We start from the raw sequence: 67,140 nt of genomic DNA, 5'->3' as shown, positions 1-67,140 counted from the left end.
GAACGATAGAGAGTTTGGTCAACCGATTTACCTCCCTCATCCAATTCAAGATGTCCATTAGTTGGCATTGGAGTCTTGATCGGCTTGCAATCATCCATCTTGAATTTCTTGAGAATATCCTTTGTATACTTTTCTTGATGAATGAAAGTCCCTTCCTTCAATTGCTTGATTTGAAATCCAAGGAAGAAATTGAGCTCACCGATCATGGACATCTCGAATTCCCTAGCCATCATTTCTCCAAATTCTTTGCAAAGAGTGGGGTTAGTTGAACCAAAAATGATATCATCAACATAGATTTTACATACAAATAGCTCTTCATTGATGATTCTTGTGAATAGAGTTGTATCCACTCTCCCGATTTTGAAGCCCTTGTTGAGAAGGAAGTCACGAAGGCATTCATACCAAGCCCTTGGCGCTTGCTTGAGCCCTTAGAGCACCTTGTGCAACCTATAAATATGATTAGGATATCTAGGGTCCTCAAACCCGGGAGGTTGTTCAACAAACACCAACTCATTAATAAAGCCATTTAAGAAAGCACTCTTCACATCCATTTGAAAGAGTTTCATGTTGTGATGTGAAGCGTACGCTAAAAGGATACGGATGGCTTCAAGTCTTGCAACGGGCGCAAATATTTCACCAAAATCCAACCCTTCAACTTATGCAAAGCCCTTTGCCACAAGTCATACCTTGTTGCGAATCACTACACCATGCTCATCTTGTTTGTTGCGGAAGACCCACTTAGTACCAATGATATTCTTGTCTTGAGGACGTTCTTCAAGTACCCAAACTTCATTGCGGGTGAAGTTGTTGAGCTCTTCTTGCATGGCCATCACCCAATCCGGGTCCTCTAGAGCTTCATCTATATTTGTGGGTTCCAAACAAGAAACAAACGAGTAATGTTCACAAAAAGTGGCATATTGACGTCTACGAGTTTTTACTCCACCGGAGGGGTTACCCATGACCAAGTCAATGGGATGATTTCTTGAAGTTCTTGTAAGCCTCTCTTGTGCTTGAGACGTTGATTCTTCTAGTGGTTCGCCATCTTGATCTTGAGCTTGGGCTTGTTCACTTGTGATGTGCGTGTCATCAAATGGGAATTGTTCTTCAACCACTCGTTCATCTTGGGCATCATGCAGAGGAGGTGAGGCATCATCTTCTTCATCGGATGACTCATCATGGTGATGTGGTGGTGTAGACTTGTCTTCATCCTTTGAGTCATCCTTGGAAGTGACTTCAACTTGAGTGGATGAGACTTGTAGCTCTTCTACCTCCTCATTTGGCTTGACTTGCCCAATAGTAATGTTCTTCATGACTTCTCGAAGTGGTTCATCACCTACATCATCACAAGAGAAAACTTCCCCTTGGGAGCCATTAGTCTCATCAAACTCTACATCACAAGTTTCTTCAATCTTGCTAGTAGCACTATTGAATACTCGATATGCTTTAGAGTTTGATGAATAACCAACAAGAAAACCAACATCACATCTACTTTCAAACTTGCCTAGGTGCTTCCTTTTCTTGAATATGTAGCATTTGCAACCAAACACCCGGAAGTAGGAGATGTTGGGCTTCCTCCCAATGAGAAGCTCATAGGGTGTCTCTCCCAAGAAACGGTGGAGATAAACTCGGTTGGATGCATGACATGCGGTGTTGATGGCTTCCGCTCAAAATCTTTATGAGATGCCAAAGTCATCCAACATTGCTCTTGCAAGAGTGATTAAAGTCTTGTTCTTTCTTTCCACCACTCCATTTTGTTGGGGTGTGTATGTTGATGAAAACTCATGCTTGATCCACATGTCGTTGCAAAGCTCTTCTACTTGAGTATTTCTTAAACTCCGTGCCATTGTCACTCCGGACCTTCACAACACTTGACTCAAATTCATTTTAAGCTTGCTTGACAAAAATCTTGAAGATCCCCATAGTCTTGCTCTTGTCCTCTAAAAAGAAAGTCCAAGTATATCTAGAGTAATCATCAACAATTACAAGACAATAGAGATTACCGCCAAGACTTTTATAGGTGGTTGGCCCAAAGAGATCCATGTATAGTGGCTCCAAGCTTCTTGATGTTGACAAATAAGCCTTTATGGGATGTGATGATGCAAATTGCTTCCCGGCTCGAGAATCACTACACAATTTGTTTTTGTTAAAAGTAACATCTTTGACACCAACCACCATACCTCGTTTGAAGGCCTTCTTGAGTTGGCTCATGCCAATCTGAGCAATGCGGCGATGCCAAAGCCAACCCATGGAGTTCTTGGATGCGGCGATGCCAAAACCAACCCATGGAGTTCTTGGAGAAGAGACATGTCGCCAAGCTTGCATCATTAGATGAGAAATCGACAAGGTAAATGTTACTATGTCGAAATCCTTTGAATATTAAGCTCTTGTCCTCCTTGCTTGTCACTACAACCTCACTATCACTAAAGGTGCATATTAGTTTTAAATCACAAAGTTGAGCAATAGATAACAAATTGAAACTAACCGACTCAACAAGCAACACATTAGAGATAGAAAGATCATTTGTAATGGCTACCTTACCCAAACCTACCACTTTTCCTTTTGAGTTATCACCAAAGGTGACATGTTCATAACCGCCCACATCTTCATCTAGTGAGGTGAACATCTTTACATAGCCTGTCATGTGTTGTGTACATCCGTTATCAAGCACCCAATGCTTGCCACCGGCTTTGTAGTTCACCTACACACAAATGAATCACTTTTGAGGTTTGGGAACCCAAGCAAGTTTGTGTCCTTTGACATGAGTTACTAAAGCTTTAGGAACCCATAGTTGGCGTGGTAGCTTTCCCTTCATGTGAGTGCCAATAAACTTTGCATTAACCTTGCCACTTTTAAGCTTGCTTAATAAGAAATGATGTTCATTGAATTGAGACTTGTAATTAGGAGGCAAGGTAGGAGGTGGACGAGTAGGAATTGGACACTCCCTTGTGTGATGCCCGGTGATTTGACAATATTGACAATATGAGCCAACTTCCTTGTTGAAGCATGCCTTGAGCTCCGGCGACTTAGGACAATTTTCCGGAGGCTTGGGAAATGATCCAAGTCCATTTGTCCCAAAATGCCTTGCATTGTGCAAGAGAATCTCCTTATGCAAGTATTCTTCCCTTGTCACATTGAACATGTATTTGGTCATGCTTTCAAGTTCCTCCTCAAGTTGTTTCTCCCTATCATGGTTAGTCTTTGAACAAGAAGGAGAAGTATGATGACAAGTAGTAGGGTGAGGCAACTCCACAAGATCATCACAAGAATTAGCTATATTGACTTTGATGACTTTCTTTTGAGTTTCTTCTAGTTCTTCATCCAAAGCATCAAAGGCAAGGTAAAGTTCTTGATACATCATACTTAAGTTAGTATAATCAAGCTTAAGCTTCTTGTTGCATGAAGTAAGTGACTTGTTAAGCACAACTACTTCCTCATATTTAACATTCAATTCATCATGCTTAACAAGTAGCTTGTCATGCTCCTCTCTAAGTTGCTTGCTAGGAACAATGCTTGTATCATGAGTTTCTACTACCTCATTGTGCCTAACAATCAACTCATCATTTGAGGCCATAAGCTTGGCATATTCAATTTCAAGAACTTTATATTTTGATTTGTACTTTTTGATCACTTGTTGGTACTCATCTAGGATGTTTTGCACTTTATTAGGAGATAAGCAATGTTCACTTTCATCACTAGAGGAGTCGTCATCATCACTCACCTTGGAATTACCTCTTGCCATGAAGCACATGAGTGGTGGAGGTAGAGTGCCTCATCACCATCATCTTCATCATCATGCATGGCAATCCCCACAATCTTTTTCTTGGATTCTTCATCACTTGAGTCATCATTTGAGGATTCACCATCCGTGATCCATTCTCCAAGGAAAGCCTTGACCTTCTCTTTTCTTGTGAAAGACCCTTTCTTCTTGTGGTTCTTCTTCTCATGGCTTTTCTTTGATGTCTTGTGTTGATTGTCATCATCTTCTTGTTTCTTGTTGAGCTTTGAAGGCTCCGGACAATCATATGAGAGGTGGCCATATTTGCCGCAATTGTAACAAATTTTCTTGACATTGTCCTTGATTTTCTGGGTACGAAACTTGTTTTTCTTGGGGTCATAGTTGTACCCTCTCTTGTTCAACCTTGACATCATCTTGGAGGTCTTCCTCATGAGAAGTGCTAGCTCAACATCACCATCTTCATCACTCGAATCTTCATTAGCTTCATCTTCACTTGAGCTTGGTGATGGAACTTTGCACTTGTTCTTTTTCTTGGACTTATGATCACTCTTAGCTTTGAGTGCAAGATCTCTCTTGTCTTGCGGTGGATCAACTTCTCCCAAGAGGAATATCTCATGAGACCGAATCTTCCCAACAACATCACTCACTTCAAGTGTTTCAAGATCCTTCTCATAGAGCAATGAGGTGACGATGTTGTACTTGGGCTAGTGTAGACAATGAAGGATCTTCCAGATGATGTCACTAGTAGACAAAGGAGAAATTTCAAGAGCATTAATGTCTTCAATAAGCACATTCAATCGAGCATACATTTGTTCAACCAACTCATTTGGAAGCATTTTGAATTCATTAAGTTTTTCCTTAAGCACTTGATATTTTTCTTCACGAAGCTTTTTAGAACCAATATAGATAGTTTCAAGTGCTTCCCAAATTTCATGAGAGGTCTTTTTGCTGTGAACACGAGCAAAGATCTCCTCACTAAGAGCATCAAACAAAGCATTCTTCGCTCTAGCACCATATTTGACTTGATCTTCATTCCAAGGACCAACAATAGGTTTTTCTGTGACCGCCCAAGCGATGGGATTAATAGCCTCAAGGTAACCCGCCATGCGAGCTTTCCAATAAGCATAGTTTCTCCCATCGAGCCTGGGTGGACCACCACTCCCCCCGGCCATTCTCTAGGATTTTAAGCCTAAAAAGAGAGCCCTTGCTCTGATACCAATTGAAAGGATCGTGGCCCAAGAAGGGGGTTGAATTGGGACTTTTTCAAATTCTACCTAGTCCTTAACCTAGACTAGTATTGCTCAATCTACAAATTTGAAACCTAGTCAATAGAGCATGCTAGCAAAAGGTCTTTAGGTAGGTAAACACACTATCATGATCATTTTATCTAGATGGTTGCCACTAACAAAAGTTAGCACCTACCACTAAAGAGCGGGTCTTCACGTAGCCATCAACTTGCTTGAGTGAGATTGGACTTGTCAAAGTATAGATGTTGAGAACTTCTCAATCACTTTGTGTCTAGGGTTTTACCTGCATTCATGGACACAAACAAGAAACACAGGATATATGCAATAATAAAATTGGGGTTAGTCCAAAAACTAGATAGATCGCCCTAGGGTTCGAGTTGCCGATCCCCGGCAACGGCGCCAGAAAAGCTTGTTGACGTTCACTAAAGCCCCCGATTTGTATACCGCAAGCGCACGGTTCGTGGTAGTTTTTCCCTTAGAGTATTCCCCCAAGGTTTATCAATCCGTGGATCGACAATGAACTTACTAGGGTTTTCCATCTAATCTAACGGATCTATCCTAACATGAAGCATTAATTGCATATAAAAGGTGAACCTTTGATAGATATGAGTGATGTACGAAGGTTGATCTCATCCATGAACATCGGTAAGGATAAAGCATGACCGAAGGCATGATTAAACCTATCACACGCATTCTAGTTGTAGTTCTAGCTAAACGAGTAAGCTCAACATGCATCTCATCCAAAGCCTCTTTAAATCAAAACCTCCAATCCGATCCCTCGATACCCAACCTACTAAGTGGCAACGGCCTGTTACGACGCCACCCCTTTCAACGGGATACCCTGAAGCAAGTCGAACCCCCTTTGGGTAGATCCGGTATGAACTCCTAGCCACCATAGCTACAAGAACACCCCATGCAATCTATCTCGAGAATAGATCTAGGAATAAGCGCACCCAAAGCAAGAATGAAATCGAAAGAGGAGAGACATGATCGCTAAATAGATCGGATGACATGAAGACATTACTCACATAATAGATTCGTTTAGATCGCCACCACCGCGTATACACCATTGACGACTCCAACTAGCTTATGAACTCCACCATGACACAACCACGCAGGGAGGCCATGGCGGCTAGGGATGGCCTAAGCCATCTCCTAAACAACTTCGAAGACTTGCGGCGGCTGTCGTCTCCCTCCGGTTTTGGCCCTAGGTTTTCGTCGAGTTCTGATTGGATGGATACTTCGAGTTGAATAAGGTGCGAGCTATTTATAAGCCGAGGAAGCCACCGGTCGAAGGGGAAGGCAAACCGCCTCAGAAAAGGGCTGGGCCGGCCGGCCCCATGGGCCTAGGCCGGCCGGCCTACCCCTTTTCGGGCTCGCCTCGGTCTCATCTTTGGCGTGTAGACTCCTCGCATCTTCTAGAGTTTCTGTCCTTCACGATTGCACCGCTTTGGACGTTGTTATCTTGGAGATATCTTCGAGGAAAGGATAGGATAGGGAATCCTTCCTTAAATCTTCATTTGCTTTGCTTAATCCCGAAGTATCTTGATCTCATCTTCGTGGGCTCGGTCCTTTGGGCTCTCTTGGAGGATGGATGTGCATGAATGGGCTTCGAATCAACATGGGCTTTGGTCCTCCCTTTTGGGCTTTGGCCCTCGCCTTTCTCCGTGCTAGCACTCGATCACGGTCCTCGTCATTTCATGCTCTAAAATAGGCCAAAAACCTACAAAAACGAAGTTCCTCCAAAATATATGTGCATATGTGAAAATGACCAATAATTAGGCCGGGGTTAGGACAGTTAGTGATTTTGATATTGAATTCATGCCATTATTAAGGATAAACAAGGGATAAAATGTGTACTTAAGGAGCGCCAACATTCCCCCCATGCTTAAACCTTGCTCGTCCTCGAGTAAGTCCAGGAGCTTTGCTTATAAAGAAATCAGCGTTGCCCCTCAATGTCCTCTCTGCACTTAGTCATTCATAACAAGACATATTGCTCTCTCAAGTATTTAGCATTTAAGTTCATGTTGTGACCGGCTACTTTTTCATTATGGAAGATAGACTAGCAATTAAAGAACAAGCCACAATAATAAATAAATGCAATGCTCTCAAACTTAAGCGAACTTCAAACCTTTTCCTTGTTTCATCGTGAAGAGTTTTCAAAAGAATGCATATCAAACATAAGTGAGGTTCTCTTGCAAAAGATCATGGAAATACTCATCTCATCAAGTCGCTCAAGCCTACATTAGATTGTTTTCAACATATTCTACTCATATATAAAAGTTGAAGGCTTATGTGGAGCTTGGTAGGTAAAAACAATCCTAGTCAAATATTATATCTAAAATATTGTCAAACTAAGAGAGAGATCTATTGGATTTACTGAGACTAGTCAAAAAGGCCATTGGAAAATAATGTTGGAGAGGGAGAAAGATAAAACACAGACATTTAGATAGGTGGACATGTGCAAGTGGCAAATGGATGATCCCGAGACACAAATGAAGTTCTCGTTATCGGATTGCACATGGTTGGAAGATTTGAGTATGGAATAGTTCTTCAAAGTAACTTGGAAAATTAATGAAGCCAAAAAGTAACTAGTGAGTGTACGTGTGTGCTAGTGTAAATGCAAATGAGAGGAAGGTATATAAACAAAGACAATGTTTACACCTAGTTCTAAACACCATGTTTACAACTAGGTTGCCGAACTTCTCCATAGCCACAAAGACTTATTTAACAAAGGTCAAAACACCATGTCTATCCCAAGATCAATAGGCCTTCATAGCACAACAAAAAAATAAAGTGCATTGCAAAGCTTATAAACCAACCAAATGCAACCTCATAGCTTGGTAACTAAATGATGATGGTCTTCAATCATGTCTAAACACCATGTTTACACAAGATTGCAAAAAGGAAAATGCTCACGTGAAGCATTAACATGGATATGAAAGCTTTCATCAATAAAGTTGAGACCAAGCTAGCAAAATGAGTGCATGAACAATGGAATGGACGCAAAGTGCAAATGCAAAGTTAGCAAAAACAAGTGTTAGCAAGGTTGAAAGGACTTTTCGATGTTGTTCCGCAACTAGCTTATTCAAAAACATTTGCTAAGAGTGACAAAAAGCCTTCGCGGCACTTCATAAGAAGTGAGCCTTTTGTCAATGAAAAGGTTATTTATCGAAAAAGGATCAAGCAACTGAGCTAACAAGGTTTTAGAAGTAGGTTTATGGGTTTCCTATATTTTTGGCTTAAAACAAAAATTTTGAAGAGAGAGAGTGTTGGGTATAGAAATTCTATCTAAGGTGGTTTCAAAAAAAAACTAGAGAGAAGCAAAAGTTAGATTTTTTTTGAATGAAAAACATACCCTATGGTTTTAGGATTGCTCTATGAGTGGTTTTCCTAAAGGTTTTAGGATCTCAAAAGCGAGGCTAGTCAATGTTTTTAGAAAAGTTTTTTTTAAATGCAACATGCAATGCAATGCAAGGGTGAGACGAACAACATGGTATGCAATGCAACACGGGGTGGGTGAATAAAATGATATGACATGATGAGGTGGTCTAAAACAAAATAAAAAGTTAGCCTAAGTTAACTAGCCATAAGTTTAGAATCAAAGGGTGGTGCAATGCTTCATAAATCTCTCTAAAAAGACACAAAGAAAAAGACTCAAGACACTAATAGGCACACAAAAAGATCTACAAGTTTCCCAAGATCAAATAACAAAGTGCTCCCTTAATAACATTTAGAATAAACAACATGAAGTTGTGGTTTTTATTAGAGCAATGGTACAATGTTACTTGATATTTCAATTAAAGAGTGCAATGTAGACGGTCATATTAATATATATAAAATAAAAGATCGGGTTGCCTCCCGCAAAGCGCTTCATTTAAAGTCATAGAGCTCGACTTTCTCACATACCTTCTCATTGATGCGAAGCCATGGTCCTTCATGCAAGAGGTAAAGGTGTTCCATGCAGCTCTTATTCCACTTCCCATGTTGGACATGATAAATCACGCTTAATGGAAAACTTGTCCAATCGTCTCTCACATCATGGTCACCTCCTTCTTTGTTGTCCTTCGTCGCTACCTTTCTTTTCACGGATTTTCTTCTCTGTCCAGATTGGGAATTGCACCAAACTTCTCCTCCAATGCAAGGTGCACAAAATCTTCTTTCCAACAAGTCTTCATTTGCCCAAAATGCATTCCAATTGAGGGAGTTATGCCCCTTTTTCCCCGTCACTGCAATCTGCCCCGTGCTGATTTCAGCACGTGCATCTCCGATGTTTGAGACATAGCTCCTCCCGTGGGTCTTCAATTGTATCGATCATGGATGCGTTGAACCGAGGACTTGATGGAGATCCTAAATATTCAACTTTCTTGCATTGTAAATCTCTGGACTTGTGCACAAAATTGATGAGGCTTAGCGACGTCCGTTCTTGAAACTTGAAGATGTTGATGATGGTGTTCAAAATTTTGGGCACAGTTTCCCTCCTCATCATTTGAGTTTCATGTCCTGCATGGTTAGTGAAATTTGGGGCTTCTCCCGACATGTGCTCTTTTAGGGTCATGAGCTTGACCAAGCGCAAAGCAAGATCGAGATTTGCAATTATTTGTAAACATATGCAACATAATCACATCCTCAATTAAATTTCATCAACAAGGCATGGTGTAATTAAATGCAGCATGTGTTTCTTGCATAGCGCGGAGCTCATTATTAGGCAGAGGTTCTTTAAGCATGAAATCAACCTTCTCAAGAAACTCTAGCCTATCATCATGAAAAGAACAAGGCATAGAATTTAAACTTTCATTCCGACTATTGGTTCGAGCATGAGATTTTTAACGATTATCAACAAAACCAATAGAAGCTTGAGAATTCACTGTATACCTTAGCCTCGGAGCTTTTTCATACTCATCGGAGTCGTGGTGCTTTGTGAGAGATGTCATCTTGATGCACTCCTCGTGGTCCGTCGTGATTTGCTTCTCACGTCTCCATGTGTTGAATGTTGCGCTCTTGTAATCTGTCGTGGTTTGTTTGCAACATCCTTGTTTGTCGAAGGTCGACCGCTTGTGCCTTCATTTGCCAATGTCATTGGGGTTCTTCCTCTGCTCCAAGCTTCTGAATTTTATCATGTACGCTTGATGAAAACATCGCCCAAGCTCCTCATCATTGTTGTCATCGTCATCTTTTCTATCTTGTTCTCATCGCGTTGCTCCTGCCTCTTCTTCATGGAATCTCTCCTGTATACTCAACAGAACATATACCAAAATATAGATCTATTGAAAATTTTATGAAATTACCTTTCCAACGAGTAGTCATTCGCTTTAAACGGAGTCCAAACGAAGGAGTTATACCCGTTTCACTTTTGGCGCTGCGTGCTGTCCAGAAATTTTCAGAGTGCACAACCTTCAATTTTTTGGCCATACCTGCTTGTAGGAATCTCCGATTGACTTGGTTCTAGTTCGTTGGGACGGAAACTTCGTGGAGCTTTTGAATATCCAAAAATATGCTGATATTTGCTTCTGAGGTTGAGTAGAATATTGATGATAACAATGACTTCTTACGAATCGATCCGAAGATGTCGATGATCTTGATCTTGTGGTCCTCGGAGCATCTTGTTGTGCATCCTTGGCTTAAAGGTCATCACCATTGATTCACCAGCAAGTAGCATGGATCCAATGGTCTGTCTCCATGGTTCTTGTTTTGCCTAAGGTGTCGGGATCGAAGGAGGCTCCCGTGCTTCGTGTCGATGATCAGAGGGGTCTCTTTCTTTGATTGCACTCGACTAGAAGCTTCTTGAGCATCCCATGGAGAAGATGGGTGGTATCTTGGTTCCTCTAATCTTGTTTCCTCTGGTGTTGGTCAACTTCAAATCATCAACTTTTGTGCACAAGGTTCTCCAAACATCTTGCGACATCGTCATACTTTCTCCATTGTTTGTTGCTGCCTCTTCTTCGTTGAATCCTTGATCATCCTGCACAGAACATGTACCAAAATTCTACTCCATGGAAAGCCTTATGAAATTACCTTTTCAACGAGTGGTCATTGATCCCAAACGGACTCCGGATGAAGAAGTTATGGTCGTTTTACTCCGGCACTACGCTCTGTCCCGAGACATTTCAGAACGCGCAGCGTTGAAAGATTTTACCATAACTCTTCACACCGATCTCCAAAATTCATGATCCTTGATGCGTTGGAAAGTAGACTTGATGGAGCTTCAAAATAATCAATTATTTGCTCATGGTACTTCTCTGATTTTGGACGAAAAACTCATTACAACAGTAACACTTTGGAGATGATGATGATCCGATCGCACGATTTTCTTCACGGGCATGCTTCATATCTATTGCTTGAACAAATAATTTTTTTTCCAAAAACATTAGTCTTTAAAATCAATTTACACGGCGGTGTACCTTATTTATCATCTTTTGCTTTTGGAGTGGGGACTCGATAGCGGATGCTGGGCCACTAACAAAAGTTAGCACCTACCACTAAAGAGCGGGTCTTCACGTAGCCATCAACTTGCTTTAGTGAGATTGGACTTGTCAAAGTACAGACGTTGAGAACTTCTCAATCACTTTGTGTCTAGGGTTTTACCTGCATTCATGGACACAAACAAGAAACACAGGATATATGCAATAATAAAATTGGGGTTAGTCCAAAAACTAGATAGATCGCCCTAGGGTTCGTGTTGCCGATCCCTGGCAACGGCGCCAGAAAAGCTTGTTGACGTTCACTAAAGCCCCCGATTTGTATACCACAAGCGCATGGTTCGTGGTAGCTTTTCCCTTAGAGTATTCCCCCAAGGTTTATCAATCCGTGGATCGACAATGAACTTACTAGGGTTTTCCATCTAATCTAACGGATCTATCCTAACATGAAGCATTAATTGCATATAAAAGGTGAACCTTTGATAGATATGAGTGATGTACGAAGGTTGATCTCATCCATGAACATCGGTAAGGATAAAGCATGACCAAAGGCATGATTAAACCTATCACACGCATTCTAGTTGTAGTTCTAGCTAAACGAGTAAGCTCAACATGCATCTCATCCAAAGCCTCTTTAAATCAAAACCTCCAATCCGATCCCTCGATACCCAACCTACTAAGTGGCAACAGCCTGTCACGACGCCACCCCTTTCAACGGGATACCCTGAAGCAAGTCGAACCCCCTTTGGGTAGATCCGGTATGAACTCCTAGCCACCATAGCTACAAGAACACCCCATGCAATCTATCTCGAGAATAGATCTAGGAATAAGCGCACCCAAAGCAAGAACGAAATCGAAAGAGGAGAGACATGATCGCTAAATAGATCGGATGACATGAAGACATTACTCACATAATAGATTCGTTTGGATCGCCACCACCGCGTATACACCATTGACGACTCCAACTAGCTTATGAACTCCACCATGACACAACCACGCAGGGAGGCCATGGCGGCTAGGGATGGCCTAAGCCATCTCCTAAACAACTTCGAAGACTTGCGGCGGCTGTCGTCTCCCTCCAGTCTTGGCCCTAGGTTTTCGTCGAGTTCTGATTGGATGGATACTTCGAGTTGAATAAGGTGCGAGCTATTTATAAGCCGAGGAAGCCACCGGTCGAAGGGGAAGGCAAACCGCCTCAGAAAAGGGCTGGGCCGGCCAGCCCCATGGGCCTAGGCCGGCCGGCCTACCCCTTTTCGGGCTCGCCTCGGTCTCATCTTTGGCGTGTAGACTCCTCGCATCTTCTAGAGTTTTTGTCCTTCACGATTGCACCCCTTTGGACGTTGTTATCTTGGAGATATCTTCGAGGAAAGGATAGGATAGGGAATCCTTCCTTAAATCTTCATTTGCTTTGCTTAATCCCGAAGTATCTTGATCTCATCTTCGTGGGCTCGGTCCTTTGGGCTCTCTTGGAGGATGGATGTCCATGAATGGGCTTCGAATCAACACGGGCTTTGGTCCTCCCTTTTGGGCTTTGGCCCTCGCCTTTCTCCGTGCTAGCGCTCGATCACGGGCCTCGTCAGTTCATGCTCTAAAATAGGCCAAAAACCTGAAAAAACGAAGTTCCTCCAAAATATATGTGCATATGTGAAAATGATCAATAATTAGGTCGGGGTTAGGACGGTTAGTGATTTTGATATTGAATTCATGCCATTATCAAGGATAAACAAGGGATAAAATGGGTACTTAAGGAGCGGCAACATACATCTAATGCACCGGTGCTTTGCTTGGGACCATCGGTTCAACCGGTGCTATAGAGATTGTTGATTTCATTTCAGCTTGCATCCAGAGAGATAGACCGACAGGGGCGTCGGAACTTCCGCCATGCGTCGGATGCTCCGATGCTTAGGCATCGGTTAAACCGGTGCTGCTATTTTTCTTCGTTTTCAGCTGAATTGACTTAGATTTGAATGTAACTTCGATTGTTTCTTCTTCCAAGCGTTGTGTTAACTTCTATTGACCATCTTGGGCTGTTTTTGAGCGAGTGTGCAAGATTTCTAAGGCCAACTCAATTTTGGTCAAGCTACTTACTCACGAACCCCTCTTAATAGTACGGTCAAGAACTAAAACTATAAACCCTAGCTAAATCAAGTGTCCTTCATCTCCTTGTGACACTTGAGACTAGAAAGGTCCTTAATCTTTAACATTGAGTCCTTGGCACGCATGGTTATTCCGAATTGAGGGGTCTCTTTTCACATTTCATATGAGACTAGACTAATCATTAATTTTTCCTTCAAAACACGCGTTAGTCGCATACGGTTGTCATTAATCACTGAAACTTACCATTAGCATCTATCGGTCTAGATGCACTTCACCTTGAAGAATGAGGAGTTGCAGCAGCAGCAAAAAGGTATTTTGCTCTCCCTTCACCTTGTTGGGTTTAGGGAATTGTTGCTGAGCATGTGTACTTATTTGCTCCAACTTATAGTGTTGTGTAAGGATATTTCTCTGGCTGACTGGAAAAATGGTGTGTTCCGTCTGGCGAAGGATAGGGAGCGGCTCACCATGGCACTGGAAGACGCGACAGTTTAATTGAAGGAGCTCGAAGATTTAACTGATGTTGCCCGAGTAGTCGTGGATATGGTGGATCCTCCAGAAGATGGAGTGCCCGATGCCAGGAGCCTGTTAGAATGGCTTCGTGAAGCTCCAACACGGATATCAAACTTCGTCTCGGAGAACACCAGGGTGTTTGTATCCCATGTACTCGGTTGGTGAAGTCATATTGGCCTCGAGCCGATGTGAGTCCACTGGCTGAAGGTATGGCTGATGACTGCTCGAGGGAGAAGTTTGCTGTAACACCCTAATTTAATTTTCAGTTTTTATAATAATTTAATTGGGCTTTATTTAAATTTCTAAGGTTTATTGTGTTTAGAATGGCATTTAATCTAATTTTTGTTCCTCAAGTATTTAAAATTCTATCATAGGTTTAAATTTTGGTGTTGCATTCATGCTGGTGCATAGTTTTAATTATTTGAGTGTGGTTTGAATTCAAATTTGTATTTGAATTCAAACTTTGTTTGTTTGTTTTAGAAATAGAAGTAGTAAAAGAAAAGGGAACCCAAACCCAGTGACTAGCCCAAACAAACCCCTGCGCGGCCCAACCATTTTCTCTTCTCCTCGCTGCGGCCCAACAGCACGCGGCCCAGCCTTCCCCCTCACCCTTTCCCCTCACCTCAGCCCGCTTCCTCGGCCCAACCATTCTCCCACCGGCCCTTTTTCCCCAGCAAACTGGCCTGCTCCGCTTCAGCCTTTCCCCGCGCGTGGCCCAGCACGCACGGCCCGCTAACACCCGCATCCACACCCCAGCTCAGCGCTCAAGCACGCCCCGCTGCTTCCCCTCGCTGGCACTGACGGACCGACCCCACCAAGCTGTTTCTTCTCCCCCGCAGAGCAACCACCGCGCCCGTCAAGCCGAGATTCCCGGCGGGCCTTCCATCCGGGGCACGCCTCCCCAGGATCACCTGAGTTGCTCTATAAATGGCGCCCCGCACCCTGTAACCCTAGCCTCCAACCGCAGCCATCCCCAAACCCCAGAATCACCGCCCCGTTCCCAGAGCCGGAATCGGCGCACGGCGCTCGCATGGTCCGGCCTCTCCACCGCGCTCCCATCGCCGCAAATCGCTGCGGTTGCTCGCCACGGATCCAGGAGCCACGCCGGCCACCTCCTCAGCCCTTGCACTGTGCCATCTTCCTGAATTTCGCCTGAGACCCATCGCCGGTGAGTGAGGTTCTTGCCGCAATTCAGCACCGCCGTTGGCTTCTTGACCTCCCTGATAGCCTCTCTGGGACCACAGACGACCAGCGCACTCGCTCGAGGGAATTGGAGGCCTGGAGCTGCGTCCCATCGACCCCTCCCCGAGCTCCGCGCCGACCCGCCGCCCGGACCTCGCCTCCGGCCACCCTGCGCTGCAACTCTGGCCACCACAGGCCCCCGGTGAGATTCAGCGCCCCCTCCTACTCCTTTTTCGCTAGATCCCGTAGGCCGTAGACCCTGGCGCACTCTAGGTGCCCAGGCACCGTGCTCCGGCGAGCTTTGTTGCCGCCGAGCCGCCTCCACCGTCGCGGTGTGTCCCCAGCCCTCCCCGAACCCGGCTTAACCCCCCAGTGGGTTACGCACACCGCCCTTGTTCCTTTGCAGTAGCCCGCAGCCCAAAACGAGCCCAGGAACGCCGGGAAAGCCAACCCCGGCGACGCACCGCCGCGGAGCAGAGCTCCGGCGACCCAGCGCCGCCGCCCGCGCCCCCATCACTGCTGAGTCGCCCGATCAGAAGGCGACGGCTACGATTAGATCCCGAGGCCATTAAATCTGAGCCTCTTGATCAAGATCCGACGGCCCCTGAGCGAAGATAACGGTTCAGCCTGTACTTCTTGCAAAAGAACCCCTGCGTTTTCCTAGAATAAACCCGCGGTCCTACTCAGTGTTAAAATATTCCGAAACAGGCCCAGAATTTTACACGAAGCCCCCTGAGCTCTATAGAAATAGAACCCGCAGTCCTGAGCCATCAGTTTTGCTTGTTAGCCCTTAGATTTAATGGTTAATTACGTTTTAGTCCTCGGTTTTGCCCAGAAACCCCCTAGAACTCCAGTTTTCTTACAAATAGGTCCCTGGATCTTGTTTTTAGCCTAGATTTTGCGTTTTAGCTCCGTTTTAGGCGTTCTTTATGTCCACGCGATCGTTGTAACCCGTAGATTAGTTCTAGCCTAGTTTTGTTTGCTGTTTTTATGTATTGTTGTACTGTTTCTTAGTTTTTTCTATTGTTTGCATGTATGTTTACTGTTGTGCCTTATTTTTGGCCATGTGCTCGTGAGTAGACGTTGATCCATCTGAGGAGCCCCAGTACCAGTACCCGAAACAGCCGTATTCCGACCAGTTTGAGTAGCAGCCGGAGCAGTTTGAGGAAGGCAAGTATAACATGAACAACCTATCACTTTAAATTCATTTTCATACTGCATTTTAATACTGTATGCCTATAAGGACTTTCCTAGCCACTTTATATCCTTTATATATATCCTTTGGGTTGCATTTTGGTTAGTTGTGCTAGGTGCCGCTATAACACACTTGGTCCTTTTTAATTAATTTGATTAAAGGTATATGCAACTTAATTCTGAGAGTGGCCCTCTGTGTGGCTTGAGTGGCTCACGTCTCGTTAAAATTGGTTTTGTTAGAAACATGGTTTTGGGGGCCAGCACGGTGCTTACTGCCTGGTTGGCGACTTTCCATAAGGACCGGTTCATAGAGCGACAACCTGGGACAACAGCGCTACCACAAGACTGGAATGGGACGGTCTTGGCTTACTAATTAGGTCATTTTGGTTCGGGAGTAACTTACCGACGGGGCATGGGGGGTGGTGAGCTTCAATGGTGGCCAGGCTACGAGGCTTGGTCTGCGTACCCCTCGAGGTGGTTACCATCGTTGCGGAGCCTGATTCCTTAGCGGTTACACCTTACCAACGTGTCCTTTGTAACGGCCTCGTAGTGAGTTTGCTAGTCATCTCACCTAAGAAAGTGTGATGAACAACTAGCGTAGCCCACGACTTGTTGGTAAAGATGTGCAACCTCTGCAGAGTGTAAAACTGGTATACTAGCCGTGCTCACGGTCATGAGCGGCCCAGATCCTCCTTTTGATTAGTGGGGTTATCTCCTTCCGACGAGGGGGGTGCCTCTTGGGGTTACCTTGGTGGTTTCGGTTTGGTTCTCAGTAGTAACATGATTAATTTTGATTAATTACTATGTAACTAAGTTTATGGTAATTCATCCACTTGTAGTAAATAGCTTTACTAAATTTTTGCCAAGACTTAAAAGCTAATGCAGTTGAGTCAGCCAACCTTAGAGCCTCATAGTTTGTGTTATACTTGTTGAGTACAAGTTGTGTACTCACTCTTGCCTCTTCTCTACTTTTTCCTCTTGGATACGCTACTGCTGCTCAGTTCCTGCCGACGCGAAGGAGTTCGCTCAGCGCTACCAGGACTATGAGGACTTCTAGGCGTTCGTCTCCCAGTCGACATCCCTGTGGCGCCCTGCTCAGCTTTGGAGAGTTTTATCGTTTATGTATTACGCTTCCGCATACTCTGTATCAGACATTTTGTCATTAATGTAATAAATAACTTTCGTACTCGCTTTATTATATCTTTTTACGTGATATGTGCTGTGATATATTGTTCATTCTGTTGTATATACGTGTGACTTGATCCTGGCACGTATATGATTGCTCGGTTTATGTCCTTTTATAAACCGGGTGTTACATTTGCGGAGTACCTGGAGGAAGTCAAGCCAGTAGTCATGTCGTATGTGTTCTGTTTGGTCACTCGATCGGTCTGTATATGAGTTTGATTCCTATCGATTTGTGTGACATGCTCAAAGTATCATCGATCGGAGAATTTGGAGTCATGAATACACATAAGTTAAGCTGTTCTGGGTGCAGAGACCCACAATGCAGTCAGTATCTTAGCGTGCCGTGGTGTTAGGTTCCTTGAAAGGATCCTTTGGTGCATATCAGGAATTACCCGCGCAAGGTGGCACTCTAGATAGCTTGGTGGGTTTAGGGACCCTGCCGACTTTTCCATAGTTATGGCGTAATATGGTTGTGGTAAACCAACTATGCGAGTTACTAGAGGCAGTCAGGATTTTAGGCGTGGTAGCCCTAAAAGCGAATCAGGATTTACCCGCTTTGGGCGGTACTCATGAGTCGTTTAGTAGGTTTAGAATCCTCATCGACCTTTCTGTCGTTACTGCGTGTTGTGGTTGCGGAAAACCAACTACGCTAGGACTTGGAGTAGTCAGAACTTCGGGCGTGGGAGCCGTAAAAGAATATCAGGATTTACCCGCTCTGGGTGGTACTCTAGATCGCATGGTAGGCTTGGTGACCTCATCAACTGTTCCGTGATTACTGCGTGTTGTGGTCGTGGAAAACCAACTATGCTAGTACTCAGAGTAGTCTGTTTTTTTGAGCGTGGGAGCCCTAAAAGCGTATCAGGATTTACTCGCTCTAGGCAGTACTCTAGATCGCATGGTAGGCTTGGTGGCCTCATCGACTGTTCCGTGATTATTGCATGTTGTGGTTGTGGAAAACCAACTATGCTAGTACTCAGAGTTACTAACAATGACAAGTACTTGATGCTATTACCACAGTTTGAGCTGCACAAGTAAGTATGGGACTTGATCTTGCAGACAATGTTAGTCGTGCAGGTAGATCTCGGGAGTGCCGTCTTCGGGTAATCCTGTTGACTTAGCATATTGTTAGTAACCATGGCTTATAGCCCCCGAGTTCAACAAACTAGCTATAAGAAGTAGTCGACAAGGGATCAAAATAACTCTTTATTGATATGTATTAGCCGGTACTGCAGCTAACAGCATTCTGTGAGTTACCTAAGGGTAGAACCGTCGTAGAAGCTCGATGTTCCAAGAGTTCGGGACTTCCTGGCCATCGGGGTACTGTAAATGCTAAGACCCTGGTCTTGTCACTCTGGTCACAATAAAAGGTCCCTCCCATCGTGAGTTGAGCTTGTGTAGTCCGGTTTCATCCTGGATGCGTCGAAGGACTAGATCACCAATGTTGAAGGACCTCTACAGAATGTTGCGGTCATGATATCGATGAACGCCTTGGAGGTAGCAAGCTGATTGGATCAGGGCATTGCATCTGGCTTCTTCGACGGAGTCTAGCTCGAGCTATCTTGCTATTTCGGCTTAGCCTTGCTCGTACATCTCTAGTCGGGGAGATTGCCACATGATGTCAGCAGGAAGAATAGCTTCTGATCCCTAGATGAGGAAGAATGGAGTTTATCCTGTTTCCTTGCTTGGCTGAGTATGGAGCCCCATAACTAGAGGTAGCTCATGAATCCATTTACCACCTTTTTTGTTGTTGGCGTCATAGAGTCTTTTCTTCAAGCCATCCAGGATTGGGCCGTTAGCTCGTTCAACCTGGCCATTCGCCCAAGGGTGAGCTACCGAGACATACCTGACTTCAATGGCGCTCCTTTCGCCGAACTCCAAGAATTCTTGAGATGTGAAATTTGAGCCCAAATCTGTAATGATGGTGTTGGGGAAGCCGAACCAATGCAACATGTCGCTGATGAAGTCGACTACTTGGTCTGTCGTCAGCTTTGTAATCGGCTTGGACTCAATCCACTTTGTAAACTTGTCGATGGCCACCAACACGTGAGTGAAACCTAATGGCACAGTAGTCAAAGGGCCTATCATGTCCAGGCCCCAGCATGCAAACGGCCATGAATGTGGTATAGTGATGAGCTGATGTGCAGGTACGTGGATCTACGTGCCGAAGAATTGGCAGTTGGGGCACCGACGGACGAGTTCTTCGGCGTCCGCCAAAGTCATTGGCCAGTAAAACCCTGATTGGAAAGCCATTTCGACTAGTGTTCTTGATGCCGCATGATTGCCGCATGTTCCCTCATGGATTTCCCAGAGTATCTCCTTGCCATGCTCATAGGGGATGCATTTCAAGAGTACTCCAAATGTTGATCCACGCTTGTATAAATTATCTCTATTCAGAACGTACCCCTTGGATCTTCGAATGACGCGCATTGCTTCAGCACTTTTTGGGTTGACATTGGGGGGGTAGTTTCTAGTCTATGATGAAGTTGATGAAGGTTGTCCGCCAGTCAGCCTCGATCACCATGACCTCTCATTCAGGTTCCGTGGGAGCCTGATCGATGACCATTGGATCTGACGTCTTGATGGACGGGTGGTGGAGTTCGTGAACAAACATGCCCGCAGGGACATCTGCACAATCGGAGCCCAATTTAGAAAGTACGTCAGCTCCGACGTTGTTGTCTCAGACTACGTGATGGATTTCCAGGCCTGAGAAATTATTCTCCAGCTTTTGTATTTCCATGACATGTGCATCCATGGCATCCTTGTTGATGTCCCACTCCTTGTTGACTTGTTGAACTACCAACATGGAGTCGCCATATACGAGTAGTTGCTTGATGCCCAAGGAGATTGCCAGACATAGCCCGTGTAATAATGCTTCGTACTCAGCTTCATTGTTTGACACCTTGAAGAGGATCTGGAACATGTACTTGAGTTGTTCCCCTTTAGGTGATATCAAGAGAACTCCAGCACCGCCGCCTCCAAACTTGAGCGATCCATCAAAGTACATGGCCCAAAGTTCAGGCTGGTCAGCTAGGGCAGTGACTTGGTTTTCTCGCCATTCAGACATGAAGTCGACTAGAGCTTGCGACTTGATCGCGGTGCGTGGCTTGAAGTCGAGCGAGAGAGCCCCCAATTGCACTGCCCACTTGGATATGCGTCCGGTAGCATCCCCGTTATGGAGTATGTCCGCCAATGGGAATTCTGTGACGGAGATCTGGTACTCATCGAAGTAGTGGTGGAGCTTCCTAGATGTTATGAGTATTGCATAGAGAAGTTTCTGAATTGAGGGGTAACGGACCTTTGACTCAGAAAGGACTTCGCTGACGAAGTACACCGGCCTCTGGATGCCAAACACATGGCCCTCCTCGGAATGTTCCACCACGATAGCCGTGCTGATGACGTGAGTAGTCGCGATGATGTAAAGTAGCAGGTTCTCGCCAGGTAGTGGGGCTGTGAGGATGGGGCGTGACTGCAGATGACTCTTGAGGTCTTGCAGCGCTAGCTCCTCTTCCTCGGTCCACTTGAACTTATCCTGCCGTTTGAGGAGCTTGAAGAAGGGAAGTCCTCATGCTCCAAGTCTTGAGATGAATTTGTTCAAGGCCGCCATACACCCTGTAAGCTTTTGGATAGCTCGCTGGTATGTGGCTCCTGCATTCTTTAACTTGAAGGACATAGTCTTGTAGGCGTATGCTCCGTCCGGGGTGATGAACACGGTCTTGATCTGGTCTTCTTCTTTGAGGGCAATTTGGTGATAACCCAAGTAGCAGTCGAGGAAGGAGAGCAGAATGCAACCAGCCATGGAGTCGATGACTTGATCTATGCATGGGTGCCCGAAGGGATCCTTCGAACAATGCTTGTTGAGATCAGTATAATCGACACACATCCTCCACTCATTGTTATTCTTTTTCAGAACGAGTACAGGGTTGGCTAGCCACTCTGGATGGTACACCTCTTTAATAAAACCAGCCGCGAGTAGTTTTGCTATTTCTTTCTTGATTGCCTCCCTCTTGTCCTGCGAGAATCATCATAGTCGCTGCTTCTTCGGGTAGCTTTTGGGTCAACGTTTAGGGAGTGCTCAATCAACTCCTTGGGCACCCCTGGCAGGTCCACTGGTTTCCAAACAAAAATATCTCGGTTAGCCCTAAGAAAGTCGACGAGCGTGCTTTCCTATTTGTCACCCAGGCCGGCGCCTATCAGAGCAGTCTTGGACGTGTCGCCTTCTGCCAGCTGGATGGTCTTCACGTCAATGTCTTTGGGAGGTTTTGGCAAAGATTGGTTTGACTTCTTAGTTGGGATCGTCATCTTCAACTGAGAGAGTTGTTGGGCAGCCACGAATACTTCTGCTGAAATAACTGGCATGTGAGATGTTGATGTGTACTCGATCGCCTCCTAGTCATAGTCGTATGACTTCTTTAGGTCACCGCGGAGGGTGAGCACCCCTGTCTTGCCTAGCATCTTGAGGAGCGGGTAGACGTAGTGGGGTACGACCATGAACTTGGCTAGGGCCGACCTGCCTATGATGGCATGGTATGATGAGTCAAAGTTTGCCACCTCGAACTTGATGTACTCCGTACGGTAGTTGTCCGGAGTCCCTAAAGTGACTGGCAGAATCATCGAGCCAATTGGTGTAGATGAGTTGCCGGGAATGTTTCCATAGAAGGGAAATTTGCTTGGGGTTAGCATGTTGGTGACGTCCAATCCCATCCTTTTGAGAGTATTTGCAAAGAGGAGGTTGAGGCCGCTGCCTCCATCGATGAGTACTTGGGTGAGCTGTGAGCTAGCTACCATGGGATCCAAGACCAACGGAAATTTTCCAGGCTCGGAGAAGCTGGTCCACTAATCTTCTCATGAGAAGGATATCGGGACCTCGCTATGTTTAAGGGGTTGTGGTGTAGCTGACTCGACAGCCAAGATCTCGCAGAGTGTCAGATTGTTTCCTCGCTTGGTGGAGTTGCCGCCGAAGATGACGTTAACTACATTAGTCGCGTACTGAAAGCCCCGGCTGTCCGACTTGTCATCATCCTCGTTCTCCTTGTCCTTCTCCTTCTCTAGGTAAGGAGCGTTGAGGGACTTCCAGAGGTTGATGCACTCCCACGCTAAGTGCTTGGAATTCGGATGCCATGGGCATTGCATGTGCACACTACTGGAAAAAGGCCCAAAGGCACCGGTTAGGAAGGGGCTTAGGTACCGGTTTTTGAACCGGTACCCAGAAACTGAGACCAAAAGTCACGGCTATTAGTACCGGGTAAAATAACCGGTGTCTTAGGCTAGTATTTTTTGGCAAAAATGGTTGGCCAGGATTCGAACTCAGGATCTGTTGGCTCGCGTGTACTTTTCTTAACATCTCACCTACACATCACTTCTGAGGAGAAGATAGATATTTTTCTTTTGAAGTAACACATGAATGAGCCTAAGGTACCGGTTGGTAACACCAACCGGTACCTTAAGAGCCTTAGGTACCGGTTGGTGTTACCAACCGGTACCTAAGGCTCATCCATAGACACCGGTTGGTAGTACCACCCGGTACCAATGTAAAAATTACCACCCGGTACCTATGGAGAGCCTTAGGTACCGGTTGGTGTTACCAACTGGTACCTAAGGCTCATCCATAGGTTCCATCCACCCCAAAAGTACCTGTACGAAGATGAACCGGTACCTATGCTAACATAGGTACGGTTCATTTTCATAGTGGTTCTTTTGGGGTGGACCTTTGGCGTGTTTTCTAGTAGTGGCAGGAGCTTTTCAAACTGTTCCTGCGCGTTGCCTGACTTCTTGCCACGCGGGTTGCCCTCGACAGCCGCGACGATGTCATCTGGCTTGCGCTTATCGTTGTCGGAGCGGTTTTCCCATTGGCTTCTGTTGTCGGAGCAGTTGTTGCGCCGCTTGCCCTCGTTGTTGTTGTTGCGGCTGGGGCAGCGATCGCATTCCTGGTCCTCCTGGTCTGCCCAATGCTACATCATGTTACGAAGCTCCACGACAGAAGGGTTCTGATGGCCACTCAAGAAGGGTTCGGCGTCCTCGTCGGAGTCCGAGTACTTGTCGAAGATGGGTGCCTCCCGGCATGCGGTGACTACCCCTTCCCCGAGTCGTAGTTTGCAATTCAGATCTTCATCCAATGTGAGGAGTAGATCGGAGCGCGTGGCCTCCTAGTAAACAGTGGTCATGTTACGTAACCCGACTGGTAGTCGAGTACCTTCATCCTCAGATCAGGTCAGATCCGATCCGATCCAAGGAGTTCCGGAGTAAACAGAGTAGAGACCGGGTAGGACCTGGTCCTTTTCTTGACTTCCCTGACTAGGTCAGGGAGAAGCATCTTGCCCGGATTGTTGATGACACCGAGAAGCTTGCCATCGAGTTCTGATGATGCCGAGGCCTCCAGCTTCCTGGAGTCAACGAGTGGCTGTCAAAACCACCGGTGCCGTTGGCAATGCAGATCCAGGAGCCTAAGACGAGGGTCGTGCCTTGTTCAAGCACGGGTGCAGGGATGTCAATGATCGCCATCGAGCTCGCCAGATGATCTTCGAAGAAGACCCCTACCTAGCACGCCAGCTGTCGGTGTTGTACCGCCACGCCTACCGAGGGATACCCCCAAGGTGGTAGGTTGTTAGTAGGGTGTCGCCGAGATGTGGAACTCGAAGCAGTAACGGAACACATAGGTTTAGACAGGTTCGGGCTGCCGAGAGCGTAATACCCTACGTCCTGTGTGTTGGTTTGTATTGCCCTAGATGGTTATGCTTTGGAGGGGGTCTTTGCCTACCCTTATATAGTCTGGGGAGGTAGGGTTACATGGAAACCTAGATCGATGCTAGCTTAGGAGTCCTACCCGAGTACGTTTCGGGTAGTTTCCTTCTGTACCGACTAGTCCTACTCGCATCCGAGTAGTTACAACAGGGATAAGGTATGGGACCCATATTCTAGATATTCTATGCCTTATGCGCAGTCCCGTCGTCCCGGGTCTGACAGTATTCCGGACTAAGCTGTTGCACCTATCGCATCCGTCCTCCCAATCTGCCCTCCCGAGGTCCGCCGCCATAACCGGCCAAGCCAGGAGCTCCGCTGCCGCCCTAAGTGCCCTCACTTACGATATCGATATCACATGGTGAGTGCCCGAAGATCCAAAAATGCAACCCCCACGGTCTTCTCTCTTTGTTTTTTTTCTCTCACCGAAGTCTTTGGCTCCTCGCTCGCCGGAGCACTAGTGTGGCTGGCCATGGAGCTGCTGGCAGCCCAACGGTGAAGAAGAATGAGATCTTTACGATGTTTTGCAGGAAGACCCTGAAGAAACCCGTAAATAAAACTCTAGTTTAGTGTCTTGTAAAACTTTTACATAACCCCTAAAAAATTCCATCTATAGCAATTAAGTCCAAGTATTATTTTTTCGCATGTTTAACCCTGATTTTTAATCTATTCATAAAACTGAGGAATTAAAAGAATTAATATAACTTTAATTACTAAATTATCCTTACTAATGAACGGTTAGATCTTCTCTACAGTGCACTGTAAAAGACCTCAAAAAACACACACACACTTTGCATACATAACTAGATTGTTGTTAGCACCTCAGCATTCTGGCTGACTACCCAAGAAGTTCACCTGCTGCATGCCAATCATACAAACTTCAGTTTGGATGACTAGCTAAGCAACAACAAATAATTTGTGTGCTTTATTGAATTTAGCCACATTGAAGGTCAGTTCCACCAACCAAATCTTCATTCGATAAAAGCTATGATACTTCTTTTTCTTGTGCCGAACCACCGCAGTGTGGCATGGCCCCAAGCGCACTTCACCTGAACAGGGAAATGGTGTTGCATATAGCTATCGCACAAGTTCCTGGAAGACATCATTCCCTGCACTACACGCACTAGCAGTGCACTAGTAGTGAAGGAATGTATCACAAGGATCTATTTTGCTTGGCCTGCATTTAGAGATCAGATATGGTGTGACAATAATGCTACTTTTTAGGAAGCGTACATTATTTTGACTTTGATAAAAAAAAAGATAAGATAGTAATCCCATGATAAACAATATTCCTCTTGGCGTTATCCACACATGCACAGGTTGTTCTGAGTTGGAGAACACACAAGATTTGGATGTTCTAAAAATAATATAACATGTATAACAATTATAGTAAAAATAATAAATTAAATCACTTGCTAACTACATCTAAAAAAATAAAACATGTATAAAATAATAGCAAACTAATCAAATTGCTAACTACATCTAAATAAAAAATTATCATATACCTAATAATTAATATAACAACTATAAATTAAATCGGCTGCTAACTACATCTAAAAATAATTATCACATGTATAACAATTAATATAACAACTATAAACTAAATCGGGTGCCAACTACATCTAAAAATATTTATCACATGTATAAACTAAATCAAGTGCTAACTACATACAGAAAATTAATTGCTAAGTCATCATGGAGAAAATTGCTAACCTATTTATCAAAAAATTGCAAAAATTCGCCTCCCCTCCACTCACTCGGCTGCCATGAACAGTGAGTTCATGGCAGCTTGGGGAGAGGGGTGTATTTATAGGTGCGGGCCAAAGGCACCAGTTGGTGCGCCTGACCCGGTACTAATTCTCGTTAATTAGCACCGGGTCAAAGCACCAACCGGTGCCTTTGGCCCGTGCTACTGCTGGCACCGGGTCGTGGCATGACCCGATGCCAATGCTTGCATAATTGGTATCGGCTCGTACCACGAACCGGTGCCTATGCCGCCGAGGGCATTTGGTACTGGGTGGTGGCATGACCCGATGCCTATGGTGAAGCATTGGAATCGGGTCATGCTATGACCCGGTACCAATATCTCTCTCTGGGCTCCGTCTAGGTTAAAGGTACCAGCTGTTGTTGTAGCCGGTACTGATGCTTTGGCCTGGACCTTTGGCCCGTTTTCTAGTAGTGCGTTGATCCATTGGTGGGCCAATAGTGAGTGATCTCAGTGAGTTAGGACGTTGCCGTTAATTCTCTGCCATACGTGTTGTGATGTCAGTGCTAATGCTTTTTAATTGGACAGTCAAACAATATGTACGCTGGCATTTGCTGTTTAATTTGGTAGAGCTTGTTTGGCCACTTATTAAGTAACATGAGGACAGAGAGGATGAAAGCAACTTCCTAAACTTGGTGGATGATAAGCTAGAACCTGCACTGATTCCGTTCACGTTGGGATCAGGTTACGTGACCGTACGATCGATCTGATCCCCGTAGCATATAGTGAGGCCATAGACGTAGCAAAACTCTGTTCATATTTTGTCCACCAATTTCATCTATTTCACTTGAGTTCTAGTAGTACCCTTTTTTTTACGTCTCATATATGCCAAATCGGTGAAAAATAAACCCAAAAGTCTGGTATATATTGTGATCGGGTCCACCTTGAGGAATCATAACATTGGTCCACATGTCAGCGTCCCTCATCCCTCTTTCCTCTATCTCCACACCGCAGTCCGCAGGTGAACATAGTTTTTTTTTGTCTTCATTTACTTCGAAACTTGTCCTTTCATGAAGATAGGGATGATCTCCTCGTCAGATGTACCGGATTGAGGAAAATCCAAGCAACTGAGCTCTCATGGAAGAGAGACCAGAAGATGATTCAGACAGTATAGGGTGGCTGGAGCCCCGTCCGCCCCACCGCTAGATCCGTCCTTGGATGAGACCTCCCCATGGTGCAGCTTGAAAACGAAGTGCTATATGTTGAAGTATTTGTGATTTAAACGTAAGTCCTCAATACAGCAACCCCCCAACAGGAATTGTGAAGTCCAACTCCTTTTGGGTATGGTATGAAACAATACGTTATCTTTCAGTTGTAATTCTTCTCTCCTTTATGCTTTGTTTGAACACTTCATAATCCCTTCCAATCCGTAAATATTGATTAAAAGACGTGAAAGACCACAAGCCACAAGAACAAAAGATGAGACCATAGGAGCAATTTTGGACTTTTATAGGTGCTTTTGCTGACATTTGGGACCTGGTTTTATCTATAAAGAGTTTTTCTCCGGTGGTCCCTTATACGAAATTTACATGGATCTTAAAGCACCAGAAAATAAATTTTATATTTTTCCCCACATGGATCTTGTTCGGGCCCGACCCTACCCGTAACCGAACCGTGCCCGGCCCAAGACCATGTGACGCTACCCAGGTCGGTGCTAACTCAGGAGTTCCCGTTTTTCACTCGATTCATCTATTCCTCGCCATCCTCCTCAGCAACGGACGGTGGCGGTGGCAGCATTCTCCCTGATCGAGTCTCGTCAAGTGCGCCGGCGGCTTCCTCTCTCCCTCGCGGTTCCATTCCATCGCCATTTTTCTCTGCCCCTCTCCCTCTCGGTTTGAGCAATGCCATTTTTCTACCGATCGTTGATTCAAGGCGGACGGAGCGGCGGCAGCTTCCTCCCCATCTGACAATTCAGCCCCTTCCTGATCACTCCTCCATCTGTGCTCTGGCGATCACGGACTGCGCCACGGCTCCCGATCCATTGACAGCTGCAGGCTGCAGCAGAGGTGCAGTTCCATCAGGGTGAACTGAGAGGGGGCTGCAGCAATTTAAGATGGTGTTCCACGGCAGCCCCGTTCCCTCCATAGCACATGTAGAGATAGAGGTTGAAGATGAATGTGGCGGGTTCTTAGAACGGAACGGCTGCTTCCTAAGTGGATCAGTGATGGATCGGGTCTCGTTAGGGTACGGGTAGGGCCGGGCCCACACAATACCCAAGTGGGAAAAATAAAATTAATTAAAATGGCTGCTTTAAGAATCGTGCAGATTTTATGGAAGGGACCAGCTATCTAAATGAGCTCTTCACGAGGTTCTAAGTCTGTTGGACTAATATTAATTAGCACGACAATGTAAATTGTAGGGTTTTGAGCTCTTCACGAGGTTCTAAGTCTGTTGGACTAATATTGATTAGCACGACAATGTAAATTGCAGGGTTTTGAAAATTAAAAGTTGTTGATAATAGGGGGAATGAATCCTACCCATGGTGCAGCTTGAAAAAAAAGTGCTATATGTTGAAGTATTTGTAATTAGAACTTAAGTTCTTGATAAAGCAACACCCACCAGGAATTGTGAAGTTCAACTCCTTTTGGATATGGTATGAAGCAAGATGCATGCTATCTTTCGGTTGTAATTCTTCTTCTTTAGGCTTTGTTTGAACACTTCATAATTCCTTCCAATCCGTAAATATTAGGGGCACGATTGGTAGAGAAATTAGTTCATGTTCCATTGCACACAATCCACATACACTACCAAAATCCGAAATTGCCTTGACAACCCAAAAATATAAGGAACCGCAAAGGAAATGTTCCTTGATGTCCAACCTCCAAGCAAATTTCATCAAGTAAGAACCAAGAAAATACCAACACCAAGGATCATTTCCTTAGTGGACAACTGGCTACCAAGGATACTAGGCCACCGTCAAGATTGTCAAAGCACCGTCACCGAACAACACAAGCAGCAATGGCGGCATAAGCGCCATGAGGATTTTGATGAGGCACGCCCCCGGCGCCGATCCAGTGGTGGCAAATGGAGCAGGGCACCGAGTTCGAGGTCGAGTCACCGGCGGCATTGGGTAAAGAGCTAACCCCACTCAAGTGTTTATGAAACGATGACGCTTGACACCCTCCATGGCTTCTTGCTAATTAACTCGCTTAAAGCTAAAAATGCAATCGAGACCGGTAGCCATGCCGAGCAAATCAAAGCGTGAGCTAATCTTCGTCGTCTTTCTTCATTCATTCTCTCTCTCTCTCTTCTCACTTAGAAAATAGTTGTTTCATATTTTGATTTGTTTTTTTTTTAGTTTCACATCCGAATTCAACAACCAATATGCATACATGAGGGACCGAAACTGGCGACCAGAGGGGGTGAATGGGATCCGATCAAAATTTCTTTCGAAATCGATCCGTCGGCCTATATCCCGAAAACTACCACAAACCCTCAAATCCTAGATGGGGTGTGGAGTAGCTATAAAAGAGCTAAACCAACACAAATCGCCCCTAGAAACGAGCGTGAGAAAGCACGGAAGCGATCGAGAAAAACTGCAGATCTAGCAGTCAGGGACCGGTCAGACCGCTTGCTCTGGGCGGTCAGACCGGTCGGGCTGGATTTGAAATTCCAGACCGGTTGCTCCGACCGGTCAGACCGCTTCTGCTCAGAATAGAATTCCAGCCCGCGAACTCGAGGTGATTTCAAGATTACTCGTTCAAATCATCACCAAATGGTCTCAAAATAGGGAGGTTCCTGGGACAGAGACGAACCTCTCCACAAAAGGAATCAACCCAAAACGCAAAGGATCACAAGAATTTCGTGGGGGGAAGAGGTAAAAGAGGGTTTTCCAAAAACTCCAAAAACCTCAATCCGAGGGACTCGTGATTCTCGGGGGTTTAGCTCTAGGCTAGATGGTCGAGAAGCAAATCACGGAGTCCCTAAACCCACCAAGAGAAAGCTTTAATCTCAAAAACCACCAAAAGAGAGGAAATCGATCCATAAACAAAAGATGAACGGGAACACAAGAGAGCTGCTCAAAAGGGTCCTCGATTTCATTCAAATTAATCGTGATTTACAGAGGAATTCACCTATACAAGATCTAGACCTCCACCCATTCATCCACCCTCTCAAATTTGTGGACCTAGCTATAATCTACACCACATTTTTCATGGAGACCTCGGCCTAACCCTAGAACAGAGAGAGGAGCAAGAAAAAACAGAAAAGGACTCGTGGCTTGGAGGCTCACCTGTCCAAGGGGGCAGGTGTAAGGATCACCGGGGTGTCCGACCCTAGAGGGGGAGGGGGTGAATAGGGTCGCTAATCGCTTTTTAACCTAGGGCTCAATCTAATTGCATAAGATAAACCTAACACGTCCTACACATGCTAGTTATGACTAAGGTTTATCTATGCTACCCTCTACTTACCCCAAAAGACTTGCAACCTATAGCCAATCCTAATCAAACTAACTAGGAAAGTAAAGGTAAGCAAGAAAGAGTAAATGCGGAAATGTAATGCGGTAAGTAAAGCGGTAAGGGAGAGGATATGCAAACTCCCGTGAAGACACCAAGACACACGATTTAACGTGGTTCGGTTAGGACACCAAAGTCCCTCCCTACGTCCACGGCCACTTGTCCAACACGAACAAGTGTGATGCTGAGTCTCTTCGCTTGATCACCGTCTTGCCACGCCTCCAAGGCTCCCGACAAGCAAAGGCTAAGTGAAGCCAAATCACAAAGATGAGGTCACCGCCACCGTCTTTCTCGAAGCGTCACCACGGCACCGTCTTCACTATCTTGGAGCTTTAACACCAAGTAGGGGCCTCCTTCCCCGCACAAAGTGTCGTTGCCACTCCACACCAAGTCGGAGGGTCACACGACGAGTACACAAGGTGCTTGCCGCAGCAAGGCTTTCTCTCAAGCTAGTTCTCTCAAGAACTAAGCCTAAACAAGCACTAAGCACCTCTAACAAGTGTGCTTAAGCCTATATGATGTACAATGAAGCTCTATGGTGGTTGGAGATGATCTTTAGCTCTTGTATACTTCCTTGAACTCCAGCACTTCCAAATGACCCGGCCTTGGGGGTATATATAGGCAGCATAAGCAAATATAGCCGTTGGAGAAAAGCTGCCAGAAATGTGCTTAACGCCGGTTAATCTGACGTACCCCAAAAGCCATCATCGGTTCAACCGGTGTATGTAAACTGCTACTTGAAAAACTAGCCGTTAGCAAATAACCGGTGTATCGCCGGTTTAACCGATGCAATCAACCGGTGTATGTAAAATTAGCGTCGGTTTAACCGGTGAGTGTAACTTCTTCACGTTCCTCCAAAAACCACCTCTCTGGACAACTGAACCGATGCAATTGACCGATGCATCGTCGGTTCAACCGGTGTATGTATTTTCATCGGTCTTCGTTTGGCAATGCACCGACGTATGCATTTTCTTCAACGTCGGTTAATCCGGTGAGTGTATCTTCAGTTTCCAGCTTCTAGACAATTACACCGGCGTGTGTCTTTTCCTTAACATCGGTTCAACCGGTGTATTGAATTTCTTCACAGTCTCTTCGATTCTTGTCCTTTGGACCGAAGAGGTTTCAGGGCGCTGCCCTGAGACCCGCGAGGGGCGGCTCCCCCTCGACCCCCGTCCGCGAGGGGCGGAACCCCCGTAGGGGTGGCCCTTCGGGCCTTGCTACGCCTCTCTTCTCTTTGTCATCACTTGAACCTAAAAGCCTGAGAATAGTCATCTTAACAATCACATTAGTCTAAGTGTTGTGTGTGTCATCAATCGCCAAAATATTATATTGAAATATGGCATGAGAGGTCATTTTCGCTACAGCAGGTGAAATGTATTTATACGACCTCGGGAGCGACCGGTCAGACCGGTCTCACAGACCGGTCAGATCGGTCCCTTCCCAGAAATGACCTCCACCCTGACTCGTACACTAAAACGCCCGTAGGGGCAAAACCGGAAAGGGTACAAGATCTCTTCCGACGGCGGAGTTTCTTTCTTTGACTCGAAGCCTTCTCTGCGATGCCGCCATGTCGATGCAGATCTGATCCGCGGTTTTGAGCGGTCTGCGAAACCCGGTGAGGTGGCCGGTTTTGTGAAAACCGCCAAAACTCCACGCGCGGGAAGATTCCCGCCTCCACAGCGTGGCCCTGGACGCCGTTCCCGCCTCGACCTTCTGACGGCCCTAGACGCCGCCCGTCACCTCCTCGCTCGCAGCGAGGCCCTAGACGCCGTCGACGCCCATCACCTCCGCCAGTCCCGAGACCGACGCCTGTGCCTCCACGACTTGGCGTCTTCAACCGCCGTCCGCCAGCTTGGTTTTGTGGCGCAAACCAAGAAACCCGTCATCCACCGGTGATTGCGCCCTCGATCCAGGAGTGGACGTCACAGCTGCCGCCCGGCCCGGGCTCCGGTCCCAGCTGCCCTTCACCACCGTCCACCGTACGGTCCATCAGCCACAGCACCTCCACGGCAGCTCACCGTCGACACTCGACACTCGTGTACCTGCAACCAAAGACCAAGCACACGATCACACCGCACGGTTGACAATTCACTCATCACAGCCAGGAGTGAGTACTGCTCATTCCTCAATCTCCCCCTTGATGAGTGCATTGTCAACACACCACCTGTAACCAGAGAAGTTTAAAGTAAAAAATGGCACGAAGAATGTGAAGAACTCAAGCAAGTGACAAAAAAGCTCCGAAAGGCAAGAACAGTCACTTACTCAAGCAAAGATCGATTCCCTAAGACAAGGGCAACGGCTCGACGCAATCAATCAAAAGCCAAAACATGACTCCTCAAAGACAGAGGTAATGCTCGATGCAGTCATGCAAGAAGCAGAGGGAAGGCGAGGAAAGATCAGGAGCCAAAACAAAGCAGACACTCCCCATGCAAAGCCTTTCCCTCTCACAAGTGCAACTCTCCCAAAATGATGCACTCTCAAAGCCCTGTGCGCAACAAGTTTTTCAAAAATCAAACAAGTCTCCCCTTTGTTCGATCACTTCTCTCCCAAAAATTCTCCCCCTTGTTGGCACATGCACACATCAAGCCTAAAAAATGCCTAAACCTCCCCCTGAAATTATGTTGTGCAATGAATGCCGTGCAGATGGTGTAAGTGAAACATTCAGGCATACAAAGATATGATCATCTAGTGACAGGCATGTGTGCTTCATAAACAGGAACTGAATCTAGCTCAACAGGGTATATCAATCAAGTCCAGAGCTAGCAAGTTCAGTTCAGCAAAAATAAAAGCATCACCCATGATCTAGCAACAGCAAGTAGGAGAAAGAAAGAAGTGCTAGCCAAACTCATACATGGTGATCCAAAGCAGCCAACATATTTGATCATGAATCAATTTTGCAACTCAAAACTTGCATTTGAACGAAAAGTTAACAGGTTATATCAAGCAAGTGATTCTGCCAGGGGTTGAAAACTTGTCATGCTTTACTTACCAGCGAGGCCAAGCCTATGCCAAAGGCAGTCAGAAGCTTAAGGCACTCAATTCAGTCATGCACAGCCTTGCCTGGGTTCTCACTAGTGCTATGTGAGCCGTCCCGAAAGCTCTATCAGTGCGACAAGCAATCCCACCTGGAACTTTTCAATCCATTTCAGACATATATTAAACAATTTTAACAATTTTAGCTCATGTCCAAGATTAAAGGCCACACTAGCATGAATAAGATAGTAAAGCATATCAATACAACCTAACATGCCAGTAGCCAAGACAGGGTGATCATGTTTTCAGATTTTCAAATCAAAATAGCTTAATTCAGATAATATGACATATACTGAAGAGCAAGCTATACATGATCAAGTCTAAGAAACTACACTAGCAAGCACTAGAGGATCATAACAGTGTATACAAGAATGCCAGTGTAGTGAAGCAATGCAAAATGCAAACATGTACAATGCAAATGCATCTATCAGAAGCTAGAAAGCGAAGAGAAACAAAAACAAAGACCTACGAAAAGGCTAACTAAAGAGAAGTCAGCGATCAAAAGGGGTAACAAACCCCAAGCTCCCCTCGCAAGTGAGCAAAGGTGTCCCACTCAAGTGGTTTGGTGAGGATATCTGCAGTTTGCCTCTCTGAAGGGACATGGTTCAAGTCTATGTGGCCTCTCTCATGGTTATCTCGCAGGAAGTGGAACTGGATATCGATGTGTTTGGTTCTGGAGTGTAGGACAGGGTTCTTGCAATGCTAATGGCGGACATGTTGTCTACAAAGATGGGAACCCTACCAAAACTCAATCCATAATCCTGCAAGGTCTGTTTTATCCAAAGGATCTAGGAGCAACAGCTAGCAGCGGCAACATACTCAGCTTCTGTGGAAGAAAGCGCTACGCTAGCCTGCTTACGAGAGGACCAAGACACCAAAGATGTACCAAGAAATTGACAAGTGCCGGATGTCGACTTGCGATCCAACCGACACCCACCGAAATAGGCATCAGAAAAGCCAACCAAAATCAGAGAAGAATCCGCAGAGTACCAAAGACCAAACTCAGGGGTGAATTTCAGATACCTGAAGATGTGTTTCACCACTTGCCTGTGAGAGGTGCGCGGCGAAGCCTGATACCGCGCACAGAGGAAGACACCGAACTGAATGTCCGGCCGGGTCGCCTTCAGGTACAGGAGAGAGCCGATCATGCTCCTATACTCCTTCTGGTCCACCGCCTCACCGTCCAAGTCCTCATCAAGCGCCGTCGATGTGCTGATCGGAGTCGGCTGAGGAGACAAGTCACTCATGTCGAACTTTCGTAGCAAGTCACTCGTGTACTTGGCTTGATGGATGAATGTGCCCTGGGAAGTTTGCTTGATCTGCAGCCCGAGGAAGAACTACAGCTCACCCATCATGCTCATCTCGAACTCCCTGGACATCTGCTCAGAAAACTTGGAAACAAGAGCGTGAGAAGAGCCCCCAAAGATGATATCATCCACGTATATCTGAACCAACAAAAAGTCAGGGCCAGAGCGCATGAGGAATAAAGTTTTATCAACACATCCCATTTTAAAACCTTGAGCAAGCAAGAAGTTTTTAAGCCTATCGTACCAAGCTCTAGGCGCCTGTTTCAAACCGTAAAGAGCTTTCTGGAGTTTGTAAACTCGGTTTGGAAACTTGGGATTTTCAAAACCAGGGGGTTGTTTCACATAAACTTCCTCTTCAATAAAACCATTCAAGAAGGCAGATTTCACATCTATTTGGAAAACTTTAAAACCCTTGGAAGCAGCAAATGAAAGAAAGATTCGAATCGCCTCTAAGCGTGCTACCGGGGCAAAAGTTTCCTCATAATCAATACCCTCTTTTTGGCAAAAACCCTGAGCTACAAGCCGAGCCTTGTTCCACACTACCAACCCATCTTCACCTTGCTTGTTCTTGAAAACCCATTTGGTTCCAATGGGATTACAAGCAGGCGGAGGCTCAACCAAAACCCAAACCTGATTCCTTTCAAAATTTTCAAGTTCCTCATGCATGGCATTGACCCAATTGGAGTCAGAAAGAGCGTGTCCAACATCTTTGGGCTCAAAAGAGGCAACAAATGCTGAATGAGCAAAGCCAGTGATACTTATTACCTTGGACCGTGTGACTCGCTCGTTGAGGTCACCTAGCATCTGTTGAGGTGGGTGACGATGCTGAATGTGTCGCGGTGCTTCCCTTGTCAAAGTCGCCTCCTCCTCAACCAAAGCTGGTGTCTCCTCATGTGCAGCTGGGAAAGGCTGAGTCACTTGCTCGATCGGCCTCCGGAAATTGGATGTAGTCGGGTCGGGGCCGTCATCATTGTCCGAGCTCATGGCAGAGGCGACTGGGTCCACAGCACGCGTGGTAGACTCAACATCAACACGAGAACAAACTTCAAACCCATCCTCAAGAAGTTACGAAATCGAAAGCAAATTAAAGCCAAGATTCGAAACCAAAGCAACCTCTCTCAGGGTGGAGCGATCAGAAACTCTAACAGCGCCAACACCACGTACCTTGCCCTTACCATTATCCCCAAATATGATGTATTCTTTGTGGCGCGTTGGGGTGAGGCTGGAGAACCATTTGTCATTCCCGGTCATATGGTGCGAACAACCGGAGTCCATGATCCACCTGTTCTCCAAGCCTCCAACCTGCACATCAGTAGTGAGACAAAGGGTGAGCAAATGTCTCAACACTGGGGTTAGCAAAGTGTGAAGCAAACCAGTATCGAGCCATTTGCTCTACAGAAGGGTTAGCAAAATCAGGAAAAGCGTATCCCCCGTCCCGTCTAACGCGAGGCTGATGACCACCACCGCGAGGAAAGCGTGGTGCATCATAACCTCCTCCAAATCCTCGGTCTCGTGGTCCATAGCCGTACTGAGGACGACCAGGAGCACGACCGGCAAAGCGACCACCCGCTGAAGCACGGTAACCACCACCGTCTCCCTGTCCTCCACCTAAACGGCGCGCCCTAGCATCTTGCCTACCACCATGCCGAGGAGGACCATGCACCCGAGTATAGTACATGTCCGAGTTGCGTCTCTCCTGCTCACGCCTCATAGCCCGCTTCCTCCTGAAGCAAAACTCCTCCAAGTGACCATCTCTGTCACAGAAATCACAGTGGTAGCTCACCTCTCTCTTGGGAGGTGGAGGCCTCGCCTTTGGACGAGGAGGAGCGCCCCTTCTTCGGGGCAACCTGGGCTGTGGCAGCAGGGAGCGTATCGAGGGGATTCCTCAGCTCATTGGGCTTTGGAACCCAAACCTGCTTCTGTGGAGGAGCTTTTGATGGTTCTTTAAGTACACCATCCACGAGGTCAACAAGCGAAGGCTGCGTGCTCGTGCTAGCAGTGTTTAGAGCACTTGAAACTCCAGTAGCCTTGCCGATCTTACCATACAACTTGTCAAAGCCTGACTTCATGTATGTGTAACCGACCCCAAAACCATCACCACGCTTAAACTGCTTGATCATCATGCCCAACTGCGGCTCACTGCTAGAAACCCAACTCAGAATCGCCCTAAAATATGTGTTCTAATTCTCCAAGTTGGCTTTCTCTACCGCAAGATTATCCAAATCAGAAATCAGACCAGGGCAAACATGACAATCAATAGGTGCGCTAGACTCCACGACCTTAGTCTTCCCCAAAGACTTAATCAAGGTGTTCTTCTCATCTAGCTCTAACCTAAGCGTGGGACAAAGCTTACACACACTAAGCAAACCTGGCCTAGACTTCATCTCCTCTAGCTCGCACACAACAGTAGCAAATTTAGATTGCAAAGCGGCTAGATCAGACTTAAAGATGGGACACTCATCACATTCAAGCACATCACTAACTATGGGAGCGTCCTTGACCAGTTCAAGCTCATGCTTTGCCTTGGCTAGCTCATGAGACACGTCAGCAAGCGAAGTCTTAGCAACATCTAAGTTCGCGATGTTCTCATCATGCTTCGCACGGAGAGCAACAAAATCATTCATGTGAGATATGCAGCTAGCACACTCATCCTCACCAGATTTCTCTCTAGCACAAGCCAGCTCAGCCCTAAGCTTTCTACGCTCTATAGCTGCTTCCTTAAGCAGCCTCTTCTGGTTGTCGAGAGCGGCGTACAACTCCCTAACCTCAGTATCAAGCAGGTCAATAGTGGAGTTTACCTCTAAATCACTCTCGGATCCAGGAGAAGAGTCGTTGTGCGTCGGTGTAGCATGTCCAGCTGGAGACACACGAGCACCATTGGCCTCACCCGCCATGGTACAGAAGCTCTTGTGCCGACCGGTCGCCAAGCAAAGGCCGATGAAGCCGGTGGCTTCCTTGTCCCGCTTCTTCTTCTTCTTCTTGTCATCGTCGTCGGAGGTCGGTGTCGGAGCTCTTGTCGAGATCGCTGAGCTGCGCCAGGAAAGCATTCTCCTACTTCTTGGCCTTGTATTGGAAGCGCTTCTTGAGCGACTCCTTGTCGAAGAGCCCTCCCTAGTCACGACTGCGGTGCTTGTGGCGCCGCCGCTCCTTGTTGGGGCCTCCCTCGTCGCGGTCGCGGTGGCGGTAGTAGTCGAGGTTGTTGTTCTGTCCACCGCCGGACTTATTGGGGCAGTTGGCGACGAAGTGGTTCGGATCGCCGCAGTGGTAGCACCCGGAGTTCTTCCTCCTCTGCCTGTTGTGGTAGACACGCTAGAACTTGTTGATGAGGAGGCACAAGTCGTCGTCGCCCAGCATCTCTAGCTGCTCATCTGTAACAGAAGGCAAAGAGGCAAGAGAAAAGCCAAGAGCAGAGTTAGCGTTAGAGCTCGATCCACCTGGGCCAGTCACAAGAGCGATGCTCTTGGAAGGAGGGGCACCATTGAGCTTGGCTCGTGTCTGGTTATCCACCTCGGTGGCCTTGAGCTTGCTGAAGAGCTCATTCACGGTCAGAGTCTCATAGCCTGCAGACTCAATGATAGTATTCACCTTGAGATCCTACACAGAGCGGTCAAGTGCGTAGACCAACTTGAGGGCCTTCTCGTGCTCTGTGTAGTCAAGGGCATCAGCAGATCTGTTCGCACTGACTTTATTCACAATCGATTGAAACCGACTGAACATGTCGCCAATGCTCTCACCCGGACCCAGTGTGAAATTCTCATATTCACGCCAGTGAGACTCGAATAGTCTAGCATTCACCTGAGGTGTGCCCTCGTGGTAGTTCTCAAGGCACGTCCAGACTTTGTGGGCTTCCTGAAAACCCTGGACGCGTGAGAACTCCGCACGAGAAACGCCAGCGAATAAGGCATTGACAGCCTTGGTGTTCGCCTCGTGCTCGGACACCTGAAGAGGAGTGGTCCGAACGGCAAGCACCTCGTATACCTGGTTCTTGGTGATATCCCAGACCTTGGCTCCCATGCTTTGCAAGAAGGCACGCATGCGAACCTTCCAATAAGCATAGTCCTCGCCGGAAAACACAGGGATCTTACCAAGACTCGCCATGGTCGCCAAGTGGTTTTCGAACCAGTTAAGGTACTGAAAACTTCAACCAAGCTCTGATACCAATTGAGGGACCGAAACTGGCGACCAGAGGGGGGGTGAATGGGAGCCGATCAAAATTTCTTTCGAAATCGATCCGTCGGCCTATATCCCGAAAATCACCACAAACTCTCAAATCCTAGATGAGGTGTGGAGTAGCTATAGAAGAGCTAAACCAACACAAATCACCCCTAGGAACGAGCGTGAGAAAGCACGGAAGCGATCGAGAAAAGCTGCAGATCTAGCAGTCAGGGACCGGTCAGACCGCTTGCTCTGGGCGGTCAGACCTGTAGGGCTGGATTTGAAATTCCAGACCGGTCAGACCGGTTGCACCGACCGGTCAGACCGGTTGCTGCGATCGGTCTGACCGCTTCTGCTCAGAATATAATTCCAGCCCGCGAACTCGAGGTGATTTCAAGATTACTCGTTCAAATCATCACCAAATGGTCTCAAAATTTGCAGGGAGGTTCCTGGGATAGAGACGAACCTCTCCACAAAAGGAATCAACCCAAAACGCAAAGGATCACAAGAATTTCGTGGGGGAAGGAGGTAAAAGAGGGTTTTCCAAAAACTCCAAAAACCTCAATCCGAGGGACTCGTGATTCTTGGGGGTTTAGCTCTAGACTAGATGGTCGAGAAGCAAATCACGAAGTCCCTAAACCCACCAAGAGAAAGCTTTAATCTCAAAAACCACCAAAAGAGAGGAAATCAATCCATGAACAAAAGATGAACGGGAACACAAGAGAGCTGCTCAAAAGGGTCCTCGATTTCATTCAAATTAATCGTGATTTACAGAGGAATTCACCTATACAAGAGCTAGACCTCCACCCATTCATCCACCCTCTCAAATTTGTGGACCTAGCTATAATCTAGACCACGTTTTCCATGGAGACCTCGGCCTTACCCTAGAACAGAGAGAGGAGCAAGGAAAAACAAAAAAGGACTCGTGGCTTGGAGGCTCACCTGTCCAAGGGGGCAGGCGAGATGTATTTATACGATCTCGGGAGCGACCGGTCAGACCGGTCTCACAGACCAGTTAGACCGGTCCCTTCCCAGAAATGACCTCCACCCTGACTCGTACACTAAAACGACCATAGGGGTAAAACCGGAAAGGGTACAAGATCTCTTCCGACGGCGGAGTTTCTTTCTTCGACTCGAAGCCTTCTCCGCGATGCTGCCACGTCGATGCAGATCTGATCTGCGGTTTTGAGGGGTCCGCGAAACCCGGTGAGGTGGCCGATTTTGTGAAAACCGCCAAAACTCCACGCGCGGGAAGATTCCCGCCTCCACGCCGTGGCCCTGGACGCCATTCCCGCTTCGGCCTTTTGACGGCCCTAGACGCCGCCCGACGCCCGTCACCTCCTCGCCCGCAGCGAGGCCCTAGACGCCGTTGACGCCCGTCACCTCCGCCAGTCCCGAGACCGACGCACGTGCCTCCACGACTTGGCGTCTTCAACCGCCGTCCGCCAGCTTGGTTTTGTGGCGCAAACCAAGAAACCCGTCATCCACCGGTGCTTGCGCCCTCGATCCAGGAGTGGATGCCACAGCTGCCGCCCGGCCCCAGCTCCGGTCCCGGCTGCCCTTCACCGCCGTCCACCGCACGGTCCATCGGCCACAGCACCTCCACGGCAGCTCACCATCGATACTCGATGCCCGTGTACCTGCAACCAAAGACCAAGCACACGATCACACCGCACGGTTGACAATTCACTCATCACAGCCAAGAGGGAGTACTGCTCATTCCTCAGTACACCACTCTGAGGGACCGAAGCCGGCGACCAAAGGGGGGGGTGAATGGGAGCCGGTCAAAATTTCTTCCGAAATTCAAACCGTCGGCCTATATCCCGTAAATCACCCAAGCCCTCAAGCGTTCTGACCAGGGTTTGGAATAGCTATGGAAAAGCTAAATCAACACAAAAGGCCTCGAACGAGCGAGTGAAACCACGAAGCAAATCGGAAGCGAAACGGGAAAACTGCAGAACTGATCTGCCTGGACCGGTCTGACCGGTGTACTGGACCGGTCTGACCGGTCGTGGCTGTTCAAAAACTAGCAGACCGGTCTGACTGGTCTTTTCTACCGGTCTGACCGGTGGCACCCAGAAAACCCCCGAAAACTTAGATTCAAACAATGAATCTCGACCAAACGACCACGAAAATCGATGAAACTTGGGGGATAGCTTCACCCCTACCCCGTGAACATATCCCCAAGATATCTCGTCCTAAAGATCAAAGAATCTTGAGAATTCGAGGGGAGATCAAGAAGGATTGGGGTTTTCTCAAAAACTCAAGAAATCCAATTCGAAAGAGCTCGTGATTCCAGAGGGTTTGGGACAGGATTAGAAGCACGGGAATCACAACAAAGAGCTCGTAGAATCCTCGCAATCATGTGCACCAAAAACGAAATCAAAATCCATCACACAAGGGCACAAAACGAGAGGATTGGATTGATTCAAAAAGCCCAGAGGGCACAAGGAGGATGGGGCCTCCTTTCCCAATCAAATCCAATACAAAGTCTCAACAATCCATAAACAAACCCTATTCTAAAGAGAAGAATGGGGGGAGAGACATAGGGGCGGCGGCCTGGAGGAACAAGCAGTCCACGAACAGAATACAAAAGCCGCACTTAACCTAACACAAGTGAAGGGGTATTTATACCCGCGGGACCAGTCAGACCGGTGCCAGGGACCGGTCAAACCGGTTGGCCTGCAGCACCCCCTGTACACGATCTCATCCGACGGCCGATGTTCTTTCTTCGAAATGAAATCTTCTCCGCGATGCGCCATCTTGATGAAGATCAGGTCCGCGGTTTTGAAGGGTCCGCGAAACCCGGGTAGGTGGCCGGTTTTGAGAAAACCGCCAAAACCTCACGCGCGGGAAGATTCCCGCCTCCACGCCGTGGCCCTAGATGCCGTTCCCGCCTCGGCCTTCTGACGGCCCTAGACGCCGCCCGACACCCGTCACCTCCTCGCCCGCAGCGAGGCCCTAGACGCCATCGACGCCCGTCGCCTCCGTCAGTCCCGAGACCGACGCCCGTGCCTCCACGACTTGGCGTCTTCAACCGCCGTCCGCCTCCTTGGTTTTGTGGCGCAAACCAAGAAACCCACCTTCCGTCGTCGCTTGCGCCCTCGATCCAGGAGTGGACGGCACAGCTGCCGCCCGGTCCGAGCTCCGGTCCCGGCTGCCCTTCACCGCCGTCCACCGCACGGTCCATCGGCCACAGCACCTCTACGGCAGCTCCCCGTCGACACTTGACGCCCGTGTACCTGCAATCCAAAGATCAAGCGCACGATCACACCGCACGGTTGACAATTCACTCATCACAAGCAGGATAGAGTACTCTCGTTCCTCACACTCTGATGGGCTTTTTACTAGCTGGCCCAGACCATGGGCCGGCCAATACAAACGTCACAAATATGAGCTAGTGACTTGTTTTTCCCATGGGTCATCATTAGAATGCTTTAGCCATTTTTAGATCAAGGACGATGCAGACTCTGGACCCAAAATTATATTTCCTATTTTTCTCTCTTAAATAAGCATTTTATTTGTTGCTTAAATAAAGACATCACCATAGCATACCATTAGGCAACGATCCACAATTCAGATTTCAAAATTTGTTTTGGTTGGAGGTGCGCCTAACCCAAGCAACAGTGCAACACCAGGGCGACGCTCGAGAGCCGAGTAGGAAGCTACAACAGTGGCTCTCCCCCATAAAAAAATAAATTTAATATCACTGTGAGGACAAGACCTCACATATCAGATATTAATTAAACTGATAAGAACAGATACTACACTTGATCTTAGCTAAAAGGCCGAGAAAAGTATGAGTTGCTCTGCCACGTTGCCCCTTGTTTTGTATCCTCCCCCACTGCCTTAGACGATCTCGCCTCGCGATGTGGTGCTAATCAAAACATCTAGAGCTAAGAACAACTCCAAGAGACACTCTATATCTATTCCAATTGTTAGGAATAGAGATTTTGATGGAAAAATACGCTCCAAAAGCTTCTCTAAGTAGTTATCCAAATATAGCCATCATCTATTCCAGATTTCTCGCTAGCCAAAGATAGATAACGAAAATGGCTTTCTAGAGTGTAAACAAGATATAGAAAAGCTGTCGGAGAGTGAAAATGTATAGAAAACGATTTTTATGTAGATGACTCTCCAAATGATGATTTAGACGGTGAAATTTAGAAAGTCTCCTGGAGATGCTCTTAACACACGCCTATGACGGTTGGTTGGATGGTTTGTAATCCGATTCGAATCACGCACGATGGGCCTCCTCGGTCCTTCTTCATAGGATCGCAGCCCAGGTAGGAGGAAGCAAAGAAGAAGGTGGTGGAGGCCCATTTATTTGGCAACAGCCCCGTCCACCAGCTAGCTAGCGTGCAGTAGCAAGAAAATGTAGACTGTATTGCCATGGATATAGTAGAATCTGCAGCAAAATACTTGAAAATGATAAAGAGAGCAGTCCCCGGAGCCCATTCAGTACGAGTGGTTCATGTGCAAATCTCATATGTTTTGTGTCAAATGGCCGTTTCCTTAAATGTCTGTGAAATTCATGTTTTCCAAACCAAGCCGTAGGCCTTTAGCCTTTAATTTGTAGATATAGTTTAAATTTTCACACAGGGCATCATTTGGAGCTAGTAGCCAGAATGTAGACGAGGATGGATAGATGCCGCAACAGGCAGAGGTAGATGCCGCCATTGTTGCCATGTCGCCATGCGCCTTGCATTGCTTGCCTCCTGGAGGGAGGGAGGGATGGAGATAGAGAGGTCGTACGCTTAGCAAGCAAAAGCAGACGGTGTGGTGGTTCATGAGGTCCCTATTGAGATCCAAGCAACACGGTGCTGGAGCCACAGTGCGCGAGGTGAGGGCCACCGATCGATCCACGCGCAGCTGCCTCTGCCCCTGCACCAGCTCCATCTGCCGGACGATGCAACCACGTACGTAACGATCTTTATGTACTGTCGAGACCTCAGCATTGTTGTGATGATACTGATTCCTGGCAGTCGAGTGAGTGATCATACAGGCAGTTCTCGTCAGGGAAATGGTTGGATCTTATTACTATACCACTGAGGAACAAGAACACATTATGACTGTAAGATATATATAGCCATATATACTAGGAGATCAGACAAGTGGCGTAAAATGCCATGAGTTTCCTGAATAAACAACGAGAAGAATTAAAGAAATTACTTCCCTGTTGCATTGGCTGGGTAAATTATATAGTCCGTGTCGGCGATCGAAGGGCCGGCGACTGTAGGCACCGTCGTCAAATTAATCATTGGCCATTTGCAGGCACGATGATTACAAAAACCCCATCTTAGAGCTCATGATCATCGATCGATCGGCAGCAGGCACGCGAAATCATGTGGCTAGCAGCAGCGGTGGCAGCGAAACTGACGACGGCCGGCCGGACGGCGATGGTGTGGCCTCACAGTGTTCATGTGAAGCTCTACAGTAATGGTTGTCCAACGAAACTGTACTTTGAAGGAAAGCATGTGCATAAAAACTGCCATCGATCATCTTCCCCACACGCAACCAAGCAATTCGTTTCCGTTTCTCTGCTCTTTCGCCTGATCGGAGCAGACTAACCGGCAAAGAAAGAAAGAAAGAGGTGCCGGATCATCAGATGAAACGATCGGCCGGGTAACTTTTCACAGTAAATAGTGGAAACGGTTCCTCACTCGCTCTCCCTTAATTATCTTAGAGTTGACTGATCAGGTGCACTTGCTTTTGATTTCCTCCAGGTGAAACAGACATAGTTAACTGAAGATATATACTCAACACGTCTCGATCATTTCTCAGTTTTTATAGAAAAGATACTCACTTTGTATTAGGACAGAATTCACATGGAAGTAACTGACCATACCGAAGTTAATTGTCAACAAGTTCAAAGCTCAGCCTTTGAATCTGCCATCTGCCACCACTAAAATCATATCCTATGGCACATGATGATTTGCATTTCTTCTTGTCTGAATCTAGCAGGGTTCAGTTTGTTTCAGTCAAAGCGCAAACTGCACATCTTTGTGCAGAACGAACAGTTGTAACGAGCGTGGGAGAAGGGCGGCGTTGGCGTTAAACAAATCTAGCGCAACTATGCCAATGGTATATTAAGAGCAGGAACAACATGAATGATCCATTAATCTATTTATTAACCTACTAGCTCCCAACTAGATGTACACTAGCTATTTCCAACGAACTGCGTGCTAGTATTCTGGAGATGGATGAATGGTGATGAGCACTGTATAGGCAAAGCAGGTAGCAGCTTGCATGCACATACATGACTACAGGAAGAACGGCAAGCAAGCAAGTGAATATAATTGACCTAGTTTTACTAGAGGGTGAATTGACCCAAGCAATTTCATTACAGTACTTTGGACGAGTAACCAAGTGAAATCTTTGGTGATCAAGTTGAATGGTTTTGGGATCAAGTTTTTATGGAAATTATTATTATACATTGAAAGCAAATAAAGGTGTATACATAGAATGGGCGACAATCACATATCGTACATTTAATTTGAGAAACTCTCGGTGAATGACAGTGACCTTAGTATATGATCGATGAACCTTTGCGTTTTTTTTTTTTGAGGATATTCTTAGGTGTTAATTTGACATGTAGAGATGCAAGCGGATACTCGATGGGTGTTTCATTTGGCTTGGTCCTTGGCCATTCTATGACCCATACATGAGCTATTGCTGAAGTCCGATTGCCCTTCAAACTCCAATGCTAGACAAATTTGTTCCCTGAATTACCGATAGATCTCGTGTAATTATATTGACCTTGATCATGATTCACCCTGATTTTGCACCACGTCACTTACAAAAAAAAATTCTAGCAAAACTGCGCACGGACCTTGAACCAATTTGGGGAGGGGCGGAAAGATGAAAAAGAGTCGTTAGAGAGAGAACGAAAAAGACGAGGTAGAAAAGAAGAGAGGTGTTGCGGAAGCCATCGGCGAGGCGACACTCGCTGCCATGTGTACGCCATGTTATCTGAAACCACCTTGAAATAGCTATGGTTTTGAAGTTCGATCAGGGGATCGAATATAATAAAAAAAATTGACTTATTTGAAAAGAAAATTGTTTACTACAGTCAATAGACCACCCATAATGCTAGTAAAAGCATAAATCACACTAATAAGCTAAGCCTAGCTAGCTGGGACCTCTGTCTGGATCTCCAGATCCTTAGCCTGCTGCTGTCGAGACTCGAGAGCTAGAAACTTGAGACCTTTGACATGGATCCAATGAGGATGTTGACGATCATCTCCTGCGGTTATAGCAAGCACACATACTACACTTGCACACGACAGTCAACTTAATTCGCACACATTTACATATCTGCAACCCTGGCCCTGAACATTATTGATCGATCAGCAACACCTGCCGGCCGGCCGTGCACTCTCAAGTCTGAACCTCTCCGCTTGAGCTAGCTAAGCCGGGCAGGCAAACGTCACCGCCCTTGATCGCTCTCCGAGTCTCCGGTCCGGTTGCCGTCAGCGTCCTGCGGTACAGAGCAGTCATGAACGGCGTCGTCGTCAGCGCCATGATCACGAAGATGGCGAATGTTGTGTCATCCAGCACCTGCACTCACATGTGCCCCGAGGATGTAGACCGGTGCGAGCTTGTCGCCCCTGGGCCCACCACCGCCGCCGGAGACCGCGAGGGCGCGGAAGTCGAGCTCGAGGACGAGTGGACGACCAGGAGGAGGAAGAGCAGCGGGCCGAGGCCCGACACGGTGTCCAGCGCCGCGGCGCTCAACGGCAGCAAGACGGTGCGGCGGAAGGCGCCCACCGGCACAGGGCCGACGGCCCCAGCAAGATGCCACCCAGCACGACCAACACGCGTTGCCGCGAATATACTCCAAGCAAACACACCGGCCGACATGTCATGTGCATCGATCAATGCGTGCAAGGGCTCGATGCAAGACGATACATGGGGGCCTTGGTCCTTGGACAGAATGCCAACGCTAGTTACACACAACGTCTTTGTTGGTCTAGAAACTGCTTAGTACGTTGTTCTGCTTTGCGACGTCTTTGTACTAGGTTTCCCTATTGTGGTCAACACAAGCATACTAGACCCTCCTGAGATGGAGGAAAAGAAAGACATGCCAATGCGGTTAGGGGCGTGTGGCTTAGGCCAGTCTCAGTGCAGGTGCCATAAGAGTTTCATGAATATTAAATACATGACACATCAGCAGTTTTGCTGACTTGGTAAGCACTAAGGGAATCAGGTCTTTTGCCGTGTGCTAGGCCAAAATACCCACGGCAAATCCTTTGTCGTGTGTTGCACACGGCAAAAGGCACATGGCAAATAGGCGTCGGCAAAGAGGCCATTTACCGTGTGTCATTTATCGGGCAAAGAATTTTTTAGAAAACTGATTTTAAAAATAGAAAACAAAAAAATTAAATTCGGGGAGGACCCCACCAGTCAGCCAGCTACCCACTCCATCAAAGTCGCAAATCGCAACAGTTTTTAGGCACAACAGAGTCGGCGGGTTTCGAACCCGCGACCTCCCCCTCACATCTAACCTTCTTTACCACTACACCACACACTTAGTTGTATCTATACTTCATTTTCTTTCCCCATATACTATACTAAATCGAGTCTAAATTGCTTGTTTGAGATCCTAAACGAATTTAAATTAAAAAGTTGTCAAACTACAAAGTTTCATAACTTTTTGAGATCTACAACTTTCGTTTTGGAAGTTTCTCCATCTGAGGTCGTTTACGAAATTTGAAGTTCACTTTGTCGTGTGCCAGATCAAGGCACACGGCAAAGCGCACGTCAAACCTTTTTTTATTTTTTTTGTTTCCTTCTTTTTTTTGTTCTTTTTGTTTCCTTCTTCTTTAATTCTTCCAAATTGATTACCATGCAATTTGAATATACCTTATCAAATTCACTCAACTATATGTATTTAATTTTTCTACTCATATTATTGCATTATTTTATGCAGTTATAGATCAAAATTCAATTTATATAAATTATATAATTGCACTTGATACATTTAAATTATCAAATGGTTCCAAAAAATTACCAAAATTTTACACGAAACAATGTATATTGTCTATTGGCTATAGAAAAATTTTTGAAGTCAAACCCAAATTTGATCGTCACTTCCACTCCAAACCTAACCGCATCCTTCTCAACTCTCTGATTCTTCTTTGCAGATGTTTCCATTTGTAAGCATCGTACGTGACAAAATTGCGAAACCCACTCAAATTTTTAACACAGCCTCCACATATGATATCATGAGATATTGACAAATCTCATAATTTTCAGACTTCAATTGTTTTTTTAGAATTTTAAAATCATTCGAACACACATTTGTGGTCCTATTTCCTAAACAAGATGGTTGCAATTTCTTTTTATTTGATAGGTAAGGCCTCAAACTATGTTAAATAACATGAATATTATTTTTTAATTATTTTATTCTATTATTTGAATCACTTGCGGTTCAAATTTGACTTGATTGAAAAAATTGCTTGAAATACAATTAATTAGTTAAATATAACAAATAAATACAAAAATGTATCAAATTTTAACTTGGAGTACCACATGTTGTATGTCGCCAGCTCAGGGCTCGGCCGACACGTACCCCTAGAGGGCCCACCTGTACACCCAGCTGAGCAGCACCAGCTCCCCCTCTCCTCGCTCATTTCACTCTACTCTCTCTCTCTTCCCTAGCAAACTTGGAGGTGCTCCCTAGGCTCCCTCCATTGGAGCTGCTCCAACCTCGCTGGAGCCTCGTTGGAGGATCGCCGGAGTCCGACGCCGGCAAGCTCGACCACCCTGACGTCATCCTCTCCCTCAAGCTTGGAGCAAGAAGCTTCCCCAAGCCTTTTTTCCTCCTCCCTACTTCACCTTCCTCCTCAAGCTCAAGGGCAAGAACGTGCCAAGCTTCACCGACACTGCTCTACGCCAACCCACGGCCCTCACCGGAGCCGTGCTCGTCGCCGGTGAGCCACCAACCTCCCGATCCACTCACCATTGCCCTAGGTTTAAGTTCTTGGAAACCATTAGGGCCAAATCACCATTGTTGGGCTAGAGCTTTGTAACCACGATGCATGTTGAATCCACATGTTGGAATGGACTCTAGAGACCCTCCCAGGAACACGTAGAAACAAATGGCGCACGAAATGGTGGCCGGAGCTGCCGACGAGCCTCGGCCGTCGGGCGCACAGGCCGGCCCTCTCCTCTTGAACCAACAGAACCACGGCCAAAACTTGGCCGCGCACATTTCGACTGCGGACAGTCTGCCCCCATGGGCCGGAGTGTCCGCCTCACATTTCACAGCCCAGCAGAGGCTCTGCACAATCTTATACACGTCGGACTGTCCGCCCTCCCGAGCAGGCAGTCCGCCCTTCACGATTTTCAGCCTATCCTTTACAAATATTTGATCTATCAATCTATGTTGCATTAACATCCTATAAGTTTTGCCATTCATTCAAGACATATTTTATTTATATCATGAGAAAATTCCTCGTAAGGGCATGTACAATGGTTAGACAACTGCCGTTTGTATGTGTCTAGAATAGCATACGTAGACGACAGAACAGACAACTTGTACAATGGTGTGTCTGTGTTGTTGTCTGCAAGCTATTTAATGCATGCTTAGGCACATGAAATGTTGTGATCAAATATGTGAAATGATTCTTTGTGTATTGGTTTGTGGCATACATAAAAGAATTATTTGTGAATGCAAATAAATCACATAAATATTTTTAAGAGATGATAGTATATACGCAAATAAATCACAAGCAAATAAATCATTTGCATGAATCCACCTGATCGAACTGGATCATTATCCCTGCATCATAGAGGCAATAAGACCAAAAAAATTGTTTACACATTCAGTTTAGAAAAAAAAATTGATTACAAATAAACAAACATGTCTGATTCAGTTAAAGAAACCGAAACCTGAACCTGAACAGAAACTGAAAGATACAAAAGGCGACCTACATGACTCTCTAGAATCTAATCATTTAAGAATATTTGCTAAGTTTCAGAAGACTTTGGTGTCATGAATCTAAAATAGATGCTTTCAACCAGTACAAATTCATCGAATTTTGCCTCAACTCAATCCAAATATTTCTTTTTTAAAGAGAAGACATCCAGAAGCAGAAGACGTAACCAGAACTGAAAGACTAATTCAGACAAAGGATCAAAGCTTTCCTTTCTGGAATAGAATGAGCCCACTCTGCAAGTGAAACTAACAAATAGGCTGACATTCAGAATGGTATGCATGTATGATTTTTGCAGGGATGCACATAGGTCGACATACAAGCAACAAAAATGTCATCTGATGATCTTCAACATTCACATACAGGAAGCATAGAGGATCAGGAAGGAAACATGCATGAACTGACATTCAGGTTGACATTTAGGAAAAAAAAATACTAGTGGTAGAACCTGTTCACAATATCTTAGTAGCACTCACCAATTTCAGAAACAAGTCTAAATTACTAGTGGTAGGAGTAGGAGCAGATGACAGACCGCACTGGATTCCCCAGATTATAATAATTACTCTTGACACTACCACTAGAACAGAACATCATATTTCAGCACTTCTACTCATAATATTACCAACTGAACAATTGCAATGATACCCTGAGCCTAACAGTTGCTCTACCAATTAATCAGAACGCTTATACAATCAGTAGCTATATCATTGCAATTGCAATTTAGGATGCAATTCAGAAAACTTACCAATCTGTCAGGTCGGCATTAATCCATGGTTGAGATAGTGGTTCATGCCTGGCCATCGGGGACGACGTCAGGCTGGGGCTGCCGGAGAAGTTCATGCCGCCATATGACCTTGGGGTGGCCGGGAAGATTCTGGCTCCGGTCGATCTTGGGGGGCGCCAAAGGTTGGGCCAGTGCTGGATCAGCCACCGGCGAGGCTACGGGCGGCGAATCTTTGCTCTTCGGGCCAAGGCTGCTGCGCCGCCGTCGCCGCCCTCCTCCCATGCGCCGCCATCGCTGCCTTCTCACCCTGCGTCATCCTGAGCTTTGCAGCCCGCGCCCGCGCTGCTACCTCCTTCCGCTCGTGCGCCACGGAGCCAGCAAGGATCTCATGCGCCGCTGCAGCGGATTGCTGCTCAGACCCCATGGCGCTACCTCCCTCCGCTCCGCCGCGCTTGGGGATTTTCTGATGCAGACGGAAGGAGAAAAAGGATTTGCCGCCATCCGAGGATTTGCGCGCGCTTCTGCCCGCCAAATCGGGCCGGGGAGCAGAGGATCAAGCCTCCCCGTCACTGAGTCGCCGACGGCACGTACAACGGGCGACGAACTGACGATTTCCGCTCGGGCCACGAGCCCAAGCGCGAGACGACAGAAGCCTCGGTTCAGCGATAAATGCACTTCGATTATCACAATTAACCGGTCGTAGACGAGGTATTTATTGCCATTTTACGTGCCCTAAGGCCCTCAAACAAACTGCACTCTTTTTATTGCCCTGGAAAGTTAAAACCCCCTTCTATGACCATTTTTTTATTTTCAGTCCCTTCTATAGCTCTGCTGTTACATCAGTTAGGCTGCTCCCGTTAGAGTTCCCGGTGTCAAATATTTAGTAGCAATTTTGGACCAAATTGCCCCTGCCTCACTTTCCCTTCCCCAATGGAACCCCACGCCGCCCCCACGCCCGAGTCCGCCCCCACCGCCCAATCCTGCTCCCGGCGGCGGCGGCTACCTGCCTGCGGATCTGGCGCCCGCCCCCATCCAGCCGCACATGGAGGAGTCGTCCGGGGCCCAGGACGCGCGCGCGGGCGCGGCGGCGGCCTGTTCCGCGCTGCGCAGCGATGGCCGAGGCGCGCGTGGGTGGAGTAGCCAGGGAGGGTGCCCAGAACGCGCGCGTGAGGCGGCAGCCAGGGACGCGGCGCCCCGCCCGCGGCCGTCCCCCAGGCACAGCCTCCGCGCGCCGGCTGACTGCCGCCATCCCGTCGGCGCTGCACTCGAGCACGAACACGCGCACCGCGGTCGCGTCCCAGGCGCTGTCGTAGCACGCCGGGATGGGGTGCTCGTGCTCCACGTCGATGGTGACTCCCTGGAGGTGACGCCGGTGGCAGCGTCCACGGAGGGCAGGACCGGGTTGACGGGGAGCAGGCGCTCCACGCGCGCTCGTCCGGTTCGCCTGCGGAGGCGATGCCGAGGAGGAGATGGATTCGGCGCTATTGCTGCTACTTGATCGGCGTGCTGGTGGAGGGGCTGCTGAAGTGTTGCGACGTCGTTGCCGAGGAGAGGAGAAGGAGCGGAGGCTGTAGCTTGCTGGGATCTGAAAGAAGAGGCGTATCGTGCTTCCATAGCTGGAGAAGCAAGAGGGCAGGCCTTCACGGCGACAGGCTCCGTCCGTCACGCAAAAACGGAATAGACTAACAGACCTCACGCCTGCCATTTGCCTTATTATTGATTAACCTTATTATTTTGAAAAACAATTGTTGTGCATGATGCTATTTCTAGTCTGTTCAAAACGGGGATTGTGTGCTTCGTAATATCATGCTGTTAATAAAAAATAATACATGTCCAATATCCGTTCTGTGAGATCTGAATAACTGTTGGTAGTGCCATGGGTATTTTTGTCTTTTCACCACCACTTAACTGGGATTAACTGGGATTTGACTGGAGAGGTAACGGTAGGGCCATGGAAGGTGAAAGTGATCGGGTGCTCTAGTCTAAGAGAGGGAGATGGTGAATGAGGCACTTTAAAGTCTTAACCTATTGCTCCAACTAGTTTGTACAAAACCTTAATCTAAAACATACTATCTAGATGTGCAACTAATATTCTTCTAGTGTGAAACCCTCATCCCAAAAGAGTTTAGCAACCTATAACCAATCATATCAAGATACTACTCTATGAAAGTAAAGGCACAAAGATTGCAATATGAAAAGTGGAAGCTTAAAGGAGGGATGAGAGGAAGCAAACTCTCGACATGAAGATTTATTCCGTGGTTCGGATTGCCACAAAAGCGCCCCTACATCCACGTTGTTGAAGCACTCACGAAAAGTTTCGCTTCCCGACAATCAAGTCTCTTCCATGAACACAATCACGACCATCTTGATCCCGCTTTCCATTAAGGGAGCTTGCCCATGAAGGAGGGGTCTCCGTCCCCTGCACAAAATTGTCGACGCCGCTCCACACCAAACCGGAGGGTCGTTAACATGCCGGCGAGCCACCAATGCTCCAAGGAGGCCGGCACACAGAAATACAAAGTTTGGTTCACTCTAGAACCAGCCACAAGGCACAACACCTTGCTCTCACACTCTCTAAAAAGCTAATTCTAGCACTATCACTCACAAAGCTTGTGCTAAGTCTAAGGATTTGATCAATATGCACTTGGGTTGGCTTGGAGATGTTCTTCAATGTGTATAGGGTCTCTCTAGTCTCCAGCAACAACAAAATTGCCGGGATGAGTCGTATATATAGGCCACCAAGTCTTGGAGCCGTTGCTCCAACGGATAGTTGAAATCAGCAAACCATCGGTTTAATCGATGCCTCTGTATGGGGTAGCGTCGGTTCAACCGGTCACTTTCAGACCTGAAGTAGCCGTTGGACTTCTGACGCTCTGTCTGCGGAACCATCGGTTTAACCGATGATTGCGTGTCGGTTAAACCGGTCACACACAACATCTGGACTAGTCGTTGGACCTCCCTCTTCTGCTGACGTTATTGCACCGATACAATACTTCGATGCACCATCGGTTCATCGGGTGCTGAAGACTTGGCTTCTGCGCGCTTGACATCGTCTCTGGACAATAGTACGTTGATTGCACCGATACCTCTTTTTACCCCATCGGTTCAACCGGTGCCTAAAGGTTGACTTGGCTTGATTCCATTCTTCGCTAAGAAATGAGCCGACGTGAAGGCGTCGGTTCTTCCGTCATGAGTCGGATGCATCGATGCTTAGGCATCGGTTAAACCGGTGCTGTTGTTTTACAGTAGAACTCGTCCAATTCAGTGTTTTTTTGAGTTCTTTCTTCGTGTTTTGCTTTGTATGTACTTTTTACTTTATTTCTGAGATCTACAAATGTTCACTCAACAAAACCATTAGTCACATTAATTGCGTTGTCATACGATTACCAAAATCACTTGAAATGGCATAAATGGTGTCATATTCGTTACAGAAGGGATTGAAAATAAAAAGATGGCCATAGAAGGATGATTTAATTTTTCAGGGGCTATAGAAGGAAGTGCATTTTGTTTGAGGGCCTTACAAATTTTTTTTCCCTTATATCATTCTTGGCGGGATGCGAAATCTATGCTATCAATGATATGAGAATGACACTTATCCATCTCCGGCCGCCCTCTCATCGCCGGGTGTGGGTATGCGAAAGGTTGAGAGCATGAATTAGCACTTATTTTTGGTGCAATGGGTATGGTCGTTGGTCTTGCGCCTTGTGTGGGAAAAAATGTACACCCTGCAGGGAGTAAAATCTATTGCAATAGTCGTACTCAACGGTCATTCAAGTCTGCTCTATGAGGTTCGCTCCAATATAGAATTATCGATTGAAGTTCATGCAAGATTGAGCTTATATTTAATTATTTATGATGATCATTTTATTTAGGGAAAAGCCCGATTTACATTCTCGAACTATGTAAAAGTTTGATTTTCAACCTTTAAATTGAAGTTACACCATGTTTGGGACCTCCTTGCCTTCGACGTCGGCGTTAACGACAGCACCGGCGAGCGGTTCGTTTCCCGAGTCGAGCGCGTCATCGAGGGCGCCCTGCACGGCCCGAGAGCCCCGACCACCGCCACGGTCCATTATCTCGTCCCGTCCGGCGACGGCGCGCTGCTCATGGTGCGGCGGCGGTTTCCGCCGCGCGCCGCCGGTGGCGATCGGTTCACGGTGCTCCGCGCCGACCTGGCGTCGTCCGAGTGGGAGGAGCTGAGCAGCCTGGTCGGCGACCAGGCGCTGTTCGTCGGGCGGCTGTGCTCGCGGGCCGTGCGGGGACGACGCTACCCGCTCGGCGACCAGATCTTCTTCCTGCCGGACGACTGCGCGGGCATGTCGTTCTGGGAGCCGCCGCGCCGGAGATCAGCTGACCACCACGCCGCCGTGTACGGCATGTTCGACAGGAGGGTCACCTACTTCCTACCGCGCCCGCCGCAGGATGATGATGGGGATGATGGGCCCGTGCCGGCGACATGGCTGTTCACGGCCGCCGCGACGGCGAGGGAGACGCGTCGGTGGTGAAGTAGGTGAATGCCTAATAATCTTTATCGATTAGTTGAGCTTTTTGCGCAAATCTCAAGCACCCGCCTCTAGTCATAGCTTTGCAAATTCCCCTCCCAATCCCCCTGCGCATTAGATGTTGTTCATGTGGCCCAAATTAGAAGTTTGCATAGTTGCACAAAAATATTGGTTTACACCTAATACGTTGTCATTATTTCGGCACTTATCTAGCACAGTTATCTATTTTTTTTATACAACTGTGTAATGAAACTATACATTAAGACTGATCTTAGGGCGGCCGCAATAGTTACAGAGTGCAGCTCTCTATAACGTTAGATATAGATCATCCGTGGAACAAAGTATCTACAACGTTAACGTGTACTTTCAATTTTTGTAGACCCCGCATGTCAAATTTTTTAATCTCCGACCTCTCCATCATCCATCAGCAAGCTCTCTCCCCAGTCTCATCCAGCAGCCGAGCGCAGGAGGCCGCGAGCGCCAGCCGCCACCCCCATCCAAACCCGTCTGGACGGCGGCATGATCCGCTTTTCGTCGCCCCGCTCCTTAGCTCACTCATCCACACCCAACGGCGCGAGCGCCGAACCTCCGGTGGCAGGCAGAGGCCGCGCTGCCCGCTCGGCGGCCTCGCGCACTAGCGGTCCCAGCGACCACGACGACGGCCCTCTTCTTTGTGACCGAATTACCCCTCTTCTTTCTCCCCTTTCCTCCCCTCCCTCTCTGATTGTGTATATTCACTAGATCATTTTCTAGTTTTTCGGGCATTGGCAGACTTTGTGTAACATCCAAGTTTTCATCATTATTGAGGGGGAGTATTGAAATATATAATGCAAACTTCTAAAAGGTATAAAAATAAGAATAAACCATGGCATAATTTTATTCACCATGACAAGGTTCTAGAATGCTCCACAAGAATCATAAGAAGATATGAAGCTTGAATATTTTCTTGTCATAATAAAATTTAGAATTTTCTAAAAATAGATATTTGTAGGGAACTCCCTAGAGTATGACATGTGTCTGGGTGCCTATATAAGGAGGGTGCCACCTCTTGCCATGCCATACTACTCCACTTCATCCCACACACATCCAAGGGCATGGTAGAAGTGAGCATAGGTAGAGTGTGCTAGGTTAGCCACCACAAGGTGTGTACCTTCGTAACTTTTTTGCTCCAATAAGGTAAGTGTCTTTATAAGTGTTAGTCTTCCGGTTAAGCTTAGTACTTAGTGTATAAGTTGTGATCCATCGAAGGTTGGCTCTGTCACCCAGGATCACAAAAGGGTCTGGGTTTCATCGAAGGTTGGCTCTGCCACCCGGAAGCCAGCTTCATCTGTTGGTAGGCTCTGCCTCCCGGAAGCAAAAGACGGCTCTACCGTCAAAAGGACCCGGTACACTAAGTAACTAGAAGCTGACCGACTCTGAAGTAAGTTGGTGTAAATCCTCAACTTAGTAGGGCCGCCTCAATTTCCAACAATCACTAAAATAAAACGTATGTTGCAAATAACTAGTAACGTAAAATAATACTAACGTCATATGAGGTATTACATAATTACTAGGCAAACTATTTTATACTCTTGTCTTGCATTAGTACATTCGTTCTCTCCAGCAACCAGCATACGCATGCTTGCACCCGCGACAAATATCATCTCGTCTCTTTCCATAGAAGTCTCTTGAGTCACCATACCACGCCATAACTCACAGTCAACCGATGGCAACACCTACTCGCTATTACTCATGCCTCGACGGCAACGTACCACGCCATAATTGCCATACAATCATGGCAGCGCCTACCTCCTTCGCCATAACTTCATCACCCCCTGGAAGCCACAGAGTACCCACACCATTGATCTTGAAATGACCAGTCATGAAAGCACTAACTCCATTTCCTGGAAGCCGACGCCCTCCCCCCTGCCGTCCTCACCCGCTCGCTCTCGCAAGCGCACGCACGACACGCCGGTCCCACGACAGGACCGCGCACTGCTGCCGGCACCACACCGTGCCGCCCACCTCCGCGTCCCCACCTCGCCCACACCGCTGCAGCGTCCTCTCCGATTTTGCTGCCTCGACGCTCGCACCTTCAGCGCTGCCACTGTTCGCGTTGACGACAAGCTACCGCAGCCCACGTCGTTGCCCGTCCCTGCGCGACGCCGCCGCTGCTCTCCTCGCCTATAAAAGGAGCGAGGCCGTGACGAGCCCTGTTACCAGCCCAAGCACACCGAGCCGCTTCGCTCCGCTAGCTGAACCACTCCTCACGAGCCCAGCTCACTCACGAGACGAAGCTCTAACAGTTGACCCTCTTCCTCAAACTGTTCCGCGCCAAGGTGAGATGGTAGGCAGCTCCCCGACCATTAACTCCGCAATACTAATAAAGGCACAAAAACACCCAGCAGGCCGTGAGCACTTAACCCAAATCATTCTATTTTCGAAATTAAATACCAACCAATACTGTAAACTATATATCTCCTTCATATTAACTCCTTTTCACGTAACTCTTTTTCCTAAACTCTCCTCAAATTATATACTATCTATTCCTCCTATTTTCATCTCCATTTAAGCATATTTTATTGCTTGCATGCGTTTGTTTGTCGGTTGTGCCATTTTCGCCCGTAGATTACGGAGTGACCGAGGAGCAGCCTGCCAAGGAGTACGAAGGCCAGTACCGCGAGCCGGATCCAGAAGACTCGTACCGCGAGTAGGAAGCCGCCGCCGCCGACGCGTACGTAAGCGAAGGCAAGTTTCATCGACCCCTACGTGAGCGGTTGCATCCATGTGAGGACGTCTAGTTGTTGCGCTGGTTTAGGATCGATTACATATGCTGGTACTTGAGTGATTGAGTGTGCTCATACATGCATACGAGTAGTTATGCATATCCAGAGTTGAGACTAAGATCTGAAGGGTTTTGGCTGAGGCTAGGGCAGCTGGGTATGCTGGAGCCGGCGCTACCGTGGTGGTAGATTGGCAGGTGAGTGCTACCATGGTGGTAGGCTCGAGTTGACATGTTGAGGGATGGTTACTGCCCTGGTGAACTATAAGGACCGAGTTGTTTTGACATCTCACCTAGCTTACTTTAGTACGACCACAGGTTCCGGTATGGGCCGGACTTAGCCTAATCCCACTGGTTAGCCTGACGGTCGCAGGGATGGTTTACGGGTATAGACCATTGGGGTCAGGGCCCGAGGGTTTGTGCGGCCGGGCAGGGGCGTGACCACGGCTGGGTGTCGGCTATGTTGGTTGTCCGTTCGGGCAGTCGAGCGTGTGGGTACAGTGTACGACCTCTGCATAGTGTATAATCCATTCGAATGGTCCGTGTCCACGGTATGGACAGGCTACGGTGTGGTCCTGACAACTAGTGAGCTACCTACTGTGGGTTGTGTCGGGAAGAGTTGCATACCATGAGTTGCATTGCTAATGCATTGTGCTTAATGTGCGTCGTACATGTCAATCCCCTCCCGTAGGGTGAGGTGAAACTTGCTGAGTACTCTTGTACTCAATCCTTGTTGATTTTTCTCTAGAGGATCCTGACTTTGTGCCAGAAGACTGCGAGTAGATCGTGTTCGCACCCAAGCTGATCGAGTGGAGCCATGATGGATGAAGAGCTAGTCCTCCATGTCGTCATGCTAGCCGTTATCCTATGGTTGTTCTGTGTAGCTCTGTGTTGTCGCTGTATCCCTCGTGTACATGTTGAATAAAGCTCTGTATGACTCCGGACTCCACTTGATGTAACATGTATTATGCCGGAGACCCTATTTGGTAATTAATACATGGTTTAGCCTTGATCTTTGGGTCGGGGCGCTTCAGGTGGTATCAGAGCCATGCTTGGCTGTAGGACACGAACCGGTAGTGAACGATGACCGTAGGAGCCGTAGGATGGTCAATCCTTGAAACCCTATTACCCCTTAAAACTTTATCCTTATTATGCTAACCCTACCTTTGTAAGTCAGATGGCGGATGATTGGACCACCACCTACTGCATCAACGAAGATGGATTGCCCAGTGTGCTTTATGCTACCACGGTACGACTTGGAATTCCGGAACGACCGGAGTACGTGGGTCGCGAGTTCATGGAGCATGGCACCGAAAGCTATGAGGTCACTATCCATATTGGCGCCAGTGATAAGTACTTGGAGATGCAACCCTGGAGTGTCACCGCCACTAGAGCCCGTATGCCTGACACCATTCAACTTGCAGCTCGCAAGGCACTGCGGTACCTGTGCCAGATGTTTGAATGGCACCTGGGTTCCACTCCCATGAAGTACTTTCCACCGCTGGATCGTAGCCGTCCTGCTTGGGTGGCGAGGATCCGCAACCTGGAGAGCCCCGCAGGGACAGAGAAGAACCCCACAGTGGTCGCTATGTCTGGCTATTTGCTTAGCCTCGACGATTTGTGCGACCAACCGCATCAGCGTGTGAGAGATTTAATCCAGCGTGCTGAGGGAGCGGAGTCCCGTTGGCGTAGGGCTAAACTAGCCGTAGCCCAGGTAGAAGCCCGAGCAGCCGAAGCTGAAAGCCGCCTTGCCGTGGCCGAAGCGAACCTTAGGGAGCAGGCAGATCGCCATAGTCAGCTCCTTAGGGGTGTCTACCTAGTGGACCGTGCCAAGCGCAAGGAACGCCATCCCAGGACTGCTGCGGAGCCGCCAATCCTGGAGGGAATCCCGCTGTGTTCCTTGTCCCAACCACGCAGGAGGATTTGTGAATCAGTGCCACCCACACCTCCCGCATCTCCCCGAGATTTGTAGGGTTCAGTAGTCGAGTCGTCCCGGCCGACCCTTAAAAGTCGAGCCGCGTTATTGTAATCCGTCGTGTCATGTATCCCTGCTTGTTTGAATGAATGCTTGTGTAGTGCTTGAATGATTCGTTTGTGTTGTGTGCTATTATATATATATAAATCTACCCCAGAAATAAATTAGGAGAGCCACCTAATCTTACCTTATCCCTCCTTGACCGCAGATGTCCCGTCGTTCGAGCCAAGTCCAGGGACTCCATGCTCAGGAAGAGGGTGATGAGGTCAACCCGAGAAACCAAGCCCCTCTGAATGTAGCCCCAGAAGCACCAGAAAATGGACACATACCGCCGCCACCTCCCCATGCCCCAGCACCCATTGATCTGGCAGCCATACTGCAGCAGCAGAACCAACTCCTTCAAGTTCTTGTGACCACTCTCACAGCTCAAGCTCAAAGCAATCTTGGCAACAATAGACCTGAAATGCATCATAATGGCAATGGCAGCAGAATTGCAAATTTCAACCGCTTGCAGCCACCTAAGTTTGGAGGATCTGATAACCCTATTGAGGCAGATGATTGGCTGCGAGAGATTGAAATGAAGCTCGAAGTGGTCCATGCAGATGACAGAGACAAAGTTTTCCTCGCAGTACAGCAGTTAAGGGGACCAGCCCTTGCTTGGTGGCAGAGTTACCGGGAAATAAATGAAAACGCTAACGAGATGGTATGGGCTGACTTTGTCAAGATCTTCACAGAACATCACATTCCCAGCAGTGTTATGAAGCTCAAGAGGGATGAGTTCAGAAAGCTTCGTCAAGGTGGTATGAATGTGACGGAGTATCTTCATAAGTTCACAAAGTTGTCTCGTTATGCACCAGAGGATATCAATGATGACGAGAAGAAGCAAGAAGCTTTTCTTGGTGGGCTTAACCCTGAAATCAGGACCTTGGTTGAAGTCACCACCCACAGTGATTTTAATGCTATGGTCAACAGGGCTATCACCACTGAGAGAAACAGGAAGGCGGAACTCAGTGAGCGCAAACGTCAGTTTGAAAGTAAGAAACCCCTGCAGTTGGAGAAGATTCAGAGGACCCAGTATCCGGCTCACTCAGACCCGAGGAGCCAGGGTGCCTTTTCATTCAAAGCGCACCCCGGTTCTTTCCAGAAGCCAGCCCAATCAGCTCCTGTTAGGAAGACCCAGAATACCTTATGCACCCAACCGTCGGGTGGAAGTCAAGTGACCAATGTGAAGACCTGTTTCCACTGCTGCGAAGCCGGACACTACAAGGCCAACTATCCGTATCTCAATCAGCCCGCCCCTTCTATTTTCTCCAACTCTGTTCAAGGACCAAAGCAGCCGACTGGAGCCAACCGTGCAACACCAGCTAAGAGCCAGCAACAGTCCTTCGGCAAGGCAAAAGTGAACCATGTGAATGCTGAAGAAGCAGATGATGCACCCGGAGTGATTTTCGGTGAGTTTCTGGTCCAATCCGCTTTAGCCTCGGTGCTTTTTTTATTTCTGGAGCATCGCATTCCTTTATATCCTCCCACTTTGTGGAAAAGCATGATATACCTACTATAGCCCTTAAGAGGCCACTAATGACCCGTTCCCCTGGAGGTCATATACCCTGCCACTTAGGTGTCTTAGATATCCCTATAAACCTAAGTGGGGTAGTATTCCTTGCCAACCTAGCAGTCCTTACTTCCAAAGGGATAGATGTCATACTCGGTATGGACTGGCTCACCAAGCACCGCGGAAACATAGCCTGTGCTGAGAGAGCAGTGACAGTCACCAACCACCAAGGGATTACAATCACATGCCTAATCCAGCCTAGCCTGTCAGACTCCATGGTGAACCACATCCAAGCAGAATCCCCAAAAGATGTGACAGTAGTTCGGGAGTTCGCAAATGTGTTTCCGGATGAATTACCCGGTATGCCTCCAGAAAGAGACGTAGAGTTCACTATTGACTTAGTCCCTGGAACCAAGTCTATAGCAAAGAATGCCTATCGGTTAGCAGCCCCAGAGCTTGCCGAGTTGAAGAAGCAGCTTGAAGAGCTTCAACAAAAGGGATTTATTAGACATGCTGCTTCTCCGTGGGGAGCCCCAGTGCTCTTTGTGAAGAAGAAAGATGGAAACATGAGACTTTGTGTGGACTACCGTGATCTGAATGTAGTCACCATCAAGAACAAGTACCCTCTGTCTCGGATTGATGACCTGTTTGATCAGCTGAAGGGAGCTAAGTTCTTCTCCAAGATAGATCTGAGGTCAGGTTATCATCAGCTCAGAGTGCGACAAGAGGACATCTCTAAGACAGCCTTCAGGACCCGTTATGGCCAGTATGAGTTCACAGTGATGCCTTTTGGTCTGACCAATGCCCCTGCCTTTTTCATGACCCTCATGAATAAGGTGTTTATGGAGGAGTTAGATCGGTTTGTCATGGTATTCATAGATGACATACTGGTCTACTCTAAGAATGCTGAGGAGCATGGACAACATCTCAGAGTTGTGCTGGGAAAGCTCAGAAAACACCGGTTGTATGCCAAGTTTAGTAAGTGTGAATTCTGGTTGCAGAGAGTCAGTTTTCTGGGTCATGTCTTAACAGCTGAAGGTGTTGAAGTGGACCCAGAAAAGGTCAAGGCAGTATCAGAATGGAAGCAACCAACCTCAGCCTCGGAGATCAGGAGTTTCTTGGGATTAGCCGGCTATTACCGGAGATAAATAGAAGGTTTCTCTAAGATAGCCCAGCCTATGACTGAGTTGCTTCGGAAGGACACGGAGTTCGTCTGGTCTGAAGCTTGCGAGAGAAGTTTTCAAGAGTTGAAGAGGCGACTAACTTCTGCCCCGGTGCTAGTCTTGCCAGATAATCAGAAGAGCTTTGTCATTTATTGCGACGCACCCTGACAAGGATTGGGTTGTGTGCTTATGCAAGAAGGAAGAGTTGTAGCTTATGCCTCAAGATAGTTGAGAACACATGAGCAGAACTACCCCACCCATGACTTGGAATTAGCCACAGTGGTGCATTCTCTCAAGATTTGGAGACATTATCTGATCGGGAACAAGTGTGAAATCTACAGGGATCACAAGAGCCTGAAGTACATTTTCGCCCAATCAGACCTCAACCTTAGACAGAGAAGATGGTTGGAGTTGATCAAAGACTATGATTTGGAAATTCATTACCACCCTGGAAAGGCTAATGTGGTGGCTGATGCGCTCAGTCGTAAAGCATATTGCCATCACTTAGTCACACAAGCCCCAGAGCTGAGTGAAGAAATGAGGAAGTTGAACCTAAGGGTTGTACGCCGCTCTTGCAACTATAACATTAGTGTCCATCCCGTCCTGGATGACCAGATAAAGGAAGCTCAGATGGAGGATAAAAGATTGGTATGGATTAAAGGTCGCAATAGTGAAGGCAAAGCCCCAGATTTCATAGTAGATAAAGATGGAGTCTTGTGATTCAAGAAGAGATTATGTGTGCCTAAGCAAGGTCATTTCCGCAGGACCATCTTGGATGAAGCCCATAACTCAGCCTATTCCATTCACCCCGGCACTACGAAAACGTACCTGGACCTTAAGGAGAGGTATTGGTGGAATGGTATGAAGAGGGATATCGCTCGATTCGTCGCTCATTGTGTTGTGTGCAAAAGGGTTAAAGCAGAGCACCTGAAGCCCAGTGGATTACTTCAGCCGTTGCCAATTCCAGTATGGAAGTGGGATGAAGTTAGTATGGATTTTATCACCGGTCTACTAAGAACCCAGAGCGGTCATGACTCAGTTTGGGTGATTGTTGACCGACTCACTAAAGTGGCACACTTCATCCCAGTGCGTAACACTTATGGAGGTGATAAATTAGCCAAGTTATATATTGAGCGTATTGTGAAGTTGCATGGAGTACCTAAGAGGATTGTGTCAGATAGAGGCACCCAGTTCACTTCGAGATTCTAGAGCAGGTTACATGAAGCACTTGGTACAAAGTTGGACTTCAGTTCGGCCTATCATCCTCAGACTGAAGGCCAGACCGAAAGAGTTAATCAGATCCTTGAAGACATGCTAAGAGCATGTGTTCTTGCTTATGGTAAAAATTGGGAAGACAGATTGCCATATGCGGAGTTCTCTTACAACAATAGCTACCAGTCAAGTTTGAAGATGTCGCCGTTCGAAGCCCTATACGGGAGGAAGTGTCGCACACCTCTCATGTGGACCGAAGTTGGCAACCGCATCATTGAGGGCCCATATTTTATTAAAGAAGCAGAAGACAAGATAGCAGAAATCAGAGAGAATCTAAAGGCAGCTCAATCCCGCCAGAAAAGTTATGCCGATAAAAGAAGACGTACTCTCAGCTTTGAAGTTGGAGACTATGTGTACCTTAAAGTTTCCCCAATTCGCGGCACACACAGATTTCAGGTACAAGGAAAGCTGGCTCCACGTTACATTGGACCTTTCCCAATTATCAAGAAAGTGGGAGTGGTAGCCTATAAGCTTCAGTTGCCAACAAAGATGTCAGATGTGCATGATGTATTCCATGTGTCTCAACTTAGAAAGTGTCTGCGAGTACCGGAAGAACAAGTGGCCCCAGAGACAATCGAACTGCAGGATGATCTCAGATATCAAGAGGTACCAGTAAAAATTCTGGACACTGTGACGCGAAGAACCCGCAACTCAGAAGTCAGGATTTGCCGAGTTCAGTGGAGCAGGCATTCGGAAGCAGAAGCAACTTGGGAGAGAGAAGACGCCCTCCGAGCCGAGTTCCCCAGTCTCTTTAGTAGTGAAGCTGAATCTCGGGGACGAGATTCAACCTAAGTGGGGTAGGTTTGTAACATCCCAGTTTTCATCACTATTGAGGGGGAGTGTTGAAATATACAATGCAAACTTCTAGAAGGTTCTATAAAAATAAGGATAAACCATGGCATAATTTTGTTTACCATGACAAGGTTCTAGAATGCTCCACAAGAATCATAAGAAGACATGAAGCTTGGATATTTTCTTGTCATGATAAAATTTAGAATTTTCTAGAAATAGATATTTGTAGGGAACTTCCTAGAGTATGACATGTGTCACTCATCCAAGAGGGTATGGGTGCCTATATAAGGAGGGTGCCACCCCTTGCCATGCCATACTACTCCACTCCATCCCACACACATCCAAGGGCATGGTAGAAGTGAGCATAGGTAGAGTGTGCTAGGTTAGCCACCACAAGGTGTGTTTCTTCGTAACTTTGTTGCTCCAATAAGGTAAGTGTCTTTATAAGTGTTAGTCTTCCGGTTAAGCTTAGTACTTAGTGTATAAGTTGTAATCCATCGAAGGTTGGCTCTGTCACCCGGGATCACAAAAGGGTCTGGGCTTCATCGAAGGTTGGCTCTGCCACCCGGAAGCCAGCTTCATCTGTTGGTACGCTCTGCCTCCCGGAAGCAAAAGGCGGCTCTGCCGTCAAAAGGACCCGGTACACTAAGTAACTAGAATCTGACCGACTCTGAAGTGAGTTGGTGTAGATCCTCAACTTAGTAGGGCCGCCTCAATTTCCAACAATCACTAAAATAAAACTTATGTTGCAATTAAACTAGTAACGTAAAATAATACTAACGTCATATGAGGTATTACATAATTACTAGGCAAACTATTTTATACTCTTGCCTTGCGTTAGTACATTCGTTCCCTCCAGCAACCAGCATACGCATGCTTGCACCCGTGACAAATATCATCTCGTCTCTTTCCATAGAAACCTCTTGAGTCACCGTACCACGCCATAACTCACAGTCAACCGATGGCAGCACCTACTCGCTATTACTCATGCCTCGATGGCAACGTACCACGCCATAATTCCCAGACAACCATGGCAGCGCCTACCACCTTTGCCATAACTTCATCATCCCCTGCAAGCCACAGAGTACCCACACCATTGATCTTGAAATGACCCATCATGGCAGCACTCACTCCATTTCCTGAAAGCCCCCCCCCCCCCTCCTCTGCCGTCCTCACCCGCTCGCTCTCATTCACGCACGCGCGACACACCGGCCCCATGACGGGACCGCGTACTGCCGCCGGCACCACACCGTGCCGCCCACCTCCGCGTCCCCACCTCGCCCACGCCGCTGCAGCGTCCTCACCGGCTTTGCCGACTCGACGCTCGCGCCTTCAGCGCTGCCACTGTTCGCGTTGACGATGAGCTACCGCAGCCCACGTCGTCGCCCGTCCCTGCGCGACGCCGCTGCTGCTCTCCTCGCCTATAAAAGGATCGAGGCCGTGATGAGCCCCGTCACCAGCCCAAGCACACCGAGCTGCTTCGCTCCGCTGGCTGAACCACTCCTCACAAGCCCAGCTCACTCACGAGACGAAGCTCCAACAGTTGACCCTCTTCTTCGAACTGTTCCGCGCCAAGGTGAGATGGCAGGCAGCTCCCCGACCATTAACTCCGCAATACTAATAAAGGCCCAAAAACACCCACCAGGCCGTGAGCACTTAATCCAAATCATTCTATTTCCGGAATTAAATACCAACCAATACTGTAAACTCAATATCTCCTTTATATCAACTCATTTTCACGTAACTCTTTTTCCTAAACTCTCGTCAAATCATATACTATCTATTCCTCCTATTTTCATCTCCATTTGAGCTTATTTTATTGCTTGCTTGCGTTTGTTTGCCGGTTGTGCCATTTTCGCCCGTAGATCACGGAGTGACCGAGGAGCAGCCTGCCAAGGAGTACGAAGGCCAGTACCGCGAGCCGGAGCCAGAAGACCCGTACCGTGAGCAGGAAGTCACCGCCGCCGCCGACGCGTACGGTCGCAGGGATGGTTTACGGGTATAGACCATTGGGGTCAGGGCCCGAGGGTTTGTGCGGCCGGGCTAGGGCGTGACCACGGCTGGGTGTCCGCTATGTCGGTTGTCCATTCGGGCAGTCGAGCGTGTGGGTACAGTGTACGACCTCTGCATAGTGTGTAATCCATTCGAATGGTCCGTGTCCACGGTATGGACATGCTACGGTGTGGTCCTGACAACTAGTGAGCTACCTACTGTGGGTTGTGTCGGGAAGAGTTGCATACCATGAGTTGCATTGCTAATGCATTGTGCTTAATGTGCATCGTGCATGTCATTCCCCTCCCGTAGGGTGAGGTGGAACTTGCTGAGTACTCTTGTACTCAATCCTTGTTGATTTTTCTCTAGAGGATCCTGACTTTGTGCCAGAAGACTGCGAGTAGATCGTGTCCGCACCCAAGCTGATCGAGTGGAGCCGTGATGGATG

General features: G+C 47.3%; 1 non-coding gene across 1 annotated transcript; it reads right to left on the bottom strand.

Moving 5' to 3' along the window:
- Window positions 1-42,619: 42,619 nt before the first annotated feature.
- LOC120639335 lies at window positions 42,620-42,820 on the bottom strand. Its single transcript, XR_005661343.1, has one exon. It is a non-coding gene; the product is annotated as a U2 spliceosomal RNA (small nuclear RNA).
- Window positions 42,821-67,140: the final 24,320 nt, after the last annotated feature.

This window comes from Panicum virgatum, chromosome 6K (genome assembly GCF_016808335.1).
Source record: "Panicum virgatum strain AP13 chromosome 6K, P.virgatum_v5, whole genome shotgun sequence".
NCBI classification, from domain to species: domain Eukaryota; kingdom Viridiplantae; phylum Streptophyta; class Magnoliopsida; order Poales; family Poaceae; genus Panicum; species Panicum virgatum.
This window is presented reverse-complemented; position numbering and strand designations above follow the sequence as displayed.